The sequence below is a fragment of the Zingiber officinale genome, chromosome 6A (assembly GCF_018446385.1).
Source record: "Zingiber officinale cultivar Zhangliang chromosome 6A, Zo_v1.1, whole genome shotgun sequence".
NCBI classification, from domain to species: domain Eukaryota; kingdom Viridiplantae; phylum Streptophyta; class Magnoliopsida; order Zingiberales; family Zingiberaceae; genus Zingiber; species Zingiber officinale.
This window is the reverse complement of record NC_055997.1, coordinates 108,893,252-108,963,713: the sequence shown is the minus strand read 5'-3', so window position 1 is coordinate 108,963,713 and position 70,462 is coordinate 108,893,252. Positions and strand designations below refer to the sequence as shown.

At 39.1% G+C, this 70,462-nt stretch overlaps 3 protein-coding genes across 6 annotated transcripts; 1 reads left to right on the top strand and 2 right to left on the bottom strand.

The window, feature by feature from the left end:
• The first annotated feature begins 11,441 nt into the window (after window positions 1-11,441).
• On the top strand, window positions 11,442-32,636 carry LOC121997363. 4 transcript variants are annotated; one of them, XM_042551734.1, is made up of 9 exons: window positions 11,442-11,721; window positions 13,663-13,723; window positions 14,869-14,945; window positions 27,068-27,123; window positions 27,788-28,729; window positions 31,089-31,208; window positions 31,600-31,893; window positions 31,991-32,047; window positions 32,197-32,636. In XM_042551734.1, exons 3-9 carry the CDS (start codon window positions 14,912-14,914, stop codon window positions 32,365-32,367), a joined length of 1,674 nt encoding a protein of 557 aa, XP_042407668.1. In that variant the 5' UTR covers window positions 11,442-11,721; window positions 13,663-13,723; window positions 14,869-14,911; the 3' UTR covers window positions 32,368-32,636. The 4 variants fall into 4 exon arrangements, with proteins under 4 accessions (XP_042407668.1, XP_042407666.1, XP_042407667.1 ...); XM_042551732.1 differs by having other exon boundaries at window positions 14,869-15,017; XM_042551733.1 differs by lacking the exon at window positions 13,663-13,723.
• Window positions 32,637-33,593: 957 nt separating this feature from the next.
• Window positions 33,594-38,148, bottom strand: LOC121995134 (putative leucine-rich repeat receptor-like serine/threonine-protein kinase At2g24130). The gene is made up of 3 exons (XM_042548957.1): window positions 38,089-38,148; window positions 34,896-37,599; window positions 33,594-34,503 (listed from the first exon to the last, which is right to left on the bottom strand). Exons 1-3 carry the CDS (start codon window positions 38,146-38,148, stop codon window positions 34,070-34,072), a joined length of 3,198 nt encoding a protein of 1,065 aa, XP_042404891.1. The 3' UTR covers window positions 33,594-34,069.
• Window positions 38,149-43,794: 5,646 nt separating this feature from the next.
• Window positions 43,795-46,249, bottom strand: LOC121997362 (S-adenosylmethionine decarboxylase proenzyme-like). The gene is made up of 4 exons (XM_042551730.1): window positions 46,066-46,249; window positions 45,444-45,592; window positions 45,304-45,322; window positions 43,795-45,138 (listed from the first exon to the last, which is right to left on the bottom strand). Exons 2-4 carry the CDS (start codon window positions 45,573-45,575, stop codon window positions 44,024-44,026), a joined length of 1,266 nt encoding a protein of 421 aa, XP_042407664.1. The 5' UTR covers window positions 45,576-45,592; window positions 46,066-46,249; the 3' UTR covers window positions 43,795-44,023.
• Between the last annotated feature and the right edge of the window lie 24,213 nt (window positions 46,250-70,462).

Sequence of the window (70,462 nt, the reverse complement as noted above, 5' to 3'; positions counted from 1 at the left end):
TGGAGACTATAAGGTTGATAATCTCTTTAGTCGCTCAACGAAAGTGGCAAATATTTCAGCTTGATGTCAAATCGACATTTCTTAATGGTTACTTAGAAGAAGAAGTCTATGTTGAACAACCGGCTGGCTACATCAAAAGGGGGCAAGAAAGAAAGGTATTGAAATTGAAGAAAGCTCTCTATGGCTTGAAGCAAGCACCGAGAGCATGGAATTCAAGAATTGATGCATACTTCAAAGAAAATGGCTTTATGCAATGCCCTTATGAGCATGCTCTTTATGTAATAGCAGATAATGATAACATCTTATTGGTATCATTATATGTAGATGATCTAATTGTGACAGGAAGTTCGCCTCAAATGATAAAACCTTTTAACTTTTAAGGAAGTTATGGCAAAAGCATTTGATATCACCGATATGAGGCTTATGTCCTACTGTCTCGGCTTGAAGGTGAAACAAGGAGTTGATGACATATTTATGACTCAAGAACAATATGCAAAGGAGATCCTTAAGAGGTTTAGAATGGATGATTGTAATCCACTTAACACACCGATGGACTGTGGAACAAAGCTATCCAAGAGTGACGAAGGAAAGACGGTTGATCCCACACATTTCAAAAGCTTGGTGGGAAGCTTGCGGTACCTAACTTATACTCGGCCAGATATATTATATGGAGTCGGTCTTGTGAGAAAGTTTATGGAGGAGCCTAAAGAGACTCATTGGAAGGCAGGCAAGCGAATTCTTCGTTATGTCCGAGGTACTTTGAATCACGGATTATTTTATTCTCACTCTAATAATTCTCAACTTGTTGGATTATTCGGATAGTGATTGGAGTGGAGACTGTGATGACCGGAGAAGTACTTCCGGCTTTGCATTTTTCGTTTGAGATACGGCATTTTCTTGGATGTCGAAAAAATAACCTATTGTTACTCTTTTCACTTGTGAAGCAAAGTGCATTGCAGCATCCTCATGTGTTAGTCATGCTATATGGCTAAGAAGCTTATTAAAGGAGATAAAATTTGAACAAAATAAAACAACTCAAATTTACATTGACAACATTGCATTGGGGAAGAATCCAGTATATCATTAAAGAAGTAAACATATTGATGTTCGCTTTCATTCTATTCGCGAACATATGAAAAACAAAGATGTGGAGCTAGTCTATGTGAAGACTAAAGATCAAGTTGCCGACATCTTTACAAAGTCACTCAAATTTGAAGATTTCATCAAAATACGGAATCTACTTGGAGTCACAAAATTAAGTTTAAGAGGGGGTGTTGGAAATTAAACTTTATTTTAGAAATAAAATTGTTGATAAAAGTTTGTGAAGATAGAATGATGAGGTGGCAAGATTGACTAGACTTCATGATAGGATAAATTGATGAGGTGGCAATTATGATAAGAATAAGAAGTTTCGTGGAGATAGAATAATTCAATTGGTGCCTATCTATTAAGCCTATAAATATGTACTTTCTTTCAAGAATGAAGCAAGTTGAGTGTTTGATTTTATTTCTCCTATTCTTCCACGTAGAGATTCTTCTCCTCCTCCACATTTTTTTCTTCTATAATTCATTTTATTTCTTCTCCCATAATTCCTTTTTCCAATAGGGAATGCGGGAGACTGCAAGGTCTATTTTGCCCTTCCCCACTTGCGCACTTTAATTGTTTTTTTAATAATTCAAAGTATTTATGATCTATTATCCAATCGTGTAAGATGATTTTAAAATTATTAAATTATATATCTATTTTTTATTTATCTTTATTAGTTGATTAATTTTTTATTAATCAAATCGATTTTATTATGTGTCAAAATATTAAAATTTTAAATAGATCAGTATCGATTTTATTATGGGTCAAAATGTCAAAATTTTAAATAGATAAGTCAAGTGATTTTTTTAATCAGTTAATTGATTTATTTTTTTAATCTAAGTTGATTTTAGATAAAATCGATTCATATATCAAATGATCTAAGATTAACATAAAACTAGTTTTTATATATTTAGCTACCTCTCCTGATTATATTCATGCCATCAAACGTTAATTTAACTCAATATATTGAGAACATTAATTTTTTAAAACATAAATGTGTTTGAAAAAATTAATTTATATTTAAAAAATTATTACTCTCAATATATTAGTTAATTTGATATTTGAGGGTATGAATATAATCAGGAGATGTAGATGAACACATAGGAACTAGTTTCATATCAATCCGAGGTCATTTGGTCCAACAGTCGATTTCATATCAATCCACGGGACAGTAGCACCTTGTTGTTTCTAGTGCTTGGCCGGCAATAAAGGAGGAGCGCTGGCTCCTCTTTAATGGGCGGTGGCGGCAAGGGTAGCAGCACCCTTTGGTTAGTGACCAAGAGAGAGAGAGGGAGAGAGGGAGGAGGCTAGGGTTTTGGGAGAGAATAATTCTCTTCCAAATTATGGATTTTCTAAAACCTAATCCTTCCATCTACTTATATAGATCTCCATCCAAGTTTGGAAAACAAGTCCAAATCCGTATCCAATAACTCAATCCAATAGCCTCAAGTTTGGTTCAATTCCAAATCAAACCAACTTTGGTTTAAACTAAACCAACCCGACTTTGGTTTACACTAAACCAAAATGAACTGAACCAATATCTCAATAGTGTCCTATTTAGTTCTACTAGACTTAATCTCTCTCTCGGTATATGAATCAAATTCTTAAATTTATTTTATGTCTTTTTAATTTACTCATAGTGCGTGTGACTAATAGGTTCTCGGTTATGTTGGTCATTCATAATTGACCATTAATTATAAATAGATTATGAATGATACCTAGTAGTACATCATGATCCTCAATTGACCGAAAAATTAATGGTTGATCTCACAACCACTTCTGAATCCTTCAGCAACCATAGTGAGTCATGTCTCATTCCTTTCACTTATCTTATATCCACTTGTTTCAGGGCATGGTTTATATGTTAGTCTTCACTAGGTTGACTACGTTATACTTAGCCCAAGTTATACTTCTTCATCATGTGGATGCAAATTATTCAGATATGTGTTCAAGAGTATCATACTCTTAACATGTGATACTTTGACCAAAGACTTCAAGTAATAATCCTGACAAGTGGTCATAGGATATACGTCTCCTTATAGAAGGAGCCATAAATCCTCTATAGGTTATTCAAACACCTTCGAGTACTTTAACTTATGCCCAATCATCCCATACCCGCACCTCCACAGAGATGTATCAACTAAGATGTTAAAGTATAAGTCTCCATTGTCAAGGTGACTTGAATACCTCAAATTGAAGGAAACTTGTACTTAAGTTGCACTGAGATCTTTATTAACATATCCATATATGTATAGATCCATATAAAGTCTCATGACAGGTCATTCCAATTAACTAGTTATCCTTTACTAATATCCACATTTAACTCTCGACGTCCCAATATCTCTAGTCAATGAGAAACAACTGCTTGGATAAACTAAGGAGTATAACATGTGTTAGTCTCACATAATCGATGATGTCCGAATTCATCAATTAATCTACTAGGGAATATTTTAATACATTCATAATTACACATATAGAGATACTTACTAGTTGTGATCCAATCACAAGTTCTCTCGTGTTATGAATAGTATTACAAACATTTAGTAAATGAGTTTAAAATCCAATCATATACATTGAGAATGTATTACTTAAATAATGAATTTTTATTTATCCAATAAATAATACATATCATAAGACGATTGTCTTAGGACACCTCTCAAATAACAACCTCTAGTGCAGTCTAACATAGTGGACTTATACCAAAAGGAGGAAGGGCTTGCGTCAACCATTCTAGGTCTTCTTAAGGGCTGAAAGAATAACAACAGAGAAGCTACGAGAGGTGGAATGGAGCAATGGTGGCAGAACTTACAGGGTGGAGATCGTCGGATCTTGGAGGACGCAAATTAAACAACAAAATGAAAGAGAGAAGGAGAAAGCTCACAACAAGAACCGTCAAATAAAATGAGAAGTGAATGGAGAATGAAGACGACGTCAAGTGAGGCTATGTTTCTCTATCGTTAACCCTAATAAAGCCTCACCTTGAACTTTTAGTCATTCAATTTGAAGGTGAAAAGGTAGGCTAGTCAGCTCTATTATTGGATTTAGCGTACAGAGATTCATGAAATCTTACTAGTCACCTCAAGCTGATCTCCTAGGATGGCTTGGCGTGTGTAGGCTCCGAGCTAGGGCATCGTTATTTGTCGAATTTGACATGCCAATCATGGCCCCCGATACGCGATTTGACTCATATATTACCAAGGCATCCGTCAGTAAGGTTATTCGACCACGTTAACCCTAAATCCAAGTCTGTAGTAAGGCCAAAAACCATTTCAATTCAGTCAGTCGAGCTCGGACCTCCTTCAACTAGACTTGGAGAGAAAACTTATGATGTGGCAGATATGGAGATCTATACATAGCATATCTAGGTCAGAATTTGAGTCACTCGGTCAAAAGTTAAGTCGACGTGTAAGTCAAAGAGATCAATTCAGATTAAGATAGACTTTAGCTTGGTCTCATCCAACCTCTCCAACTTGGCCTCCTCGACACCTCAGCACAAGCTCACCTAAACTCTTTAGCTCAGTTTCCCAGACCTCTCCAACTCAACCACCTTATGATTCCTCGAGCTTTGTTGCACACTGTTTGATCGATACACACGTGAGGGGGGGGGGGAGGTGAATCACATGTGATCCTGTTCGAAAGTGTGAAGCTAGAAAGCTGGGAGGTGGCAGCTTCACTGACCGAACGTGGACTTTGCTCCACTTTGCAAAACAAACAATGTCAGTGTCAAGTCAGGGAAGGGGTCTCCAACGTTGACCCTCCGATACTCAAGTCAGTTATCGAAATGTGGAGAAAAGTGAAGCAATAGTAGCAACAGTAGAACTCAAGAATAACGCGTACCTCCATCGATGAAGGACCCCCATTTATATAGAGCCCTGGTGGACAGCGTGCGCACTTCTCGAGGCATAGACACGTTCTCTCATGTGTCCCATGAAAGGACCTTGTCAGGAAAGTACCTCTGACACCATACCTTAACAGGGCATGCATAACCCTAACGTGACAGTAGAAGATTCTACCGTATGATCCACCTATCAACCATGCCTCGTGTCAGCGACACTATCTCCCAAAAGGATGTCAAGAGATACTACAGTGGTCCCGTTGCTTGGCCGAGCGGGGTAGCCGTTCGACCGGGACTCCGCTCCGTCCATGGCTAGCCTCGCTGCTTGGCCGAGTGGGGTAGCCACTCAACCGGGACTCCTCCACTCTGTCCGCCTCCGTGGTTCTTCTATGCGATGACCGTGTAGTAACATATCTTCCCCCGTTTAGACCAACTATGCAGTCTCCCTAGGCATTCTACTGCCCCGTATTGAGTGACGGCTGTCTTGCGTATCATCTCGATCTGGAATAGGGGTCGGCTCAGACCCATCTCCTGCTGGTCGGGGCCTGACTGCCCGACCGGTCATTGCAAAGATCCTCCGTTCAACCCTTTGACACTCGAGCGTTGACCACCTTGATTTTGACCTCCATCCTGACAGTTGACCTTGTGCCAGGTAGGCCTCTCTCCATCGTCGTATCAAAGTGATTTTTGAAAACTCGTTTTCTCATTTTGAAATTAAAGTATACGCAACGGAAATTAAAAAGAAACAACACAAGAAAACACAGACGGTTTTATTTGGTTAGGAGCCTTCGGCGACCCTACTTCAATACTCAGGTCCTGCGGATCTATCGATGGGTAATCCACTAAAAACCTCTTCCGGTATCTCCGGAAGAGAAAATTGAGTACAAAGAAGATCGGAGAAGTGCAACAGACTACGCTTCCCGTTTGTAGAATTTAAGTACAAAAAATGTTACCTCGACCATTAAACGCAGTGTTTCGCTTTTGCATTAATCTTACTTGGCAAAATGTAGGTTTTTCCACTTGGGCAAATTTTACTCCGACCGGTCCGGCATTCGGCGCGCAGGTCATGCCTGCACACGAGTCAACATGGTTTAGTGCAATCCGAGCCCTGGATTTACACCCCCCTGCGCACCCACGCGTGAGAGAGAGAGACTCTCCCTATGTATTTGTTCACATCCTCAATGCATGTGAATCAATAAAAATCAACCAACATGCCATGAAACTTCCCATGTATGAGGACTAAAGTCTCATTCACAATAAAATCTCTTTCTTCTTCTACTCTTCTTTATTCACATCACTTATATCCAACATTAACTAAGATGAATAATTATTGAATTTCAAATACAATTTATGTTTGAATTTAAATTAAGATTTAAGTTTAAATTAAGTAAAAAAACAAAGTTTTAAAGATTTTTTTTGTTAAAAAAAAATAAAAATAAGTTTTAAAGAATTTTAAAGGAATTTTTAAAATAATTTTTATAAAGAAAATTTTAAAACAAATTTTTAAAGAATTTAAAATAATTTTTAAAATAATGTAAAAGATTTAAAAGAGTTTTAAAAGAATTTTTTAAAGATTTTTAAAATTATTTTTAGTTTTAAAAAAATTTTTGAAAATAATTTTTAAATGATTTTTAGAATAATTTTTAAATATTTTAAAATAATTTTTTAAATGTTTTTTAAAATATTTTGAAAATAATTTTTAAATGATTTTAAAATAATTTTTAAAAGATTCTTAAGAGAATTAACCTAAGTTGAATTTAATTTTGATTTTAGTGTTTAATTAATTTTATATTTGTTTTGATGTAATGAAATTTAATTTTCTTTAATTTAATTTTTTGTTATTTAATTTAATTTAATTTTAAAGTTAAAACCTTAGTCATCTCATCCGATCTATGTTTTTAATTAGAAAATCCTATAATTTTGTGATATGAGTTAAATAAAATTTTTAGGGTTGGACTTAACTCTATGTTAAATTTAAGTTTAGCTTTGGGCTCAACAAATATGCATATTTTGGATAAACTTTTGGGCTATGGTGAGTCACATGGACATCATTAGAGTAACCATATCTTCGGAGTTTTTCAAATAGTCCTATTCATTCAACTTAGTACAAAACTTTGATCTAACTTGTTAGGATTCGTAAGAGGTAGCTTCAATTAGTTCCACTAAACTAAATGCATCAGGTAGAAATCATATCTTCCTAGACATACATAGACAAAGTTTCCCTAACTTACTATCATCCAAACTTTCACCAGTACCGTTGATCAAATTAAACTTTTGTCCCTTTTGACTAATCCTAATTATCCAGCTGGGTAAGTTATTATTTTAGAGATGTCAACTAGTTTGGTGTCTCTTCCTAAATTACTAAACTTTTGTTTTGTTTAATCAAGATTAATCAAACTTTTAGTTAAGGTTTAATTAATTATAATGTAAGTTCAAGTTTTTAATTTTTGAATTAATTAAGTGGGTTAAATTGTCCTTTTTTCAAGGAGTGTAATTAAATTTATATTTTCTTTTAATTTTTAATTTATTAAATTATTATCATTGTTAAAATATTATATTTGATATTTAAGTTTTTATTAATTTTTAATTTTGAATTGGTTAAATTATTTGAATTATATTTCTTTAAATGTTTATTAAAATTTAACTTTTTATTAATTGTTAATTTTAAATTTCCTAGATTATCTTTGTTTAAAATATTATCTTTAATATTTAATTTTATGTTAATTAAATTATTATAGTTTTGGATAGAATTTTCTATACTAATATTGTCTAGATTATTAAATGACTTATTAAGGTATTTATTGATTTGATCTATTTTTATATTTTTTAAATTCAAATTTATTTTAATATTTGAATTAATTATTTCTGAATTGATTTGGTCAATGTTTTGTTTGACCAAGTCACGATTGATGTCAGTTTGATCAAAGTATTGATTGACTTGATTAGAATCTAGATTATTATGCACCATACTTGGGTTAAGTTCATATTTATCTAATTATTATGCAGATTATTTAAATTACTACTGATAGAGGTATTTTGGTAAATTATATTAATTTTAAGCACATCCCCTAATTCAGTAGGCTTCTCCGTTAGATTGGATTTGAGTATAGATTCACTTTTAATTTGCTCTTCTAGCTTTAACGACTCCTCATGAAGCTTGATCAGGTGGGTTCAAAACTCGTAGGCATCTTTGACCTTTCCTATCCTGCATGTAACTTTGTTAGGTAATAAGTCTGAAATTAATTTTATTACCTTTCTGTTGGCTTTTGTGTTTTAGGTTGATCGCCTCAGTGTGATGCTGCCATCGAAGTCGTTCATAAGGACGGAATTTTCCATCTGCATCCTCCACAGATTGAATTCGTGCCTCTCGTACCTCTCATATGGTGGTGGTTCATGGACGCTTTGTCTTTTTTTATGAGACATTGGTATATTTGCAAAAAAAAAATATAGACAAGAAGTAATTTCCAATACTTTGTCTTGGGATAAGTAGTGTGGGAGATAAAGAAATGAAGATGTTTCACTAATTTTGAATAAAATAATAATAAAAAAATATTGCGATAAATTTTGTCAAAAGGTTTATTTCACTAATTTCTAACTAATAGTGAAAAATGAAAGTGATTTTAAAAAAAAAATTAGAGAGAAAAAACGAAAGGCATAAGAATAATTTTTAAACATAAATGATATACAATTTTTCTTTTTTTAAAAAAGGACCCCCTTTACTTTATTGGTGATTGTTCATAGCGGTATCTGCTCTGATATCACTTGTTGGATCGATATGTACATGAGAGGGGGGGATGAATCACGTGGTTTTTTAAAACTCGTTTTCTCATTTTGAAATCAAAGTATACGCATCGGAAATTTAAAAAAAAATAACACAAGAAAACACAGGCGGTTTTACTTGGTTCGGAGCCTTCGACGACTTCTATTCCAAGACTCAGGTCCCTCGGACCTATCGATGGGTAATCCACTAAAAACCTCTTCTGGTACCTTCGGAAGAGAAAATCGAGTACAAAGAAGATTGGAGAAGTGCAACAGACTACACTTCCCATTTGCAGAATTTAAGTACAAAAATGTTATTGACACTTAGGGAATGAAGTAGCTTGTTCATGTGTCAATGTCGGTCTGTCGGTCACGATCAGAAGTCCTCAGAGTAGTCGTTAGGTGTAGCAACTTCGTAGCAGAGTCATAGCAGGAGCCCAGAGCAGTCGGAACTTCAAATGGATGTGTAGTAGCTCGTATATGTGTTGTTCTTTAAAGTTTCCTCGAGACTGCCTTATATAGGGCATTGAGGGCAATTTTCATAGCCTTGGAAGACGCCTCCAATGGGATAAGGTTTATCTTGAACAGTCTGGCTCTTATATACGACGATGTCCAAATTTTATCCTATGGAAGGCACCTTCCATGAACAGTATGAAGACGCCTTCAATTGTTTGAAGGTGCCTTCAGACACTGTTCATCCGAAGACAAATTTTCTCCTTTATCCTGCAAAACAATGCTAGCCCAATAAAATAAATAATGACCTGCAAGACAACTGTTAGCATAATAATAATGAGCAGTAGTATTAGTCACTGTCCTCCCAGGACCAGGAACTAATCAAGGTCTCAAATTAGGGATCCAAAATGGACCTAACATGGATCGACGCCTACTGTCCCCTTAACCGGGATCTGTCCTCACTTAGTGACTCTCCTCCAGTAACTTACCTTTATTTACCAGTTTGCCAGTTGTCCGGTCCTCAGACTGAACTGGACTTCCTGTTAGATATCCGGTCGGTCCGTCGATCTATCTGGACTTTGCACCAACTATCCGATCGGGCTATTAACCTAGCTGGACTTTATACTAGCTATCTGGTAGTCCCGTTGACTTGGCTGGATTTTTCACCAGATATCCGGTCGGTCCGTCAACCTATCTGGACTTCTCATCAAATATTCGGTCATCCCATCGACCTATTTGGACTTCTCATCAGATATTCGGTCGACCCGTCGACCTATATAGTTAACTTCTGCATACTTGGTAAAGTGGTTAGATCACAATTATATCTAACTTAACTTATTTGTCATTTATCAAATTTGAGTTAGACCATTAGTGCAAATTGTACCAACACACATGACTCTCTTAGCGTGGGCTCATCTGACCTCTCCAGCTTGGTCTCAGATCTCTCCAACTTAGCCACCTTCTGCCTCCCCAAACTTTGTCACACACAACTCGTCCAACACGATCTCATCCGACCTCTTCAGCTCGGTCTCATAGACCTTTCTAACTCAGCCACCTTCCGGCTCCTCAAGCTCTGTTGCACATGACCTCTCCAACTCAGTCTCCTCAACCTCTCAGCGTGACCCACACCATATTTCTCGGGATGTATGTGGGAAACGTGAAGGCTGAAATAAGCGAAAAACGTGGCACGACGAGGGTATGGATAAGGAAATGAGAGTTTTCATGGCAACCCTGTGACTTAAACATGGGGTTCATGCCCTCTCTTGGGAGAAGATATAAAAGGAAGCCCGCTTCAGCGGGCACAGATACACACATATGCATCTAAACTCTAGTATTTTTAAAGATTTTCTTCCAACCATCCTTCTCCTAAAGTGTCGAAATGGTTATGCTGAACTCAACCAAGTCCCCTATTATAACCTCTTGTCGAGTGCTATAGGAAATTGAGAGCTTTCTTTATCATTAGCTCATTAGGACATCTCTCCATTGCAGTTGCTCTTCGATAACTCACTCAGTAGTAATCTCAAATCGGAACAAGAGAGAAGGCTGCCCATCTCTAAAATTAATTGGACCGCAGAGGCCGAATACTTGAATTAATAAAAAAAAAACAATTATAGTTAATTGCACCACGTCAAAAGAGTGATTTTTAGTTAAAACAACTAGAGAAGCTGGAATTCCGTCTGTTTGAAAACTAAGAATGCATATTCTACCGTGCACTATTAAAAAAAATTATAATAAAAATACTTTATTTATACATAACGAGGAACATTAATTCAAGTAAATGATAGTTTAAAGAGCACCATGTTTCAAATAATTAAAATTCAAATATATAAGAAAATATTTCGTATACCCCTTTTATTTTCCGTAGATCTAATGGACGGTATAAATGGACAGTTTGATAATCTATCTCATACTATAAACCAAAATTATGCTACTTTGTATAAATCAATTCCAAATATGGTATTAATATGTATAAACTAATTTTTAGACGGTGTTATGTTGTTATTATAAAATAGTATCAAGGTGGAGTGTATAGAGTTATTTTATTGATGTAATATTATTTGATAATTTTTACAGGACGAGTGCTCTTTTAATAATCTAAAAATCCCTTTTTTATAGCAATTGCTACAATTGCTGCTATTTAGAACATTTAAATATTAATTTTTTACTTGATGGGGAAAAGCCAAAAATTATTATTATTATTTTTTATGGAGGTATTATTTTTAATGCATTAATATTTTGAGAACAAATATTAATCGATGAATGCTTTATCATGTCTATGTGTATTTTAAAAATAAAATAAGTCCAACTAAATTCTAGTTCGATTTGATAGATCACAAATATTTAGGGATTAGAGCGGTCTCCCTTTTTACACGACGAGGTAAACGATCCCACCTCACGCCGTCGCGCTCGCCGAAGCAACCTTCACTCCTTCCTCTCACCGGAGGTCGCTGGGGGTTGCCGGCGCTCAAGTCTCAACCGCCATAGCGACGTTCCACCGACGCGCGAACTCGGACGCCAGCGGCCTGAGAGCACCAGAGCCATCTCCCCTCCTTGAGCTCCGACAATATTGAGCTGCTCGTCTCAATTAAGTCAGTGTTTTTATGCTAGTTCTTCTCTTTTTTTTTTTTTCCTTTTTTGTTTTTCCTTGATACATTATTCCCACCAGATAAAACGCCGTGTATAGTGGTGGAAATCCTATACCACACTGAGTTTTCCTAATTTGCATAATGGTAATCCGTGATACTATGATCCAGTACAGCTATCCACATCTTTAGGTCTTCTTGATTTATCTTAGGATCCCTAGTAACACATCTAGAAATCTATTTTTTGAGGAAAGGGGAAGGCCGAAGATCAAGACCCTTAGTATTTAAATATACATATATGAGATCAAGCCTCCATTTTGTAAAGGTGGATTTTGAATGTAGGACCTTAGCGCTACTTCCTGTCTTTACCATGTTGATAGATTGCAGTTCAGGAAATTAAACTATTAGTTACATTAACAAAAAAGAAAAAAAAAAAACAATGTGGTACCTTGTTGCAACTGAATAATTTAGCTTCCCAACTAGCCTGGGAACCAATCTCTTTTGACAAAATACAAATACAAAGCAATGATTTGACTTACCAGAAGTAATATTAAAAAGTGCTTCATATTATGAAACATTAATGATTTATCTATTTGATTGAGATGAGCTGCAACTTTCTATCAAATGCTAGTTAGGCGTACTATGGGAAAAAGAAAAGATTAGGCCTCAACTAGAATGATGAAGAGGACTTGCCGAGTTGCCTAATTTGATCAACCACTGACTGTTATTATGGTCATTAAGGCCCTCTTTGATTTTCAACAATAAGATGCATTGTGGTGGTGTTACTGCCTCAATTTTCAAATAGTCGAACACCACGGTTATGCCAAACATGCAGTAGAGGTTTTCACGTGTTCCCAGCTACTGACTTACCATAAAACATGACGCAAAACCATTTAGTGACTTAGACAACACAACTCACACATAGCACCAATACAGATTAGTTGTGTGAGTTGCTCACGCACACTGGTGGTACACACACCAAACAACACTCATGCACAATGCAGCTAGATAGCTCTTCGAGCATGTGCTGGTGCAGTACATAATGGTTCACTCTGTTGCATAGGCGCATACAACAATTGGTACTTTGGTAATTAGTTCTTTTGCAAAGTTGCATATGAGCAGTGATTCAAAGCTCTGATATACACTTTGTAGTAAGATTACATAACATACACAAATATTTAATAGGGTAGCTTGGTGCACAAAGCTCCCACCAATGCGGGGTCTCGGGGGGTTTATTGTATGCAGTCTTATCCGGCTTTTCAAGAGGTTGTTTCCATAACTCGAACCGATGACCAAACCGGTGACCTCCGGTCACATGGCAACAACTTTAACATTGTGCCAAAATCCTCCTTCAACATGCACAAATATATGTGACTCAAAAAAACCATAAACCTTAATTCACAATGTGGGATTAAGCCCACAACTCTAGCAACCATATTAATCTAATATGCATGACAAATTTTATGTTAAAGAGTAGTCCGGTGCATGAAGCTCTCGCCAATGCAGGGTCTCGAGGAAGGGTCGGACCACATTGGGTCTATTGTACGCATCGTTACTTTGTATTTTGCAAGAGACTTTTTCTGCTATTCAAACCCGAAACCTCAAGCAGCAACTTGTTCAGCCAAGGCTCCCTTTCCCATGACAAATTTTAAGTTAATGATTAAAATTAAGCATGGGGTCTTTATTATCTATCCATTTCGTGCAAGGCGTATTCATTCAAGCACAAAGGATCTAGTGGTACATTGCATTCATTGGATAGTAGGTTGTTTATAGTATTAGATGCATGGATTGACTAAATGAGAGCACCATACTGTAGTTGCATACCAATTTTGAGAGCTGAGATTGTTAGATCAGTAGACCATTGAGTTTAATTTTAGAGTTTCTTGTTTTTTCATTCTCTTAAAAGTCAGACACAGTTTAAACTCAAACACTCACTTGTTTCTTTAGGAGGTGGAAGGCTGACTTAGGTTGCGACCACCAAGATTTGCAAGATTGAAGATATTTGATGGTGAGAGGGCATCTTTTATAAATTACTCCATAGTGGAGGGAATACAACATGTTATACGTGCCTATTTATTTTAAAAGATTTATAATGGATTTTTCTATCATGCTGCCATTTTGGGCCTTTTCTTTTCTGGAGTGCGAGTGACGAGGTCACCATTAAAACTAGATGTGGTCATTTGTGTAGAACAACTATTTAAGAATAAGCTTTTACATCTTCTAGTAGCACAACTGATCTAATATAGTCCAACTTCATCTGCATTATTATGAAGCTGTGTAAATTCAAACTATTTAGGATGGTTTCATGATCTAATTCTTCCATTGAACTTGATATAGGACTATATCACAAGTAATACTTAGATTAGTTAATTACTTTTATTACATTTACCACAGTTTTCTTACATCTTGAATTCTAATTGACTAAACTAAACTCCTCTTACTATGATATTCATTTGTTGCCTGTGAACATATCCATGCCATCTCAATTTATTGTTCTCATATTATCATATATTGGAGACACGCCTAATTGCTCCTAGATGGTTGCAATTTTTTTATATATTTCTCAATAACTTCACACATCTATCTCAACATTCTCATCTTTTCCGCATTAACTTTTTGTATGTCTTGTTTCTTAATTCTCAATATTACTATAAAGTATGGCATTCCATATCGCAAGATTATACAATCTTCTGGTTAGCCTAAGGGGCATATTAGACTCTAGAACGTCATTTCCATTTCATTTAACCACCCTTCTCCTGTTATGGTATATTCATCAATATTTCCTGGTTGAATAGCTCAGCTTTGTTTTTTTCTATTCACATAGAAATAGTTCAGCTTCTTATGCTTCACAAATATATCTTTACAATTGCAAATTTTTCAATGGTTCATGTTGGTATACCAAGAACTTACATTGACTGTGATTTGACCCAAGGCATATATACAGATACAAAGTTTAGAGTTGAACAGATTTTTATAGTTAATAGTAATGCCATTTTAGAGAAAATGATGATACTCTTCTCTATTCCTCCAATTAGTTATATATAGTGCTCACAATTCAACTTTGATGCTTCATGTTCTTAGTCATCTACCTTGTGAAGTTTTACTGACACATGAAATAATAACTTTCTATCTTATTGCTTATTTCTCATTCAGGTCTAAGTGATGGAGGCTAATTTCTGCTACTGATAATGTGGTTATGGAGGTAGGGCAATTTCTTGAAGATGAAAAAGGTGAGCTCGCTTCAGTTGTCATTATTAACCATGATGGTAGGGAGGTTACTACCAAGAAGCCTGATTTAGAAGGTATTGAGCCATTAGAAACACCTTGGCTATAATGTCTGAATCACATTTTAGCTCTCTGTCATGCATGTTCGATGATGCACTGAAGTGTATACAATGTTTTTCAGTAGCTTCTTTGACTATCCCATGCATTATGCTTTTGAATACTGTCAGGGTATAAGTGCATTTTGCACCAAGGTTTAAAATCTGGAGTTGTACCAGAATTTTGGTTTATGAGATATGGCATATCTTCATGTGCTAATACTGTTTTAATGCCTATATTATATCTTATAATTATATAAGTTATGTAATTATAATTTATATTATGTTTTAAATTATATAACTTGTATAATTATTATTCTAATCAAACATCTTCACACTAAACATCATCTGTGCTTGAGTATACACATTCCTACGATCCTTTAAAATTAATGGAAAAAATGGAAAATATACTATTTAGACCAAGATGTTTGTACATTAGTTACCAAGGGCATGCAATATCTCATGCTTAACATTGCTAGGTGAACTACTAGTGTAACTGGGGAATGCCTTTATTACAAGCTTGTAGACATCGAGCATGGATTTTACATACGGCACTACCAAGTTTCCTTGCGATAACTTTTTGCAGCGAAACTAGTCATATCAGTAAATATTTCATGTATTTATCCTTTTTTTGTTACTAGCATGAAAAAGTATTCAGTTTTTCTATATACATTGGATAAATTTGGTTCAAGCTGTAGTGTTCCGTGCGTAGGATATCTTCTAAAGAGAAACATATGACACAAATTAACATGGGACAATGGGAACTAACAACTGTGTTAACTTTTTATTGCTGCCAGAGCAACTTCTTTACTCGCATATATGATGCTACTCTTATCAAAACCTAGCAAAAATTCCTAGCCTTCACATGATAAGCCATGAGTCAGTATGAGTTTAACTCATTGAAGTGATCAAGAAAGTGTGGATTGGCTAGAACTAACGGTCAAAATTGCTCGAACTCTGAAGGAAAGAGAAAAATGAGTATAATATCCTTGTTCTTCTTCCCAAAACCAATACAACTGTTTCATCCCATTGTTTTTGATCTGTATTTTGACTACAAAAACTCAGGTTATCAGCTCATGGAACAGAATTTTTTTTGTTCCTAAAGGCAACTAAAATAATAAAAGATGTTCTCTTCACAGTTGAATGAGCATTGGAATGTCTTTTCCTCCTTGAGTCCCTAGCTAGTTCCGTTGCCACACTTCCCCAGATGAACTTGATGCTGAGAAACACAGTCTAGAAAGGGAAATAAATTCATGAGGCATTCTTCCTACATGTCTAGAAATCTTCTGACCATAACTGCCTGAATTCCAGAACAAAGTTCTAATGATTGAATTCCTTTTTCCTGAAATAGAACAGCAATATTTCAATTTTTTAATCAAATTCAAATGTAAATGGAAAGATAGTTGAGAAATTATATATTTGAGTTTGAACTTTTAAGATGATAAAAAACTGCATTTGGTTCTCAAAAATTTCTGCTCAATTTCTGGAAAACAGTTTTCCAAACAAAAGGGAAAAAAATTTGAAAAGTGTTATGCTAAAATTGAAAGCAGAAAATGAAAATTTTGAGAACTTTAAACAAACTAGCACTTATAGTTGCCAATGGCTGCTGGCTTGTGGCTTCAAACGACGCACAGTATAGATGCTTAATTTAATTGTTCCATAAATTCCAGAATTGTATGCTCATCAATGTGTAAAACCCACCCAAACAAATTTATTGTTTTAGATGCTCATGGTCTCCACTGCAGTGTTCGACGCTGTGCACACTCCATACCTTGGTGGCAAAAGCCTCGCTGGTGCCAACTAAAATGTCATGATACTGCAGGACAGGCTGTTGCTGAGGGAGAGATAACCTCCCTGCTACAGTGGATGGTTTCCCTGCAGTTAATGGCAAATGCACGGTTGGAGTCCTCCATGGATGGGTTCGCTAGGGTGGGGTACTTTGAGTCGAACACGCTGACACAGGTGATAAGGATCTGAGGACCATGGTCAAAGGCTTTCTCGATGCTGTCGAAGCGGGTGTGGATGACATTGGGGTCGAAGATGTTGTCATGAATGGAGACAGTGCGAGGGGGCGAAGTGTGGGCAAACATAGTTGAGTGGACAAATGCGAAGTAAGAGGAGAATGAAGGCAGAGGAAGAGGCGGGCAAAGGTTGTGGAAGAGGCAGAAAGACAAATAAAGGCATACATGAAGAAGTCTCATTGTTAAACCTTTGTGTCTTGCAAATGCCCATGGGTTTTCGCTAGTGCGATCTTCGTCCATCACCTTCACATGCCATGCTGTATATTGCGTGGTTCACAAATATTTGAAGTGTTGGTTAGCGGGTGGAATGGAAAATTCCTCCCATGCCGACCAGTTTGACACCTTAAACCTTGTTTTGCACTTTATATTCTTTTCATCTCTCAACAAAGTTTTGTTTTATTCTTAAGTTTGATCTTCACCTGAAATTGCCTTCATAGTTAACTTATTTATCGTACCTTCTATCTTTGTTAGTTATTAGTCAATTATTTTTTAACACAACAAGAATTATTGCTTCGAAAAGGGGAAATGAGAATGGCTATCTAGGGTGGCGGTACTCGGTAAGTTTATGAAATCATGCGATCATGAGTCTGGTTTAGATAATGAAGTTGAGCAATCCATTCTAGTTGAAAGTTTTAGGTTCTTTGACACTGAGCTAGAATTATCAAGTTGTTCTGGTTCAAGGTTTTAGATGACTGATATTGCTCTAAAGTTATTAAGTTGTTTTTCAGCAAATTAAATTTTGAACTAACATTTAGTTGTCGCTTCTCATGTTGCCATCATGTTGACCATGTTCTACTCACAAAATACTGTTAAGGAACAGCATTTAATGTCAATTACTAGTAATGCAATGTTCACTATGAAGAGGAAACAACTAATTCAGTACTTGAGATATCTCAAATTTGCATACTCATTCAAATTTATTTTCCAGGTAAAAGTAATTGGTTTTAATCCTATCACTCTAAGTTGCTCCTTTGTGTGTTGGGTGTTAATAATTCGATCATTGGGTGTTAATAATTCAATCGTTGAATGCCCCTTTGTTAGGTATATGGATAGGTTCCACGCTTTGATCATTCTAGATCCAACATTGGTGGCATTTCTTTAAATCTTGCAAATTTTTAATACTCGCTACTAATAGGTCTTTAACATATAACCTTATGGAAGATTATTCTTAGTATGTTCCAACAATTTATGCCAAATTTGATTTTCCAAAGAAATTTGTATCACTAAATGTTGTTGGGACCTCTAGACACTTTTTTGCTAAAATACATTAAACATTTCTAAGGCTTTTCCCTCATTTATGTTAATTATAAAGGCACCTAGTCACGAGTTCGAGTTTCGGAAATATCCTCTTGCAAAGTAGGATAAGATTACATACAATAGATCCTTCCTTGGGACTCTGCATTGGTAGAAGCTTCGTGGGGCTGCCCGTTTTCCAACTATCTTTAGGCCATACTTGAAAGTTGATGAACATTATTGAAATTCATTTATTTTGCAATCTAGTTTCTAGATGGATTGTAAATAGCTCATGCTTATCACATCCCTAATTTTAAGGGGTTTATCTTTGTATATAAGGACGATAACCTATCAATGGAAACATAATAATTTTTGTCAAACTACATGGTATCGGAGTAGAAACCCTAGCCGTAGAATCCCTAGCTGTTGGTTCTTCCTCCAGTCGCGAGATAAAGCCGCACGATTGCTGGTTCTTCCCGCGCAGCAACGTTGACCTCCTTTCCGATGTCATCGACAACAAACAGAGCAACTGACTTCCAAGTGTGACAGGATCATTGCTGACTCTGATTTTTCAGTGCAAGATACGGCAAGAACTTCCTCTGACATGTAACGCATCATGCCTTCTTCTCCATAAGACAGTCTCCTTCCCATCACCACTCAGATTCAATGGCCACAATTATCTTCAATGGTTCTATTCCATGATGATGTTCGTGAGTGGAAGGGGCAAAGATGACTATCTAACTGGCTTATTCTAGAACCAAATTCTAAAACTCTAGAGCATCGCTTTTGGAGGGCTGAGAATAACTTAGTGATGTCGTGGCTGATCAACTTGATGGAGGAGGAGATTGGTGAAATTTTTTTGCTATGTACCTATGTCAGCAATATTTGCGAGTCTGTCTGGGAAATCTACTCAAGCTGTGATAACACTATGAGTTATTTCATGTGGAGAGCACTTTGCAAAGTCTCCAACAAGGGGAGTCTAGAGTGACAACTTACTACAGCTCACTTAATCAGTATTGGAAACCACTAGACATGTTCAAAACTATCGAATAGAAGCGTACAGAGAACAGAAATTGCTATTGGAAGATTGTGGAGAAAGCATGTCTTCAAGTTCTTAAGTGGGCTCGATAAGTCGCTTGACGAAGTGCGAAGTAGAATTCTCGGCACCAAGCCGCTACCTAGCCTTAGGGAAGCATTTGTAGAAGTGCGCTGAGAGGAGAGTCGCAAGCGAATAATGATTGACAGTCCTATATCTTAGAGTTCCTGAATCTAGGCAAGGATCCTCTGCTAATTCTAGTGCGTTAGTAGCTCAAAGTCAGTCCACAAACTGCAGCATCAGCGAGCCTCGACATGCATGTGATAGTTGACCACGGAAGAACAGGCCTTGGTGCGATCATTGTCGAAAATCGGGCCATCTCAAAGAACAATGCTAGCAACTCCATGGAAAGTCAATCGATTGGAAGCCTCCTAGCCGAGAGGCAAAGGCACATCATGCGTCTGTTGAAAATTCAAAATTTGTGAGTTCTTTCTCCAAAGAGTTATTTCAACAATTTGTTTAAGAGTTCAAATTCCAACTTGTCGACGAGCAATCCTATGGCAATGCACACTAGCAAGTCCTCCTCTTGGATCATTGATTCAGGAGCATCTAAATGACAGGTAACAAAATGTTATTCTCAACATTATATTATGTGACAAACATCTAATGGTGCGCATAGCAAATGGCACCTATACCAAAGTGGTCTGTACAGGAACAATAAAATTTCAAATAATATCAATCTCAATTGTGTGCTTTATGTGCCTGTACTTGCTTGTAATCTTGTGTTAGTTGGTAGACTCAACCGAGACCTTAACTCTGAAACTAAGTTCTTTGGTGATTGTTGTGTTTTTTAGGACTTGAGTACTGGGAAGATGATTGTCAGTGCTAAACTTTGTGCAGGGCTTTACCTTTTTGAAGCCTCTCCTACATCTAACCAGTCTACTAAGCTTAACTATCATCCAATCCATACTTTTAGGTTTAGCAGTCTATCCAATAATGAAAGTGAAATTATAATGTGACACTATCGATTAAGACATCTAAATGTCATGTACTTAAAACATCTTTTCCCTTCATTATTTGTCAATAAAAGTCCTAATTTCTTATGTTAGTATGCTGATGCTGGAGCATCTAGGCACACAATCATCTCATATCATCGGCTATCTTCTCTATCGAGCTATGACGAGAAGAAAATGAGGCTATTAGCCTCCCTTTTGGGTCTTGAAGAAGGACAATCGAGGCTATTTACAAGGAACATGATTAGCTCGTGGTCTCCTAACATGATTGCACTCTATTCGGAGTGCAGACGAGACGGAATTGGGTAACTGGATAGTGAAACTTTAGATTTGGTCTTTTAACTTTTTCTTTTATTTGTTATAAATTTTTATTAGGATTAGTTTTTTTTTTCTAAAAGTTAGTTTAGATTTTTTATATTTATTTTTAAGGATTAGTTTTCTTTTACTTTTTTTTTTCCATTGCGACTTTTTCTTATTTTTTAGGTTATTTAAACAAGGGTTATGGTTCTTGTAAAAACAATGAATGATAAATTTGATTTTGATTTGAATAAAGTTTATTTTCGTTTAAACCTAGAGGCGGTTCCTCTTTGTTGGCGAATCCCCACTTCCTACACTTTCTTTAAAACCTCTAAGTCGAACGTTGTACTCGGAGTTCATTCCCTGCGTCAGTTGGCATCAGAGCTTTAGATCCATGGATGATCATCGTAGTCGAGGTCGTGGTCGTGAAAGATAGGTTCCGACTAAGGAAGTCTGCACCAGGATCGAAGCATATTCTATGAGCTCATCGAAGAACTACAGAGACAAGTCACAGAGTTATCACAGCCTCTCGCGGCACAAGATGTTGAAGATAGTGAGGTGCATGGTCGAGGCCGTGATAGATAGGTTCCAGCTGAGGAAGTCTCACACCGTAATCGTAGTGTCCGAGATCTTAAAGGTCGTAAGTTATTTTATTTTAATTTAAATATCTCCTTCGCTTTTCCATCAAGCAGGATGGCCCCTGCCCCATATCCCACCGCTTCAAGCCCAAAAAGACAGATATTATGGTGGATGGAAATACTTATAATGCTAAAAATTTCCATGAAGAAGCTAAAACCCTATGATGGCACTGTTGGACCCCGTGGTAGTTTTTATGTGATCAACCAAGTTAGTTAGGTCCTGCGGTTTGTCTGACCCCTGTGTCTGAGTGTGCAGGAACTTAGGGGCACAGGAAGTCGAGCGGAAGACGCAGCTGACGAGAAGGACGGCACGGGAAGGGAGCCGACGGGCTCGGTGCGTCCGAAGGACGAGAGAGCTGCGGAAGAGTACTCCGGTGGAGCGAGAAGAACGTGCGCGGCGTTCGAGGGACGAGAAGCCGGACGGAAGCCTGCTCGAGGAGAAGGCCGGGAATTGGGTTCGGGTAAGCCCTATTCCGGTGGGCCGCAATCACCCAAGGAGCCGAACCGGAGCAAGTCAACTGGAGTTGACTTGTCAACGGTTCGGTCGACCGAACACTAATCCTCAGAAGACCAACCGCTGGTGACACGTCAGAAGCCACGTCAGCAAGCCAGTCGTTGGAGGACTGATCGGTCGACCGAACCTCTTGATCGGCGACCGAACCCAAGATTATCCAGAGACTGAGTCGAGCGCTTTCATCGGGCCCGCGCAGAGGAAGACCGTTGGCCGATTGGTCGACCGAACAAAAGGATCGGTCGACCGAACCTGAGCTCGATCAACAGAGACTGTACCTGGATGGAAAGCTTGGCAGGTACAGCAAGTTCGGTCGACCGAACCTGGGGATCGGTCGACCGATCCCTCTCGAGTCAAACCTGATCCCGAAGGATCAGGTGATCTGATAAGCTCGAGAACCCCTATATAAAGAGGGTCTCGGGTAGCTTTATACTACATCGAAAACAACGATTTTTATCAACTCTGTACTCTCATTCTCGAAGCAATAGTTCTGTGCTCTCTAAGTGTAAAAGGCTTCTCCGCCTTCAGCAAAGGAGTTCTTTTTAGTGTGTTCTTTCATTGCCCTGGATTAACAACCCTCTTGGTTGTAACCAGGTTAACTCCTGAGTTCCTTTTCATTTTTGTTAAGTCTTACTGTTTATTACTTTATAGCTATTGCATCTTGTTGAGTTGAAAATCCGAGGAGGGTATAATTTCTATTGCAGGCAATTCACCCCCCTATTGCCGGTCTCTGCTGCACCTACAGGCACTAGCAGTATTCGTACCTAGCATTGTTGAACTTGATGATGTCCTAAACTCTTTGCCGCAATTCTCATCGAGCCATGATAGATGGCATGCCTAGCATTCAGCTTGCTATTCGACATTGTTTTATTCTTGAAGATCCACCAAATGACGGCAAGGACCCACCTACCACTGAGTTCTGTTACTGAAACCATCAACAAGGAGTCTAACACGAATGAAAGGAAAATGCAAAGTTTAGATGCCACTAACAAATCCAAAGATGAGGATGTAGCTTCTGTTTCCATAGAGAATGAGAAATCCCCTTTGTTGCAAGATACCTCAACAACACGAACTGATGTTAAAGTAGATGAGTTGTTAGATGAGATAGAGTATGGATGCATGGTCTATGCTTTGCCACCTTCCAAGAACAATGCAATAGACATATATCCTGATTTACCAACAAAAGTGCAACAGTTGCTGGGAGTTTTTGCCGAGTTGATACCAACTAATCTTCCTCATGGGCTAGTATATTTTGAACTCGAGGACGAGTTTTTTTTCAACTTGGGGCGTATAATGCTGGAGCATCTAGGAACATAATCATCTCATTTCATCGGCTATCTTCACCTTCGAGCTATGTCGAGAAGAAAATGAAGCTACCAATCTCCCTTTTGGGTTTTGAAGAAGAGCAGTCATGGCTATTTATAAGGAAGATGATTAGCTCATGGTCTCCTGACATGGTTGCACTCTATTCAGAGTCTGGACGAGACGAACTTAGCTAACCGGATAGCTAAAACTCTAGATTTAGTCTTTTAACCTTTTCTTTTATTTGTTATAAATTTTTTAGGATTAGTTTTCTTTTCTAAAAGTTAGTTTAGATTTTTTATATTTATTTTAAGGATTAGTTTTCTTTTACTTTTTCTTTTTTTCATTGCGACTTTTTCTTATTTTTAGGTTATTTAAATAAGGGTTAGAGCTTTTGTAAAAACAATGAATAATAAGTTTGGTTTTGATTTGAATAAAGTTTATTTTCGTTTAAACCTAGAGGCGGCTCTTCTTTGTTGGCGAATCCCCCTCCTACGCTTTCTCCGCAACCTCTAATTTGAATGTCGCACCCGAAGTTCCTTTCCTACGCCATATGCTAAACATACCAAACACATTTATGCGCCCTGTCAATATCAACCAATACAACCGTTCTCTCTTATTCATGGGGACATTGGGTGACCATTCAAAAATCCAAGTCTTACCAACTCTAGATGGTTCTTACTTTTTGTTGATGATCACACAAGGTTGTGTTGGACTTTTCTTATGAAAGAAAAATCTGAGACCACACAAATCTTTCAGAATTTTCATGCCATGATCATGACCCAATTCCAGGTTGACAGACAAATTCTCAAAACAGATAATGTCAAAGACTTCTTTAATTCCAGCCTTAGCTCCTATCTCCAATTCAATGACATAGTCCAACAAAGTTCATGTGTTGATACACTTTAATAAAAATGTGTAGCTGAATGAAAAAATTTTCATATACTTGAGGTTGCCCGCTCCTTACTCTTCCAAGTTCACACTCCAATCAAATTTTGGGGGGAAGCAGCCCTAAGAGCTACCTATCTTTTTAATCATCTACCTTCTAGGGCTTGATGTTCAACCCTCCATTTCAGGTTTTACAAAACTTGTATCCCACACACTCAGACTTGTCAACAACATTCCTCTCAAACTCTTTGGATGCATTGCTTTTGTCCACATCCACTCTCAATATCGGGGAAAGTTTGATTCATGCGCACTTAAGTGCATTTTCTTGGGATATTCAACCAACAGAAAGGATTATAAGTGCTTCTCTCCTGTCACTCAGAAATTTTATCATTCTATTGATGTCACCTTTGAATACATTCCATGCTACTCCAATACTATAATTTAGGGGAGAACAAAATTGAATTGTAGCATTGGGATTGGGATCGAGAGTCCCTTCTAGAATCGAGTCCTTCCTCAATTTGACCATCATTATCACTCAACCCTCCATTAATTCCTTTCTCTCCAGTATTATCACAATCATATGTGCCACCTATCTCGAAACCACAAAAGAACACACCACCTTCCCATGACACAGTAAAAGTCTATGTGAGGAGAAAAAATCTAGCGTCTTTACATGAAACTCAACCGTATCATGAGTCAACTCGAGGCTAAGTTGAACCTGAAAAACAGCAGGATCTAATAGAACCATTTCATCCCACATTGGACTAGCCTTTTGCACAGAAAAAGGTACTAGATCTTGTACTTTTCTTCCGATGCACAACTATATGTTCTACTCATGTTTATCTCCAAGGTAGCAAGCATTTGTGACATCACTTGATAAGATCAGTATTCCTAGTTCTGTGTATGAAGCTCTAAAAGTTCTTGAATGGCACAAGGCAATCCTAGAGAATACATAGCCTTGGAAAAGAATGAGACTTTGACACTATTTCAGCTACCTCAAGGAAAAAGAACTGTGGGATATAAGTGGATTTTTCCCGTCATGCAGAACGCAAATGGAAGCATAAATAGATATAAGGGTCAACTGGTGACAAAAGATTACACCCAATCCTATAGGATTGACTATCAGGATACCTTTGTACCAGTTGCAAAACTCAATACCATTCGGGTGTTACTGTCTATTGTTGCTAACTTAGATTGGCCTTTGATTCAACTAGATGTGAAGAACGCCTTTCTAAATTGAGATCTTGTGGTAGAAGTTTACATGGATATCTCAATAGGATTTGAGACAGACAGTACAAAAGGAAAAGTCTACAAACTAAGCAGAGCCTTGTGTGAGCTCAAACAATCACTTAGAGCTTGGTTTGACAAATTTGCTAAAGTTCTTAAAAGAGATGACTACTCCTAGTCTTATGCTTATCACACGCTATTTGTGAAACATTTTTCAGGTGAGAAAATCTCGGTACTAACTGTATATGTTGTGACATTGTCGTCACAAGAAACCATGAACCAGAAATCAAAAGGGTCAAGTCACTCCTATCTAAGGAGTTTGAAATCAATGGAGGTTGCTAGAAGTCACAAAGAAATCTTTATGTCTTAAAGAAAGTATGTTTTTGACCTACTACAAGAAATTAGGTTGAGTGGATGTAAGCTAGTTGATATACCTATAGATCCTAATACCAAATTAAGGTCTCGGACGGATGAAATGGAAGTTGATAAAGGCCGATATCAACGATTGGTAGGCAAACTTATCTACCGAACTCACACTCGTCTATATATAAGTTTTGTTTGCCAATTTATGGGAAATCCATCATTTGATCACATGGATATTGTAATTCGAATATTGAGATATCTAAAAAGGGACACAGGAAAAAGACTCATGTTTAGAAAGACAAAAAAATGAACCTTGGAGGTTTACACTGATGCTAACTAGGCAGGTTCACCTAGTGACCGAAGATCTACTTCTGGATATCGTATGGAAATTTGGTCACTTGGCATAGTAAAAAACAAACAGTTGTTGCTCGAAGTAGTGCTGAGATTGAATTTCGAGCTTTGACATTGGACATTTGTTAGGGAATTTGGTTACAATGGATTCTAACGGAACTCATGCTAAAAATAAGAGATCCACTTCAAATTATGTGTGACAATCAGTCTGTACCAAACATGTGAAATTGACATACATTTCATTAGCAAGAAGATTGAAAAGAAAGACATCATGCTTCACCATGTGCCTTCAAAACACGACAAAGACACTATTCATATCCAGTATCACCGAACTGAGGTTGATTATGGGTTTAGAGAGCATTTATCACCTAGCTTGAGGGAGAGTGTTGAAATTCAAACTAGGCAACTTGTTATTTTATCCCTATTTTGTAGGGATTTATTTTGTAATTTATTTCCTAGATGGATTGTAATTAGCTCATACTTATCACATCCCTAATTTTAAGGGATTTATCTTTGTATATAAGGAGGATATCCTATCATTGGAAACATAATAATTTCGGTCAAACTATAAAAATAAACATCTTTTTTTTAAAAAAAAATTATATAACATAGCACGTTAGAAGGGGAGCCTTGGCTCAACGGTAAAGTTATTGCCATGTGACCAAAAGGTCACGGGTTCGAATCCTGGAAACAGTCTCTTGCAAAAAACAGGGTAAGGCTGCATACAATGGATCCTTCCCCGGGACCCCGCATGGCGGGAGTTTCGTGCACCGGGCTGCCCTTTTTTTTTTAACATAGCACATTGTTGGGCTATTACATGTAAATATATTGAACTTGAATAAGGTGATATATTTACAAGGATTGGGAATGCGATGCCTACTTCATGAAATGCACCCTTAATTTCAGTTACAAACTCAGGGGTACCAAAATTTTTTGATTCCATTCTCATATGGACTCTTAGGCTTGTTGATCTACAGATGCTGAAGTTTTACTTATTGTTTGGTTTGAATGAATTTTGGCTTATAGCTTTTAGTATTTGATATTGTTTGTGGAATACATTCACTGTCTGCTTATGTAATGCCTGAAGTTATCATTCCTCAGTACGTGAAGTTTTTATTATTGAAGTGTATGTCTAATGGCAATGTGTTTTAGATCTACTTCAATCTGAGAAGGCTGATGATTCAAGAAAGTCACATGCTGGGATTGAGGTGTGTATTTGTTGTTGCTATGCAGAATGAAATGATAACACAGATCACTTTCGCATTTTATTTTGTTGTAGACTAATGAAATTGAAAGTATCACTTGGTTTGATCTTTTGTGCCTCATCGAGTTGTTGGGGGATGAGATTTTCATGCAGATATTATGGTTTCAGAAAGTTTCCACTCTTAATCTTACAAGTTACAATACATGGGTATATCTATGCTTAAACGTTTTTAGATACTCATCTATTTTTAGATACATGACCTCTTGCTCTGCAGATATCTCAACATGGTAATACATTTTGATTTTTGACTGTACATGTAATCAATTGCTTCTTAGACTTGTAAGAATGCATATGGAACATTAGTGAATTCAATGAATAATTAAGTGAAAGTTGAATCATGAATCAGATTGATTGCCTTCTCTCTTCCTGTGTTTCTCAGAAGTTGGTTTGAAAATAATGTAACTTATGTTAATCGTTTCATTGTTATCCAGGAACTATCAGAATTTGAATTGACATAAAGACAGTAGCTTCAGTTTGGGTTTTAGGAACTTTATGATCGAGAACTATTCATAACTTTTACTAATGAATGTAGTTAATGTTTGTTTTCAATAAGTTGGTAATTTTACTCTGTACTATCATATAAAGGATATCTTACAAACATTCAACAGGAAGAGATGTCGGGCAAATCTCTTAATTCTTCTCCCACGAGGATGGTCGTAGAGGATCAGATATCTGGGAGATCTAACATTTCATCTTGTATTGACAAGCTTCAGCCTGAGAATGCATCTAATGAAGGAATTCCAAGTTCTCTGGAACTCAGTACCATCCATATTGTTGAAGTGGGAATTGCTCAAAGATGTTCTAAGGCAACAAATAAGGATGAAGCTAGTAGTAAATCATCTGTTCCCAAGTCTTGCACTATCTCATTGCCAGATTTTTCTATTTTAAGTGGAGAGATCCGCCTGGATAATTTCTCAATAAGAGAATTACAGGAAGCTTTTAGAGCTACCTTTGGGCGCCAGACTTCCGTGAAAGATAAGTTATGGCTGAAACGGCGGATAGCGATGGGGTTAACTAATTCCTCTCATGTTCCAGATACTGATTTTGTTATCAAAGACAACAAAATAGTTCTCAATGAGGAAGAAAATAGAAAGCTACAGCCAACTCAAGCCGGATCTGGATCCTCTTTAGACATGCATGTAATAAATGCCAGTCCTAAAAAATTAGAAACTAGTATGATAGGTGCAATTTCAGATGAACAAGTGTCTGCTAAGAGACTGAAAACACCTTCCTCAAAAGATAATTCAAAAGATGATTATTATCAGATAGAGAAGTTTGTTGTCAAACGGATGAGGAAGCCCACAAAGCGGTATATTGAAGAACTCTCAGAGCATGAGGATATGGAATGTGCTGTTAAATCATACTCTTGCTCAAAAAATCTAGAACGTGTTTATTCCCCTTCAAAATCATCATGGGCTATTGGTGATGTTGATTTCCCTAACAGAATATTTTCTGCAAGATATATACCTCCTGCAGGATTCAAGTTTCAGGTTCCATTTGTACTTAGAGCCAGAAGATGTAGACCAAGAAAGGATTTCTCAGTTTTTATGGTATGTAAATTATTTGTTAAAATTATATTCTTCAATTTTATGATGTCCCAATGTTACTTCCTAATGCTCATAAAAAAATTGATTTCTAAATATAGGCAGTTAATTCAGATTACTATATAGATGCAGATCACCAACATCATCAACCCATATTAGCCAAACTGTTTGAGATTAGCATACGTGGATGCATTTTTTTTCCTACAAAATTTACCATTATTTGTTTGTACACTTTTTCTTTGTTTTGGTGAATAAAATTTAAATCAACAAATTTACTCCAGTGTTCATTCTATATAAATTAGATTGCATAGTAGAAATGTCTTCCAATGTTTCTCAAATACAGTATCAGAAGCCTTCTGAACATGCAGGTTGTCTTTGGATTTCACAGATACTTTGACTAATGCAATATGCGAATTTGTTATTGATCCTTACACATTGACATTGGAAAGGATTACCTAATTGAAGATGCTCACAATCTGTATGAAGAGTTTACCTTTGTAGGGCTTAATGATGCAAACTAGGAATTAATTTTAATTAGAATTTTAAAATTTTAATTAATTTTGGCAGTTATCCTAATTGAAGTAATGAAGTTTGCCAACTTTTAATTTGGTAGGAATAATTTTAATTTACTTAGAGATTAATGGATATCTTTTAGCTCCAAAGAAGTTCTTTTTATTTGTTAATATTATTAGGATTATTGTGGTTCCAAACTTCCAATTAGTGGCATTTCTTTCCTACTTTAGTTAATATTGACTTTATGAAAGTAGTTGTCAGTAATATTTTGTTTAGTGAGATATCTTCGTCAATTTTATCTAAGTTTTCTGTGTGGTTTGACGACTTGATTATGGTGCTGCATCAATACCATTAGGAATTTAGGGCCACCAAAGTTACTAGGAATAAGTTAGATTCTCCATGCCCTCACGGGCATGGTGCAGTGGTAAAGCACTAAGTGGAATAAGAGGACAAGGGTTCAAATCCCAAATGGCACGAATGTCTTGGAGGTCAGCTTTTGAGTATGTAAGTTGTGCTTGAGATTTATCCAATAATTGAAAAGTTAGCTTCTCCATGCCCTTTGGTGCAAAACATTTCATGTTAGTATAGGATAAACCTAGAACTGCTACAAATGTCAGATTTGTTCACTGATCAGGACCTTCATCTTTTCTTTTCAATTTCCTCACCAGGGTTCTCGTCTCCTAACTATGAATATGTGAGTAATTGTTGACGGTTTATTTAGCTTGGAACCTTGTTTCTTATTAAGATGTGTGAGACCCAAATAAAAAATCTATAAAAGTTAGTTTACTCCCTCACATAATGAATAGAAACTGCTGCAAATGTCAGATTTGTTCACTGATCAGGACCTTCATCTTTTCTTTTCAATTTCCTCACCAGGGTTCTTGTCTCCTAACTATGAATATATGAGTAATCGTTGACGGTTTATTTAGCTTTGAACCTTGTTTCTTATTAAGATGTGTGAGACCCAAATAAAAAATCTATAAAAGTTAGTTTATTCCCTCACATAATGAATAGAAAAATGCATTGAAATAAATTTACACCTACATAAGGTATCTAAAGTTTTGAACGCTTGGCAATAAATAATACAGTGCTTAGCCATCAATTTCAAGATCCCAGATCATGTTTCATTGCTTGCGAGTGTCTATGTAAACTCTTATTAGCCTATTCATAGTTAGGTCCTAGAAGCTAGCATTGCTACTTGTTACATGTTGAGTAGGCTCAAAATTTGTGATATATACACATTGAATGCGTGAACTTTCATACAGGAGAAGGTCCTAAATCACGTGAAATGCCATGCTTGTGTTTGGTTATGCATAGAACCTCAAATACTAGAATTTTTGTCTGCCTCCTACATACCTGTGTAGGACATCAACACTCGGGCACCAACACTTGTTTTTCTTTTGTAACCTTTTAGCATAGGACCTTGTTTTAAGGAAAACAAATATATTGTTTGTTAGTGATATGTTGTTTGCGAGTCCTGAACAACTGAAAACATGATTTATTAGATAACATGAATTTATCTTTTTTTGATATTTGTGTACGTGTTAAACCTTCAGTCAACCATAAATGGATTTGGCTCATTTTGTGTCTTAATTGTTGGCTTGGAGGTTTAACTACTAAAAACTAAGATGACTGCCATTGCTTAATCCCACGTGTGCTTTAGCCTATTTGTTTCATTATACTGCACTATCACATTTCAGAATGGCACCAAACTGACATTTGAGTAAAGTACAATATTTAATATTTCAGTGAGAATATGCTGTTTTAACATAGTTGCATTACCGTCATTGGGTTTACCTGCTTGATTTTTTTTAATCTAAAAATAACCCTTTCAATGTATATCTATTTGCAGAAGTACCAGTCCAGTGGTCTTTGTCCCACGGTAGAAGCATCTACTATGACTCCTGTTCAAGAAGAAAGTGGGAGTGGGAGTGGAAGCAGATCAAGGGAACTTAGTTCTGTTGCAGTCCAGGTACATTATTGATTTTTTTACTCTTATTTCTGCCGAGACATGTAAACCCTTTTACATTTTAACACCATAAAAGACAGCTGTAGATTTAGAAGGATATTATCCTTGCCCTTTAGATAAATTTTTGTATATTTGGTCTTGTGTGTTAAATTTTTAGTTCTATGTTTCTGTTCAGATTCATCAATGTCATGAATAAATCCCGATTTGTGCTGCACATGATATCATTTGACCTCCATCCGTCCTTCCCAAACCCATCTACACTATGAAAATGTAGTAGAATTTTCTCATTTCATTCGGCATTTGTCCTGGGCATCTTCTATTGGTCTCAACATATACACCTCAACATCATGTCATTGTATTTAATGAATAAGGTTTATTCATTGTCCAATGCCAGAGTTCCATTGCTGAGGAAGACATGAAAGTGGATAATGGCACATTCAACTGTGAAGAAAAGACGGATGTAGAACATGGAAAGTTAGATGACCATGGCAACTCTTTTCCAGTTAATGCTAACACGCAGCCAGCAGAACCGAAGTCTAGTGAAAGGAGGAAGCATCACAGGGCTTGGACTCTGTGTGAGGTCCAGAAGCTAGTTGATGGAGTGGCTAAATATGGCGCTGGAAGATGGTCTGAGATTAGAAGACTTGCATTTGCCTCGTATTCTTATCGGACCCCTGTCGACCTTAAAGTAAGTTATTTCAGATGTTCCTCGGACCCAAGAATTCTTTCAAAACAAAATATTTTCTGCAATTTTGTTAGTAAACCTATTTGCTATCTTTTTGAAGGACAAATGGAGGAACCTACTAAGAGCTAGCTTATCACAGTGCTCAATTGAAAAGGGGGTGAGTATCCAAATTGCTTTGTCATGGTATCTGTTAGCAGATTGTCACATGTAATGTAGTCGTTCCATGGAAGAACCAAAGGTGATTGAATTTACAACATAATATAAGGGAAAGTAACTGCTGATCATTTCACCTTTCATTTCTTGCAGGAAAGGAACTCCCGGAAATATACTTCAGTACCAATACCGACACCCATTCTATCTCAGGTGAGGGAATTAGCAGAACTCCATGCTCAGGCTGGTCTAAAACTCGGGACCAAGAAATCTACAGACAATGAAGGCAGAGCAGGCGTTCATGAAGAAGGATCTGGTTTTTTGTGACGCACTTTGTAAATAAATAATTAAAACTAGTATAATGTAGTGCCATTTAGTCACTCCTGTATCATATGTAGATTATGTAGAGTTAACACGGTTTATGCGTGGCAGGCAAGCCAGGATCATCTAGCTTCCGCTTGAGTTTAAACAATCATCAACTGAAGGCAACCCGCCAAAGAATTCACTCAGAATTGATTCAATGAACACTTGTACAACTTGTGCTACTCAAAGAGGTGTAATGGATCTATTTATAGAGCATTTTTATTTTTTTTTCATCCGGATTTGGGATGGGCATTTAATTAAAATATTTCTAACAGTTTAGCCTTCACAATCTTCACTTTATGAGATACCACTCAATCTAAAATCATGCACCACTACTCAATTATGTGAGACTCAATGATGGCTTAGCCGACAATTATTTACACTTTACCATGCTTAGGATATAATTTCCTTCTGTACCAGTTATCAATTGTGAGAGAATTGGCATGTTAAAATAATTAACCTAAAATGTTTTATTCATTTACCAATTCAGTCACCGTGTAAGACTAAATTAGTACATAATGCTATGATGCCTTGTATAAAATAAGTAGAGTGGACAGAAATGTTCACCAGACTTGCATAAATATTACAAGAGATACATTAGAGACCGGTGACTTGACGACTCAAGAACAGATTGGAGACTCAAGCCGGATTGTTAGCTCAGACATGGTTGGATTTCTGTTCGAGTGTTGTGAGTTGTATACGGCTGAATTACTCAACCCTCCTGGCTTTGTTTGAACAGCTTTGGCATGTAATCTAACCTGACATGAGCTATTTGGCACCATGGCACTTAAACTTTCACCTCCATGGATTGCAATTGATGATACAGAGGCTACCATTTTGGTGTACCATTTTGGTGTTTCTGGTATATGTGGTTTGTTTGGGTCAACTTCCAGCCCTGAGATGATTGCAAAGCTGGAGTTCTAAATTTTGTTTTCATGAAGTTCAAGTGAACCACCTTGCCAAATCGAAATGACTTTTCGGCATTGTCATCTTTCCTTATTCATTTCCGTGTTGCTCGTTTTGAAGATGTCAACTAGCCCAACTAGTAAGTGTCTTAAAAGCTGTTGATAATGTGTCATCTTCTCTCATTCATTTCCTGATAAAGATCATTGTGTCACCGGAAACATAAATAGATGGTACTTATTGAACCTATTGAGATTGCACTTAAAAAGGCAATGAAACCAATACCAGACAAGAGAATGTGCCATTCCATAACATTTGACCAACCAAAAGGAAAAAGAAAAAAAAAACACCACCACCATTTGAATTGGTGCATTGACAAACAAGCTAGCTCATCACAAGACCAAGCACTAACTAGTGGCATTGGTTAGAACCAAGTTTTCAGCTCAATATCAGGCCACCATTCTTCAGTGTGCAGCTCCAGGATGCTCCTTGGCCTCAGAAGAACAAGCTTCATATTGTCACCTTCCACTCATTCAAATCAAAAGGGAAAGAAATGAAAAGAAAAAGTTCTGGTTTCCATCCACTTGAGAAAGAGACTCGTATTAATGGCTTGGGCACTTCTACTAGTGGCCCATCTCTTTCTTCTTTTCTATGCAACAGTGACTGATAAAGTTTGCTCTCACTAATGTTTCGATCATTTATCCATCTGATGCAAAAGATTGGTTCTCTTATAGGAAAATCAGTGATAAAAGAGTTTCATGAACTAGTCGCCGAAGTTTGATTGGCTCGTCTCTCCGAAGGTGGAGGATGACATACCGAGGGAGGAAGCAAAGGTGGCAGTCATGTCGCCTGCGAGATATCTCTTCAACCGGTCTAAGTCATCGGCAACATCCATCATTGTTGGTCTGGACGAGGCACTCTCCTGCGTGCAGAGCAGACCCAACTCTAGCATCTCAGAAATTCCAACATCCCAAATTTTCCTCAATTCAGGTGCTTGGTGCCTCACTTCACTTGCCAATTGGGAGTCTATGATCATTGCCTCTCGGCCATGGTAATGACTCTTCGCCCACTTGTGCAAGCTCACTCCTTCTCCGAACATTTCATCGGTAGGCCTTTTTCGGGTCACCACTTCCAGGACTAGAACACCAAAGCTATAGACATCACCCTTTGTTGATGGATTCGATCCATAGCCATATTCTATACAAACAGACAATAGTGTGCAATCAAAAGTTAGTCTAAACAGTATGTTTAAGTGCATCTACCTAAAACTAACTTGTTAGTTTCTGAAACATTTCTATCAAAAGAAGTTAACAGCTATTCAATTTCTTTTTCTTGGTGCCAAGGAAATACTAGCTAACAATTTAAGAAGAAAAAGAGTCAGAGAATTAGTTCAAGAAGTCTCAAGCCCTATGGATCAATGTATTTTCTTCTTTGTTGTGATCTTCTTTCAATGTTATGAACATAGAAAATGTTCAGTAATTGACACATAACATGAGCATAATGACAATAATGAAAGATCCATGAGCATAAACTTCATGCCTCATAATGCTTTGTATCAAGAGAAAACAGATAGAATGGAACACTGGTACCTGGTGCTATGTATCCAATGGATCCATAAAGCATGTTAACAGTAGAATTCCCCATGTTTTCGACTGTGTTTCCTACTCCAACAGTCGTGACCAATCTTGAAATACCAAAATCAGAGACCAAAGCCGTCATCTCATCGTTGAGAAGCACATTGCTGGGCTTCAGATCACAGTGGATGACCTTCACCGGCGAGTGGTGGTGCAAGTAGGCCATCCCTTCCGCAATGTCACTACAAATGCTCGCCCTCTGCACCAAGCTCAGACGGCAAGAATCATTGTGCAGGTGGCTTTCAAGGCTGCCATTTGCCATGAATGGCAGCACTAGAGCCTTGAAATCCGGATGGCTGCATGCTGTTATGATCCTCATCAAGTTCCTGTGCCTAATTCTCTTCAGCACTTGGCATTCCCTGTTGAAACTCTTGGTCGAATTTCCGGTTTGGAGGTTCAACACTTTCACTGCAACATTGGTGCCATCTCTCAGGACACCTCTATAGACCCTCCCGTAGCTACCGGATCCAATCAGCCTTCCGAGATCGAAATCTTCTGTCGCCTCCACTAGTTCGCGGTGGCTGATTCGAGGGTAGTTAGACCTGACAACCGGCGATGAACTGCCATTCCCTGCACCTCTGATACCCAAATACCAGATCTTTCTTATGAGCTTCACACAGCATATTGTCACTACAAATGCAAACACTGAAGCACCGACGGCAACGATGGCTAAGAGCTTACGAGAGCGAGAGCTCCGACGACAGGCCTTTCGATTAAGTGGCCCACAGAGGTGTGGGTTCCCATGGTAGAACAGGTTGGTGAAGACCCCTCCGGTCGGTACTGAGCCATTGAAATCATTGTTTGAAAGGTCTAGCAAGGTTAAGCTTTTGCAGTTGTTGAGGGTGAGGGGAATCTCCCCATCCAATTTGTTGAAAGAAACATCAAGTGTTTCGAGGTTTCGAAGATCACCAAGTTTTGGCGGGAGCTGCCCAGTGAGATCGTTGTTCGATAGATCGAGGAGCCTGAGCTCATAGCAGTCTGAGAGTTGAGAGATGATGATGCCAGTGAGGTTGTTAAAGGACAGATCGATCTCTTGGACTTGCGCCATCTTGCTGAGCTCCCACGGAAGATGCCCATGCAGAAAGTTGTTGGAGAGGTTCAAAAATATCTTCAGAAAGCCTGAAATTTCCCGGGGGATCGCCCCTGTCAATCGGTTATGCGACAAGTCTAGTTCCATCAAACTAACGCAGTTGCCGAGACTCGAAGGGATGGATCCCGAAAGCCGGTTGTTATGCAGATACAAATATGCCAGTCGTCGTGAAAGGTTGCCTATGCTCGTTGGAATTGCGCCAGACAAGAAGTTCCCTGATAAATCAACCAAACCGAGTGAGGTAGCATTTGAGATCTCCACAGGGATCGAACTCGACAAAGAATTGCTAGAAATGAACAACCTCTCCAACTCGTGTAGTCGAAATATTTCTTTCGGGATCGGGCCCCTGAGAAGGTTTCCAGACAAATTCAACAGCGTCAAGCTAGAGAGGTTTGAGATACCGGAAGGGATTCCTCCAGAGATCCTATTGCCTTCGAGATTGAGAACTGACAAATTCAACAGGGTAGTTGGCAGCGATCCACCAACACCGAGTCTTCCCATTTCAAGCTGTTGTAGACTCGAACAGTTGGAGAGAGCGAGGAAGAAGGGCTCGAGGTTGGTGTTGTTGTCGTGGCTTGTTAGATTGTTATCAGACAGGTGAAGGATTTGAAGGTGGCTCCAGTGCGGTATCATTTCGGTGGGCAGTTCACCTGAAAGATGGTTGTTTTCGACATCTAGCAAAAACAAGTCGGTTGAATTCGATAGCCATTTTGGCAAAGCTCCGGACAAGCTATTCAAATACAGATTGAAGAAGGACAAATGCGGAAGAGCATTTTCACTGCCCGACGGGATTTGGCCAGACAGAGCATTGTCAGAGAGATCTATGAATTCTATCAGACTGAGATTACGGAAGAAAGATCGCGGAACCTCATCTTTTAAGTTATTGTGTGGGAGAGCTAGATAAACAAGGGAAGATATATAGCCGAGCGAAGGAGGAATCGTACCGACCAAGCGGTTGAATGACAAATCGAGGTAACGGAGAAGCCTCCAGCTGGAGAATTCATTCGGTATGCTCCCGGTGAGGTTATTATCATACAAGTCTAGATAGATAAGTTGAGTGAGGTTGGTGAGCGTCGGCGATAGAGGGCCGGCGATCTGTGAGCTGTTGAGCATCAGACTCGTCACGTGGCGACGTGAACGATCACATTGAACACGGACAAAGTCACAAACATGAGTGGTGCGATTCCAGTTTGTCAGTGCCCCTTGTTCAGTTAGCCTGCTCTTGAAGGCCAACAGCGCGTCTCTTTCCAGGAGTAGTGGCGGAGTGAGCGGGCGGTCTGCCGCTACTACGGCGGCGATCAGTCGGAGAAGAAATGCAAATATGGCGTGCTTCGCCACCATGGAGGATGTCATGCTTGCTCGAAGCTTTGCTCTGTTATCATGGTTGGAACTCTCAGGAAGAATCAAGTGTACTTCAAGTTGATGTGGAAGAAGAGAAGGAAGCCAATGAACGGGAGTGGTGGTGGTGGTGGTGGTGGTGGTGAGAGGAAGGTCAGAGGCTGAGAGGTTGTGGGGGAAGATAGTTAAGAGCTCTTTCAAACTAGTAATAATTATGTGATAAGCATCTTTCTGGAGGGAGGAGAAACATGTGATTAATGTTCAGTGGCGGATGACGAATCACTCAAAACGGACAGGTCTGCGCAGTTCATCCAATGTCATTTGGCACCTCAACCCATCTGGTCTACCCAGTTCGTCTAGCAAGATGAATTCGTTAATTTGAAGATAAATATCGAAAGTAATCTTTTTAAAGATGGATTGATTTCGTAGAATATTATCCTAAAGTAATTTTATCTTAAATTGGGTTGTTACGAGTTCCATTCGATAATCAATTATAGATATAACTTTGATTTGAATGATTAAAGGTCATGTAATTCAATTTTAAATTAAAAGTCATCATCTTTCAAAGTTTACCCGTATATGATCGTTGATCCGGTGGTAAGATGAGGTCCGATTGGGAGAAGGTCATGGTCACGTGGACGGTCAGGATCAAGGCAGTCAACGTTCTTGGATCATCGTTCAACCGGATGCCCTACTCATCCGATCGGATCAAGGAATTACCGGACCAACATCACTACGGCTCGCCCAGGTACCGAGCTTCTGATGCTCAGAGGAGTCCATTGCCGAAGCGTGTGCCGAGCGACCATCCTGCTCGGACTCTCACCAGGTCTCGAATCCTACAATGCAGAGACACGACTCCCTCGTTCGGCAACAAGGGTTAGATCAGTCGAATAGTGACCGAGCGGTCTTCTCGCTTGGGCCTAGAGATGACGCCGCCAGGACATTGGCAGTTAGCCGAGTGGTTCTCCCGCTCGGCACACCCCCGCTCGGACCAGTAACGGACAAAAGGAGCAGCTGAGAATATTTTCCTAGGAACTAGTGTCGCCGATAGGCGGTACGACTGGCGGCATGGTCAGACAAAGAATCGTACGGTGGAAGCTTCCATTGTCACGTTAGAGATATGCTCGGGTTGTTAAGGTATGACGGCATGCAAGCTTTACTGACACGCCCTTTCAAGGTATGTTTTGATGAGCGTGCACGTCTTGGGAAGCATGCACGCGTCTCCTGAGAGCCCTATATAAGGATCCCATGGGCTTCGACGGAGGTATGCTCATTCTACTATAGTTACAGTTACGCTGCCCCTTTCATTTCTTTGCTTGCTTACTGTTTTCGTCGGATATTTGACTTGAGCGTCGGAGGGTCATCGCCGGGGAACCACTCCCTGGCTCGGCACTAACACTTTTGTGCTTGTAGACTAGTCTCATCGGAGGTTCACGCACGGTCAATAAGAGCGCCACATTCCAACGTCCGTCACCTCGACTCTCAGACATGATCAATCGTCAATTAAAACGGTCTCAAAACTCTAAGATCAGACTACTCTGCATCACTAATCCACTAAATTTTGTAGGGAGATGAATCATAAAATAAAATGAAAAAGCATCTCATTTTAAATCTTCTTGATGATGTATTATATATTAATGGAAGTCCAATTATAAAAATTAAGGCTAAAAAGAGGGAGGAGGAAGTATTTAATAGGCTGATTGAAGGTGTTAAGCTCAAAGTTATAACTGATGCGGATTTCAAAAATAGTAAATTCTATCTAGGCCTTTCCTGTAAGACTGTCGCATTTGGGATATTCACGACGACAAGAATGTACTCATCTTGAATCTGAGTGACGAAGAACGAGGTTTGAGGAGATAATCGATAAGATATATTACAAGGGAAAGTTTGAAGATCCGGTGTCAATTTTTTAATTACTCGAAGATCTCTGGGATTTGTTGTAAAGGTAACTTTTTAGGAGAAGGATGTGAGATTTTCTTGAGCAATTAAATCCTCGCTTTATTTAATCTATGATGAAATCATGTATCCGTAGGGTGTTGCTTTATAGGCTTATACCCTCAATGGACTCGAGCATTTAGTTCAATAACGATTTGTTTAGGATCGGCTCGAATCTATTTGAGATCCTAGTTCAAAAAATTTTAGGTTTTCAACCTTGTTTAAAAATAAAAATTCTTATCTTTTTTATTCGGACTTGGGATGGATAACGGTGAATTTAAATTTTTTTTAATAAATTAAAATATTAGTTTAAAAAAATAAATTTCTATATAATATTTAATTTTTTGATTTTTAAAAATATAAAATTATTAATTAAATTTTTATATTTAAATTGTGATAATATATTTTTTAATTGATAAAGTTACTAAATTATTAAATATTTCTTGAGACATAATTAAATTAAACGTGGTAAATAAGTGTATTCAGAAATTATTTAAAAATAAATTAAATAGAAGTATATCTAATTACTCAAATAAAATATAAGGAGAACAACTCATATAAAAGGATGAAAATAATAATAGAAAGAATTATACTCCCGTCCTCAATTCACTATCTTATGAAAGCACAAATAACTAAAAAATCATATGTATAAGATGACAAAACTTAATATAATCATTAGAAAATAAAAATTGCAACTAGACTAAACAAATGTCTATCAAGAAAGTAAAATAGTATAGGTATTTAACTCGCTATTGCTTAAAAATAGTAAATCTTCCATTTGGATCGAACACAATATAGACGACTGTATTAACATTTGAACTTAATTAAATAAGGAGCATAGTAACACAAATCAGATCAGCTTGACAGCATTAGGTGTGGTTTCATTTCCTCAATCTCAACGAGTTAGAAGAGTATAGAGAGGAGTTGGAAAAGGAAAGAGGGGTTATGCGAAAAAAAGCTAGCATTTTTATTTTACATTGTATGGATAAAAAATTTCTAATTCATGTTTTTACCGATCAGAGAAGAAAGTGTCACCAACGAAGAAGAAACGTAATGAGAGAAAGCTAGCGTCGCGTTAGGTTAGAGGTAATGTAATCAAACTTATAATGTAATGTAATTAATATTACATTACTACATTTAGTGAAAGAGTTGTATTAGCTATACATGTACATTCTTTTGTTTAGTGCTTATTATTTTTTTTATAAGAAATATAGTTCATATTATTATAAATGACAAAAATATTCTGTGGCCTCTATCGACGGTGGCGATCAGTAGAGGTCGGTGGCGGCAGTGCCTGGAGGCAGAGGTGGCTGGCGATGGTGATAACAATGACGATTGATCGGTGATGACGGCGACGGTAGTAGGCGTCGGTGGCAGCCAGGGAGGGCTATGGCGACCGGCGGTGGCGACCTGTGGCGGCCGATGGTGGCGGCTGGCGTCGACAATCGGTTGGTGCAGGCAATAGATTAGGGGTATATTTGACATTTAAATTTTAATTAAACATTGAGCTTGGAATGTAATTAGATTATATAATGTTGGTCTTGTAATCCAGATTATAAAACTTTATTATTTTTTGTAATCCCGATTACAATTAAATTATAGTTTTAAAATTGTATCAAATAAAATAATCAATGTTATAATGCAATCTTGATTGTATTACAAGACTATTATCCCTCATCAAATATAGCTTAGAATATAGATATATTGAAAAGGAATATATTAAATCTTATAAAATAACATCCATAATTAAAAGTCTAAAGAGAAAGACCTTTTTATGGAATGTTGGAATCATAATGAGATCTTTGTGAAATTAAAAGTTTTATCTTAAAATTAGATCATGTAAATCTTTTATCACATGGACCATATTCTTATTATAGTATTAAAAAAAATAGGTCCCAATAAATATTGAGACCTACGCATAGACGTTAATAAGCTACGCCAAAAACCGGGCCTAATTTGCTAGATTAGATTAAGGCGTGATGATGAATGCTTAAAAGTAGTCTAAACTCTAATATACTCTAGGAATCCCATTTGTGCAACTTTTGTATTTTCTTTTTCTCTTTTTTTTATTAAAGAGGATAATGTTATTTAGCATAAAGACTACTATTTATAAGTAGTCCTATGAGCTCTACGATTCTCATATATGCATATTGTTTGGTTAGTTGAAGGATGACGGCGTTGGAATAGTATAATTAAGTCATGGACAAGAATTATTATGTGGAAGACCAATAAAGTCCGAGGTTAAATTAATTCATGAACTCTCCAAAACCTTTGAATTGGGCTAGAAGGATTGTTGGAAAGATCGATGGAGCAATTAGGTTCCATGGGCTAAGCGAAATAGTCAAACCGTGTGGGTTGACAAGTCAGTAGAATGAGTCGAGTTGGATAAGCAGACGATACAAATCAGATAAACCAAGTAGGAAGGGTAAGTTAGGCTAGCAAAATTGACTAAGTGAATTGAACAAAGTGATCGAATTAAATGAGTCGAATGAGATGCAATTAGGTGATCAAATGGATTAGATGAGCTAAATGGACTGTTCGGCCTAAGTTGTAAGTTAGACAAAGCGAGTGAGGTTTGCATTTGACAAATGTTCATCTTTTGGTCGATTTTACAGCTCATATATACTCTTGATTTGCTAATGTTTTTGAGAATCTTCTGATACAATGATATCATAAGCAATAATTTGGTGTCTAATTAATTTTTTAGCATTTCTAAAGTTAACAAGGGCGATGCTTTTTTCGCATTTGTAGCTTCATTGATTAGATTGGAAGAACTTGTGATATCATTAGGGGATCCCTTGTCTAATGTAGTTTTTTTTTCTCTTTTTTTTTTGTTTTGCCATCTTGCTAGGGATAAAAAGGCAGTGCACGATCATTCATCATTGTCCTAATCTAGGTTCTTAAGTGGCAAGCATGAGACTCTAATGACAGATTCTAATTGTCCAAAGGCACTCAATCGATAGATTCTAATTCATTAACACAACTATTGATACTTCTTCAGTAACCTTTTTCACTTCGCCATGTGCGCTTCCCGATTTACTCTGATGGCCGGTGGAAAATTTCCATAGGACCGGACCGATTATCCTCAGAGATAATTAATAAGGTTAACTAAAATTATCTTTTTTTTTTCAATAACCTTTTTCACTTGATCGAGTGCACAATGGGCAAATTAATGGTGGCAAATGCTAGTTGTGCTTAAAATTTCTATCTAGACTCACAAGCTTAAGCATTCAGTCTATAGAATTTCATTCCGAGGGTTAGCAAAGCCTAATGCTCATATCTTGGCTTGTAATTTGCTACGATCATGTATGGATTCTCATTTGGAAATGAATAGCTTCCCTATGGACCGACTGACAGTTATATTATAGGAAGTAGAGACATTGCTATTTCAGAAGTTTTTCCATGAACACGCTGATCATAGTAATGTCTAGTTTATCAAGCAATTATAAGCATAAAACTGAACCACTACAATGCACAAACTCGAGAGATTAAAATGCTCCAACATCAACCTAGTCACACAGTCAAGATTTTTATTTTAAAATAACTATTTAATGGGTGTAACTGGCCTCCGCTACCACCAATTACAATACATTAAACAGTACTACAGATATAAATTATCTATTTAATTTTAGTAGTGATAAAGAATAAATTCCAATTTGACCAAAAAACCTAAATTCTACGAAAGGACATTAAGAGGTGGATTCCTAATGTAGACCAATAACTCATTTGACTGATAATAAACGGTGTTTGACTGTTGAAGTTTATTACAAACGCATCTTGTAATTTATTTGTTTTGCCTTTTTTTTTCCCCTCAACCTATCTTATTCTTCCAACTACATCAATAATTCTAAAACCGAGTGAATCCTGAAATTCATACTAGATAAATAAATGATTAGAATATAATATTCATGGCAAATTAGTATATGATGAGACTCATTTCAAAGGGAAGTAATTCTCAAGCAACTAAGAATAAAGCTCCTACGAATAATGTATAAGAAATATGCATTCTTATCATCAATTGTGATCCGCTATTTGTAAAAGATACCTTGCTTGACGTTGAAGGCTCTTAGTTAGTGTGGATTCCTTGAGGGTATTAGGGGTTTTTCTATTGGTAAGTAAAATGTTAGCAATAGACAAGCTGAGAATATAAAGAGAACTAGAATATATAATATGAGCAAAGTCCAAAAATAATGCTGATATATAACTGAGTCAAAATAATTAAACAAGAAAAACATCAGTGCTCAGCTTAAAAAAATTCACATGGCCCCAAAGATTCTCGGCATATTATTAAACAGCATGCAAGCGTACCAAACACATTAAAGAACTTCATGTTGGAGCTAGAATTTTCAGAGATGTTGCAACTTGCAATGCAAGCAAACATTGGGACAAGACGAAGTGCAGGAAGTCCCAAAGTCTGAACAAACATAGATGCTTCTGGTAGAAAATTGAAATCTAAATAAAATCAATCAAACGGAGGAAGATTTCACCTAGTTTGTTTTGATAAAGAACTTTTATTGACAGCAACAAGAACATGATCAAGACAGACTACTACTCAATGCTCATTGTGGAAGACATGGGAGCAAACCACCTAGAGCATTGATTATGAATTGTAAGGCATTGCATCATAGCATACAACGACTCAAAGGAGTAACCACAAACTACTGGCTGACTGCTTTACTAATAAGAAAAATTAAAGGAGAACCATTCTCCAAACCTCAGTCTAATCATTTCCTCTCTTCATCATCACAAACCATTCATCATCTTTTTCAGTCTCCTGGTCATCTCTCGCCCAGTGATGCAGGATGGACCTCGGTGAGACAGCAGAAACTGGGGAAGCAGAAAATGTCTGGTAAACAAGTAATCCCCCATCTGGCAGCACCTGCTCCATAATTTCACCGGATGTATAGCCACATATGTCGACTTTCTTTCCCCAAGAAGAGGCATGCCCGCATCCTCCAAATATGGTGACAGCAACTGAGAACTCAGAGGGGCCAAAGCATGTGAGGACCCTCTCGACCAAGTCATGGTATGATGAGGACTGAGGATTGATGCCCATGACTTCATAGCTTGCATAGCTGAAACCATCCTCCGGTGTTACATGAATTGTAGAGAGAGCTGGGCCACATATCCCATTCATAGAGTAACCGCATGGCTCAAAATCAAAGTCGCAAATCTCCATCTCAGGGATGATCTGAGAGATCCCAGAGAGCATTGTCATCTCACTGGCAGATGCAGCAACGGAATCCTTGTAGAAAATTGATGCACGGCCATTGTCCAATCCAGTCATACACATCTCCAAAGTAACCATAGGCGTCTCTGGCTTCTCAGTAGCATAGTAGATGTGCCATTTGCGGTTTGGCATTGATGGATCAGTAATCACGTATGCATTACCACCAGATTTCAGACTGCCAAAGAAGCCATTCAAGATATTGACTTCCTCAGGGAAGCTGCGATGTGGTGATGGCTGGGCACTTGGGAAAATAAAGGCCCCCCGCGAGTATTTTGCAGAAATAAGAGAGAGCGAAAGCTCTGCCGCAAGCTCAAGGATTCTAGGAATGGAAAGGAGGAGCTTAGTAGTCCCGCAAGTCTTCAGAATGATCTTGTAAGGGTAGATGAAGAGGCTCGACTCAGACAGAACATAGGAATCAAAATCCTCATTGGCCAACTGAGACACAATGGTGCAGCGTGCCAAGTCCAAAACAGAGTCAATCTGTGCCCGAGAAAGGGCACGCAGTCCTTGACCACGAGGGTCAGCAAAGATGGATGCCTGAGAGAAGGTGATCTCTAAACGTTTCTCAAACCCCTCGAACCCAATTGCAGAGAGTGGAGCAGGGTCCATGGAGCCATTCATCGAGAATGCCATTGAGATTGACAGAGAAGAGAGACAGAGAGAGGTTTGGTTATTAGAAAGCAGCTAGCCAGAGATTTGAAGGAAGGAAGAAGAACAAAACACCAAATAGGCAACACGTCCTACACTACTGGAGGATCTGAGGGAATATCAGGATGGCTTCCTCACGCACTGCAATGGTCACAATTAATTTTCATGAGAACAAAAAAATTGATATACAGCAAAGAACAATAAAAAAGCAAAAGATCCAATTTTTCTCCTTCGTCACTATCATGTTTTTGAAGGTTCTTACGTTGGAGTAAGCAGCAGATTGGAACTTCTTGATTCCTCCGTGTGGTCGAACGTCTTCAATGCTGTAGCCGAGGGGAGCTTCGTACTGTAACGAACTACTACTACTAGACTTTTTCCCACCTTTTGACTCCATTAATTCATCAACAATATCTGAAAAAAGAAGAGACTAAACCATAAGTAGATCGAATCAAATGAGAACACAAAAATCGAAGATACAAACATCAAAGGACGTGCAAACATAACTGCTAATCAAATACTATTGTCCCAGGAAAAAACAGCCACATCAAACGACGATCAAAGACGAAGGATAATACATCGATGCAAGTTTACAAAACTAAACAAACGAATATATTAACAAATAACAAAAGCAGCAACAAAGAAGCAAATGATATAACGCACTGGAAATAAATCATTGCACAAGAAGAAAAAAAAGATCCCTACAAATCCAGATTAACCGATAACGCGTCAAGAGAAGAACAAAAAATAAACTCGAGAAAAATAACAAGTTGAGGATTCGAGATGTTATTCGAAGAACAAAAGAATGGGTTAGAAAACAACAAAAGAAGATCTGAAGACGAACAAAAGAGCGTTGCTTAACTCAAATTTATCACAAGAAAACGTACGATCTAAAAGCCTGCTGTGTCTGCTGCTGCTGCTTCGCCTATATGTTGCCGATCCTCTCGCCTCCAAAGCCAAGGAAGTTTTTCTGGCAGAAGATTATTGCAGAAAGAACACGGATACAACGAGGACCGTGGAGAACAAGGAAACCCTAGAGGCGGATGGATGAGGAGGAAAAAGAGGCCACGAGGGCTATAAATAGCGGCGGAGGAGGATTCGTTTTCGCTTCCCTGGATAGAGCCGCCGCGTGTTGCGGTGAACCGTTCCCCACTTAATTCTTCTTTATCCGCACTCGTTCTCCTTACGCGCCGTCGGCACCTCCTAACAATATTGGATTTCATCTGGGCCCCACGTGTGGGGACCACGCCGTTTGAGGCGGTAAGTTCGTCCGCTATCTTTTCCGCGTCGGCTCCCATTGGACTGCTAGAAGCCAAATTGTAAAATACTCATTATTTTTTACCTACTATTTTACTCCTGTAAGAGACGACAAGTACAAGTGGACCCACTTCTGTGGATTATTCTTGACCAGGTAAGATTTGGGTGCACTCAGAAAGATTGGAGAATAATTTTGGAGAAGGCAGGCTGTTCACGGTTCACGTGAATTAAAAGATGGCAGCCAAGAAAATGATTCCTATTTAAAATATGTTTTTTTATTTAATAAAAAACTTGTTTTAATAATAGATACCAAGAAACATCCTTTTAATTCTTGCCCCGGAAAAATTATATTTATTAGCATTTACATAAAATTTACATGTATTTTAGACTAGTAAATATAATGAATTTAAAATAAAATCACATGAATGATTAAATATGCAATAAAGTCAATTTTGGCTTTCAATTTTATTAATTGGTAGTTAAGCTAACTGATGAAATTCTGGAAACAAACAAACAAACAAAATCTAGTGTTGAGAGACTTTTTGACTTTCGAATTGATGGATATCAAACAAACATCTTATTGTGTGTAAAACTTTTTGGTTAAGTAGATGTTTTAGGGTTAAGATTAATCGTACAAACTTATCAAAGTTTAATTAGAATATATATATATATATAAAGATTGTTTCCTTGTACTTATAGATTTATTTTTATTCTAATTTTGAAATTATTATTAATTTTATTTTTATCAAGGTAAATCTTATAATTGTCATTATATAAAATGATAAAATGATAAAATGCAAAGAAAATTTGTAATCAATAAATTTACTAAATTGGATATTTGTCATGCAATTGCAATAATAAAAAGGTATCATTTGAATTTTTTATTTTTTATTTTATTCAGAATTAATACAATATTGTTTCCCAACTTAGCTAGGCATTTGCATCCTTAAATTAAGGAAATTATTTTTTTTTTTAAAATAAAGATTTAATAAATTTTAAAAATGTGTTTCTATATAGCTCCATTATTCAGTTTTTATTGTTAAAATACCGAAATATCAATTCTGTTCATAGAGAAGAGTATTTTTGCAATAAAATATAGCCATTGTAATGAAATTTTAGGAGATTTAAAAAACTTTTAAATTGAAACATTTTACTAATGGAGCAATGAAAAATTTATAATATAATAGTTAAATTATTAGAAACATCCCTAGAATTCTAACATTTTCAGAATATTTTAGATAATACTTATTCTTTTATTTAGGAAAAGTGAATGAGAAAAATTAAAAGGGCGTCAAATCTCTTATTCTATTTTTAATTAAAATTAATCTTAGTAAATTTTAGTTAAAATTACTCATATTGATGGAGTATTTTAATTAAAACTATTACAATATAAATAATATTGGGTGTAATTTTTAAAAAAAATCAGAAGTTCACATTGTTGCAATTTTATCTACAAATATTATAATAATATATATTTTATAATTTTAACTAGATGTGATTAAGTAGTTGTAATTAATATTCAAGTTATTTTAACCACTATTCTAATAATTTGGATGAAAGTTATTTATAATATTTTAAAGCGTGTTTTAATTAAAAATTATTAAAATATTATAGAAGTTGAAAGCAATGAAGGTGATGAGCTGGAAACATGGCTCCATTATTGATTTAACGAAGATTTTGCGTTGTCCTGTAATAATAGGAGTGTTAGTACCGTGCTAGGGAAGAGATTCTCAGCATTGACCCTTCAATGCTCAAGTTAATAAATCCGTGTATGAGGAAGATATGAACAGTAGAAAAAAGGTAGCAATGAGTGTGTTCAAATATGAAGCATCACATATCTTCGCCTGTAGATGAAGACCCCTTTTATAGTGTCATTATTGCTCTATACAAGTTTCTCAAAGTATTGACACGTTGTCCTAAAATATTAATAGGAAAAGACAAGTCATAAAGGGTCTCTGACAATTTTCCTTAAATGATCACGTAAATTTATGTGATCTTATAGGCTAGAAGCTTCTAAAGTAAAATTTGTTTGCAAGATGTTCTCTATCCTTCCCAGCACAAACTTCCATAAGGGTGCGATATGATAGGTGTACGAGCTCTTATATAGGCCAGTCGGCTAAGACAACTCATTTGGCCTTATAGGGCGTCGTATTTGACTTGGTGCTCACTTGGCTTATCCCTTAAGCCGAGTGAGGGCACGCTAAGCTCGATCAGCCCTAAAGCCCGATCAACTCGGTCTGTGGATCGAAGTATTTACTATTTAACAATGAGGATGACTTGCTAGCCCCAAGTTGAGATGCTAAATCCAACCGAGCTGGAGGCCCGGTCGGACATTCATGTCCGAACTCCCATGTAATCAACTCAGTTCTGCCCCTACTGTCGCTGGTATTAGGAAATAATTATTATAAGTAAATAGTTATTTATTTTCTAGTTATTAGGGAATAATTATTATTAGAAAATAATTATTTGTTTCCTAGCTATTAGAGAATAATTATTATTAGGAAATACTTATTGTTTTCCTAATTTATGTATTTTCCTATTTTCACTTGTAATGGTATTTATATACCATATGCTATTATTAATAATATGTGTGTGAATTTTATCGTTAATATGGTATCAGAGCTCTAAGCTTAACAGCAACTTTTTTTTTCTTCTTTTCTTTCTTTCTTTTCTCCAGAATACCTACCAACCGCTTTCTACAATGGCTACCGCCGACAACATCACCCGTCGCCTATCTCTCACAAATAGTACTCCTAATTCTCCTGCCGCTCTTGTGGTTCTCAACATCAATGCTCGGACACCGTTGAAACTCATCACCTCCAATTATTCTGTATGGCGCTTACAGTTCACGTCTCTTTTATTCGGATATGACTTACTAGGTTTTGTTGATGGCTCCGAACTATGAGTTACTCATATTCCTACTGAGGATCAGTTGACTGATGCACTTACAAAGTCACTTTCTCGACCTCGGTTGTTTGTTATTTGCAGCAAGATTGGTATCATTTCTGGAACACCATCTTGAGAGAGTTTATTAGGAAGTAATTATTATAAGTAAATAGTAATTTGTTTCCTAATTATTAGGTCCTAATTTATGTATTTTCCTATTTTTACTTGTAATGATATTTATATATACCATATGTTATCATTAATAATATGTGTGTGAATTCCATCATCAATAGCTGGTACCTTTATCCTCTCGTTGACTTTGACCGTCACATCAGCCAATCTTCTATACTTTGACCGATCCTCCAAGGGATCCACATTTATTATCATATTACAAGTCTCCTCTCCAAGTTTAGTCGAAGGAGGTTATTGTAACGCCCAAAAATTCTCAAATAAATTTTAGAAATATTCTATTATTTTTCTGGAATTTTAGAATATTTTTATAGAATTTTTGGAGTAGTAGAAGTAGCAAAATTAAATAAAAACGTAAAATAGCTTAAGCGGGAATTGAACCCAAGACCTATTAGACCCTATGATTTATAGATGACCTTAGTAACCAAGGGGCCCCAGCAGGAGTATGCTGAAAGAAGAGGAGAGAAATTATATTTATGATCGAGTTGGGTTGTATTAATCACTTAATATAAATAGAGAATTTAAGTGGGAGTTTATTATTTCGGATCAACAACTCTCCCTCAAACCCTCACCCGATGCCGCCCTCTCTCTTCCTCACCCTCTCGGCGCACAAGCCCCAAGAGACCTAGGGTTCCATCCCTAGGGTCGTAGGAGCACCTTCCGGCGACGTCTCCGATACGAGGACGCTCCTCTCCGCGAGAAGAACGCGTAGACGTAAGAAGATCGCCGAAGAGATCTTCTTCTCCAGAAACCTAGCGATCAGAATTGTAAGAAACCTAGTGCAGGAAGTAAGTAACCCCTCACCTGCAGTATAAGTAGCTAATCGTATGTTCCTATATTCTTAGTTCAGCCATATGCAGAGTTAGAGCACACCAAGTGCTCGATAAAATGACTAGTACAGTTATATGCTACAGTGTGCATTTTAATAGCTCAGTTAAATATCATAGAAGCATTTTAAATAGCATACTTAGTCTTGCTTCAGTTTATATGGGACTACGGTCCAATGGGTGGGCTCCCATAGTCGCCTCTAGGTTCAGATAACCTAGCTCTAGGTTCAGATAACATAGTAAGAGCAAGATAAGATAAATTAGCTCATGAATCAGTATTTTACTTTATCAGTGGCACTGTGTTGGACTCTTAGTTGTCCTTGGGTTGGGCTCCCATAGTCGTCCATAGGTTTAGATAACCTAGTAAGCCCTACTAGATTCGGGACTAGCTACCTCGGGTTTAGTTAGGGATGCGCCATAGCAAGTACAGTTGCCGGGCCCATCAACAGCATGATTATTATTTTTATCTATTACGAAAATAGTTTTCAAAACTTCACAAATCAGTTATGTGAATTCAGTACAGTTTCAGCATTAACCTAACATTAATTTTAGCTTAGCCTATGTATCGGTTTAGTTTTCTTGTTGATACAACAAATAACTTATGTTTAGTAGTTGATTGCCACGACTTATATGTCAACATGCCATGTTTTAGTATTTTAGTATGATTCTCATCATGTATATCAGCATAGCATCTTTTAAAAGCATGATTTCGTCGAATGCATGTTTTGTGAGATAGATGGTTCTTATTAAGCCCCCAAGCTTATAGTTTCTTTTTTCCTTATACTGCAGATAAAGGTAAAGGGAGAATGGATTAGCGGAGGTTGGAGGGCAATGCGTTAAGATGTGTGTGAGAAGGAACTTGGAATAAAGACTCTTGGGAAGTATCCCATCTAAAGACTTAGCATTTCTTTTTTTGGTTACTTTCTGCACTTTTAGGGTGTTTAAGTATCATGAATTGTGAAGGTATACACTACGCCATACTTAGACTCCTCGTTGTCTTGATAACAGATAGTAAAATGTGAGTAATGTCATACCTAGTAGTAATGTTTATGCTTTTAGTGGTTTTCTGAAAGTTCTGTATGAGTTCGGGTGGAATTTCTGCAAAATTAGAAACCCAATCGATCAGCCGATCGATTGAGGGGTCCTCAATCGATCAGCCGATCGATTGGACTAAATCCCCGCGTACAGAACGTTATTGGATCGATCAACCGATCGATTGAGTCGCGACCTGTGCGTACAGAGAGCTGATGAATCGATCAGCTGATCGATCGGTCAGACTGGATCGATCAGCCAATTGATTCAGATGGTTCTTCCGTGCATAGAAGCACGCTGAATCGATCTGTGGATCGATTGACATGTTTCAATCGATTGAGCCTTGCCCTCAATTGATTGGGGAAGCCTGATTTCGGTTGGAAACCTCTTATTTCAGTTCCTTGACCATATGGAGAGTTTAGATTCCATTCTTTAGTATATGTACAACAATGAAAAGGTATTTAGAACATAAGTTACAGATTTTAATAGTCATTAGCAGAGTGAGATTTTAATTAGTTCAGTTTTCCGCATAAAATAGTTTAGCAAACGTAACCCCCGGCTTTACAGCTTAGTCAATAGAAGGCGGGGTGTTACAGAGTGGTATCAGAGCAAGTTCCATACTTCCTCCACACACACATTAGCATTGAACCTGCAGCTTCCAAGTAAGAATATCTCTCACTTTATTTATGTTTCTCGCTTTCATATTTATAGATAACTAAAGCATGTTCATATATGATAGCATCTAACAAGATAATAGTAGTTCTGTAAACATGATTGTGTTAGTTATGTATGTCCTCTTTTCCCTAGAAAATGGTACGAGGACACCCAGCAAAAAGGTCACCAGCTACTGAGCCCCAGCATGAGGTAGACAGCTCAGTGCCTCCCCCAGACCTTACAGAGGTAGTGGCTCAGTTACAGAAGCAACTAGCTGAACAGCAACAGGAGATAGCCACCTAAGGGCTAATCAGCAGAACACTCTCACTGCCACTCCGGAACCTAACATAGCAACCCCAGTAGTTATAGAGGTTCCAGCAGTCCAACCTACAGCACTAGTAGCCCCAGTAGCAAGGGCAAGGAGAGAAGCCTATCTGATATAGTGGCAGAAAATCAAGCTAGAGAACTTCTCAGGCACCAGTGAACCATGGAATGCCCAAGCCTGGTTCAAAACACTGGAGAGTACGATGGAGCTTCTGGACTGGCTAGAGTATGAAAAGGTGAAATGCACCTCCTTCTGCCTGGCAGGAGACACACGTATGTGGTGGGAGAGGATTAAAGTGCAGCGCCCAGTGAACCAGATGACATGAGCCGACTTCAAAAGAGAATTCTTTGAGGAGTTCTTTCATATGCGGGTCACAAACCGCCACTACGACGAGTTCACTGAATTTCGTCAAGGTGACCTTTCAGTTGAGGAGGCCGTGAAGAAATTCAACAGGCTGGCTCATTTGTGCCCCAAACTAGTCAGCACCGAAAGAGAACGAGTCCGGCTGATGCTCAAAATGCTAAGGCCGGAAATAGCACTGAACGTGGCCAGCAGCGTCCGTAGGCCGCAAACCACTGAAGAACTGGTAAGTAGTGCTCTGATCATCGAGCACTACCAAAACAACATCAAGCAGCAGAAGCAAGCCCTCTCAGAGTCCAAAGGCCAAGGGGGCTCAAGTACTCAGAAATACCGTGGCCACAGCTCTAACTGGAAAGGGAACTCCAGTCACAAATGTAAACCAGGGAGTTACCCAAAAGGAGGACCAGCTAGTAAACAACCTAGCTATCTCAAGTGCTCCACTTGTGGAAAATTCCACCCAGGCGTTTGTCGCAAGGGCACACGAGGATGCTTCGAATGTGGCCAGGAAGGGCATATGACCAAATAATGCCCGAACAAGACCAACTTTTCCCCACCACAGCCGATTCAGTACGGAGACAAACCAGCCCAGTTGCACCAGATGCAGGCTGCTTTAGATGGTCCACACATCAACCAAGGTAGACTAGAAGCCCCCTTAGCCACGACGAACGCGAGAATTTACTCACTCACCAGAGAGGACGTAGCGAATGCCTCGACAGTTGTTACAGGTCAGATCAGTATTTTACAGCAAAGTGCAACTGTCTTATTCGATACTAGGGCAACCCATTCTTATATATTCAGGACTTTCGCCGAAAAGTTGGCAATATCTCCAGAGGTACTCAGCGGTCAGTTCTTGACAACACTACCTTCAGGAGAAATCATGGTATCCACGCACTACACTACCTTCAGGAGAAATCATGGTATCCACGCACTGTCTCTGAGCAGTGCCAGTCATTATAGCGGACAGAGAACTCCTTGGTGATCTGATTGTGCTAGATATGGCTGACTATGATGTCATCCTGAGAATGGACTTCCTGATCAAGTACGGTGCCTCCATAGAGTGCCGTAAACAGAAAGTTGTATTCCAACTTGAAGCAGGAGTGCAATTTGGGTATATTGGAGAACCAAAGAGAAAGGCCAAGAAGTTTCTCTCAGCTCTGAAAGCACAGAAGTTACTAGATTCAGGATGTACATGGTTCCTAGCACATGTAGTCAGTACCAGTCAGGACAAGGACCAAAGGCTAGAAGAGGTCTGAGTTGTATGTGACTACCCAGCAGTCTTCCCTGAGGAGTTACCGGGTCTAGCACTAGACAGAGAAATTGAATTTGAGATAGAACTTATTCCCGGTACAAATCCCATCTCCAAATCACCCTACCGCATGGCTCCAGCAGAACTAAAGGAACTTCAGGAGCAACTACAGGAGTTGCTTGATAAGGGCTTCATACGCTCTAGTCACTCACCATGGGGAGCATCTGTATTGTTCGTGAAGAAGAAGGACGGGAGAATGCGCCTGTGTATAGACTACCGGGCACTAAACCAAGTCACGATTAAGAACAGGTATCCTTTTCCCAGGATAGATGACCTGTTTGATCAGCTGAAGGGAGTAGCAGTGTTCTTTAAAATAGACCTCAGATCGGGATATCACCAGGTAAGAGTTAAAGAGGGTGATATACCCAAGACACCTTTCAGGTACAGATACGGACATTATGAATTCGTAGTCATGCCCTTTGGTGTGACGAATGCTCCAGCTACTTTCATGGACCTCATGAACAGAGTATTCAGAGAATACTTAGATAAGTTTGTTATTGTGTTCATCGACGACATTCTTATCTATTCTAGAACTCAGGAAGAACACGCAGAGCACCTGAAGATAGTACTGCAGACCCTTCAGCAGAACCAACTGTACGCCAAGTTCACGAAATGTGAATTCTGGCTCGATCAGGTATCCTTTCTGGGTCACATCATCTCCAAGGATGGTGTCATGGTAGACCCCAGTAAGATAGAGGCTGTGAGTAACTGGAAAAGACCTAAGAACGCTAGTGAAATCAGAAGCTTTCTGGGACTAGCAGGCTATTACAGAAAATTTGTAGAGGATTTCTCCAGGATAGCCTCCCCACTGACAACTCTTACCAGGAAGAACAGAAAATTTCAGTGGGCAGAGGACTGTGAGAACAGTTTTATCGAGCTAAAAAGAAGATTGACCAGTGCTCCCATTCTGACTCTGCCAGAAAACACAGACAACTTTGATATTTACAGTGATGCCTCTAAATTGGGACTAGGAGCAGTACTGATGCAAAATGGCAGGGTGATCGCCTATGCCTCTAGACAACTCAAGGACTATGAGAGAAACTACCCTACTCATGACCTTGAGCTTGCAGCAGTTGTCCTCGCCCTCAAAATTTGGAGACATTACTTGTATGGAGCTCATTGCAGAGTATATACAGATCATCAGAGTCTGAAGTACTTCTTCACTCAGAAGGATCTGAATATGCGACAGCACAGATGACTCGAGCTAGTCAAAGACTATGACATAGACATCCTCTACCACCCAGGAAAAGTCAATAAGGTGGCAGACGCACTTAGCAGGAAGTCCAGTGTCACCTTACTATCCCTAGCAGCCATGTCACCGCCCCTACAAAAGGAGGTTACAGATTTTGGTCTCGAACTTATAGCTGACAACTCTCTACTATGACATTAGCATCTACCCTGCTTGGTGACATCCAGACAACTCAGGATCAGGACCCTGAGATTCAGAAAATCAAGCAAGGGATAGCAGAATCAGAAAGTGGAGAGTTTCGAGTATCTGATAGTGGGGTATTGTATTTTGGTGACAGACTATGCGTTCCAAATCAGGAGGAACTACGAAGGAAGATCCTAGACGAAGCCCACAGGACTCCTTATGTGATGCATCCTGGTTCCACCAAGATGTACCAAGACCTAAAGAGACGTTTTTGGTGGTCTGGGATGAAAAGGGCCATCGCTAGATATGTTAGTATCTGTCTGACCTGCCAGAGGGTTAAGGCAGAACACCAAAGACCAGGAGGAGTTCTGCAGCCTATTCAGATACCAGAATGGAAGTGGGAGGATATTTCCATAGATTTCATAGTGGGACTACCCAGAAACACGAATGGTTTTGATGTCATCTGGGTAATAGTCGACAGATTGACTAAATCAGCCCACTTCTTAGCTATCAGGATATCCTACTCCATGGAGCAGCTAGTCCAGTTGTATCTCAAGGAGATTGTCAGACTGCATGGAGTCCCACGGACCATCATTTCAGACAAAGACAATAGATTCACGTCACACTTCTGGGAGTGTGTACAGTCAGCACTGGGCACCAGGTTAAAGTTTAGCACAACCTTCCATCCTCAGACAGATGGTCAGACGGAGCGAGTAAATCAGGTACTCAAAGATATGCTCCGAGCATGTGCCCTAGACTTCAAGGGAAGTTGGTGCAAATATCTGTGTTTAGCGGAATTTGCATACAACAATAGCTATCAGGCCACTATCGGCATGGCACCCTACGAGGCTCTCTATGGGCGGAGGTGTAGATCTCCAATCTACTGGGTATGAAAGTGGTGAACAGAAAGAACTAGAACTTCAGACAGATCTAGTAGCAGATACCACAGCAGCTATATAGCAGATCTGCCAGAGGATAGAGAAAGCTCAGAGCCGCCAGAAAAGCTATGCTGATACACGGCGTCGACCCTTAGAGTTTTCAATTGGGGATACAGTATTCCTCCGAGTGGCTCCCATGAAGGGAGTAATGCGTTTTGGGAAGAAGGGCAAATTAAGTCCCAGATATGTGGGACCATACCTTATCAATAGAAGAGTTGGTAAGGTAGCATATGAGCTAGAGCTACCCCAGAAGATGTCAGCTATCCATAACGTATTTCACGCCTCAATGCTGAAGAAGCATATCCCAGATGCCACCCAGGTGATTAAGCCCTAGTCGGCACTGTTGGGACCGATTATGTAGCTAGAGGGGGGGTGAATAGCTCGGTGCGCTCGTCGTGCTCTTCGTTGCTTGTTTCTTCAAGATATGCAGCGGAAAATACAAAGAAACAAAATACACAATGCTAACAAGAGGATTTACTTGGTATCCATCTCACAAGAGGTGACTAATCCAAGGATCCACACACTCACGCACCCTCCACTATGAAAACACTCCTTTATGGTAACTACCAAAGGTGGAGAAGTCCTACAAGTTCACACTACAAGAAGAAAGGGAAAGGGAACAAAATACAAGCAAAGACTTACAAGTTTGCACAAGAAAACCCTAACCCTAGATTTCTTCTTCTTGCTGTAGATTCACATCTTGACTTGGAAGAACCTCTAAGAACTTCAAGAACTAGCGTTGAGAACTCTGTGGAGAAGCTCTGTGAAGATCTGTGCTCGTTGGAGAAGAAGCCGTGGAAGTTCTACAATTTCTGCCGATGGAATCGAATGCCTGCAACTATAAACGACGCCAACGGTCTGATCCCGATCGATTGGATTGCTCCCAATTGATCGGGGAGGCTTTGGATCGATCGGCTGATCGATCCAGAGCGCCTCTGTGCTCTCAGGAATTGTTTGGATTGATCGGTTGATCGATCCAAGGCTTATCGTGCGAAGATCGCACTCCCCAATCGATCCACTGATCGATTGGGAGCTCTGGATCGATCGGCTGATCGATCCAGCGCTGTTATGTGCGATCGTGCACTCATCCCAATCAATCCACTGATCGATTGGGAGGAGACTTGTCGCGAAGACTCGCCCAATCGATCGGCCGATCGATTGGGCATGAGCCAATCGATCGGCCGATTGATCCAGCTCATGATTTTCTCCCAAAATCAAGTCTAAAGCCTCCTAAACCAACATCTGGTCAACCATGACTTGTTGGTTCATCATGCCTAGCATCCAGTCACCCTTGACCTACTAGGACTCCCTCACCAAGTGTCCGGTCAATCCCTTTGACCCACTTGGACTTTTCTCCTCGTGCCAAGTATCCGGTCAATCCCTTTGACCTACTTGGACTTTCCATTGCCCAACTTCACTCACAGGGACTTCCCTTCTGCCTAGCTTCACTCACTAGGACTTCTCTTCTGCCTGGCTTCACTCACCAGGTCTTTCACCTAACTTCACTCACTAGGATTTTCACCTGGCTTCACTCACCAAGATTTTCCTCTCTGCTTAGCTTCACTCACTAGGTCTTTCACCTGACTTCACTCACCAGGATTTCCCTTCTGCCTGGCTTCACTCACCAGGACTTCCTTTCTGTTGGTGTAACCTTAGGTCAAGGTTGACCTGGTTGACCTGACTCGAGTTGACTTGACTCGAGTTGTATTTTGATGTTTGACGAGAATAGAAAAGTTCTATTCTGATGTTTGACGAGAATAGAAGAGTTGTATCTTGATGTTTGACAAGAATATTGGAAAACTTGGGAGGTTGTGGGTGCAACCCTTGGTCAAGGTTGACCTGGTTGACTCGACTTGAGTTGATCTATTTCAAGAAGTCCAAGCAGGGAGCTTGGCACGGGAAAAGTCCAAGTATGGAGACTTGGCACGGAAAAGTCCAAGCAGGGAGCTTGGCATGGGAAAAGTCCAAGCAGGGACTTGGCACGGAGAAGTCCAAGTATGGAAGCTTGGCATGTGGAAGTCGGAGAGGGCTTGGTAGCTCGTTCTCCGGACTGTGGTCAGAGAGGGCTCGGTAGCTCGTTCTCTGGACCTGATGGAGTCGGAGAGGGCTCGGTAGCTCGTTCTCCGGACTATGGTCAGAGAGGGCTCGGTAGCTCGTTCTCTGGACCGGATGTGGAAGTCGGAAAGGGCTCGGTAGCTCGTTCTCCGAACTAGGTCAGAGAGGGCTTGGTAGCTCGTTCTCTGGACCGAACGAAGTCGGAGATGGCTCGGTAGCTCGTTCTCCGGACTAAGTCAGAGAGGGCTTGGTAGCTCGTTCTCTAGACCAGGAAGGCAGATAGAAAATCCTGGTGAGTGAAGCCAGGTAAAAGTCCTAGTGAGTGAAGCTAGGCAGTTTGGAAGTCCTGGTAAGTGAAGCCAGGCAGATTGGAAATCCTGGTGAGTGAAGCCAGGTGAAAACCCTAGTGAGTGAAGCTAGGTGAAAGTCCTGGTGAGTGAAGCCGGGTAAGGAAAAATCCAGATGGATCAAGGATGATCGGACATCTGGTGTTGAGAAGGTCAAGTAGGTCAAGGGAGTGACCAGATACTTGGCACGAAGAGAAAAGTCCAAGTGGGTCAAAGGAATTGACCGGACACTTGGTGGGGAGTCTTAGCAGGTCAAGGGAGTGACCGGATGCTAAGCATGATGTACCAACAGGTCAAGGTTGACCGAATGTTGGTGTGGGAGACTTGGGACTTGGTATTGGGAAAAACCAAGCTCTGGATCGATCTGGGGACCGATCCAGTGATACGGCTGATCGGTCTGGTGATCGATCAGTAACCAAACAGAATGCTTCTGTGGATTATCTGATCGGTCTAAAGACCGATCGGGAAGCAAACAGAAGAGAAGAAGGAGAAAGGCTGATCGGTCCAGGGACCGATCAGACTCTTCCTGGAACGATCAGGACATAGCCTGATCGGTCTAGGCTTAGCCTGATCGGTCCCAAGACCGATCAGGGACAGTGTGGACCGATCAGGTTGGAGCCTGATCGGTCCAGGCCTAGCCGTTGTGAGTGACAACGGCTAGATCTCGGTCTTCTGTGTCTTCTTCTGTCTTCACAGGTTTGCAGGTTCAGCTATATAAAGAGTCGAGCGACTCTACAGGACCTTCTTCTTGCTTCTGCAAGTTCTTCCAGGTTCCTTCTGCGAGCTTTGTTGAGCTCATACTTCTTGAAGCTTCGCGTGAGCTTCCCTGCTGCTGGCATCCGTGAAGCTGCTGCTTCATCAACGGACTCCGACGAGAAGGCAAGCTTGTTTGTTTTACATTCATATTGTCTTGTGCTTCTTTGTATTTTGTGTACTTCTATCTTGCTGTTGCAAGAGTTATTGTGGCGAGGTTTCTCCACCCAGAAGGAGTTCATATTAGCCGGTTTTCCGGGGTCTCATCCACCGACTGATTGATAGGCTTCGTCCACCTTACGGACGCGCCGAGCAGTAGGAGTTTCATCTCCGAACCTCGTTACATCGCTGTGCTTGAGGTTTGAATTCTCCATTTACGTTTCTGTTGTTATTTTTCCGCTGCGCTAACTTGATTTGTAGAAAGAAACGCGAATTTGGGGTCGACTATTCACACCCCCCTCTCTAGCCGCGACCGTCGATCCTAACACTTTCTACCTAGCTTCACTCACTAGGACTTCCTTTCTACCTAGCTTCACTCACCAGGACTTCCTTTCTGCCTAGCTTCACTCACTAGGTCTTTCACCTGGCTTCACTCACCAGGATTTCCCTTCTGCCTGGCTTCACTCACCAGGACTTCCTTTCTGCCTAGCTTCACTCACTAGGTCTTTCACCTGGCTTCACTCACCAGGATTCACAGTCAAGTATCCGGTCAACCTTGACCTACTTGACTCTCCATCACAATCTCCACACATGAACAATTGCACTTGCAATCTCCATGTGTTGTTTACATGTATTGTCAAACATGTATTGTCAACATGTATTGTCAAACCATCAAAACATAAACATTAAGACTCGAGCTTGACCCAATTCAAGCTCAATCAAACTATGTCAACCTTGACCTGGGGAATATTGTACCAACAATCTCCCAACAGTCTCCCCCTTTTTGATGTTTGACAATACTTTCTTTAAGTTAGGCTAATCCCATAGCCTAAACCTCCTTAGGCTAATCCCGTAGCCTAAACCTCCTTAGGCTAATCCCATAGCCTAAACCTCCTTCATGCCACTAGGTAATGAAAGCATAAGTTAAACCCTTCATTCTCCTCCTAAGAGGGTAAACTCCCCCATTATGTAATGAAGGCCTAACTTAACCACACCCATTCTCCCCCTATTGGCACACATCACAACCATTTCCCATCTTTGGGCACTCATCAAAAACAACCTCTCCCCTTGAAGAGTTGTTTATCATTGTTCACAACTTCACTCGTCGTGATCAACACGATAATGAAGATCTCGTACCCTTCATTATCAACAATGCACATACTTGAGCATTAACCACTTGAATAACCCAAATGAATGTCTCATACCCTTCATTTGTATCGAATGCTCATCCATGAGCAAACACCACTTAAACAATGAGGATATCCACTCCCCATTAATTTCAAATGCTTAACCTTGAACATTTTCACGACAGAAGGTTAACCACCTTCCAAGGTGTATGAAAATTATATTTTCATATCCTTAAAGAGTAGCTCCCCCTAAAGACATGGCCGTGCCTTCTGTCATTGCACCAACAATGACTTGGAATCCCTAAACCTTTAGGAACCCCAAATTTAGAAGTTCTGAGGTTCAAAAATTCAATAATGAAATCAAACCTCAACCTAAACTTCTACTTGGTCTTCCTTAACCAATCCATTCTTGTTTTCATCATGAAAACTCCCCCTAAATGTATACAAATGTTTTTTGAGGGGTTAGGAATGATTTCCTAGACTAAACTTGATTTGGGATGCTAAAATCAGGCTTTCCCAGCCAAAATCAGCTTTCTCAATCGATTGGAGTTGGGTCCCAATCGATTGAACCAGCTTGAATCAATCCACTGATCGATTCAAGAGGGTTGGATCAATCGGTGGATCGATCCAAGAAGCTTTTTTTCACGAGAAGCTTGCTCTCAATCGATCATCCAATCGATTGAGACTCTTCAATCGATCGGGTGATCGATTGAATGCCTGATAGTTCTGAAATTCACTTGCGGTGAATTTCAGAAACTCCCTAAAAATTTCCTAAAATTCTAAAAATCACGAAAATTTGTGTAGACACTATTTAGGGCATATATTATCACGGAAAAATAGTTTTATAAGAAAATACTTCATATTTTCCAAGATTGACACAAACTTGAAAACTTGCAAAAACTTTAATGTTTTCTTCTAAGTTTGTGCTTAACTTTTCAATGGTGATTACTATCAAAAGATGGCCTTCACCAAGGTTTTCCAAAAACATTTTAAAATGATTTTCAAAACCAATATCCCACCATGTTCCTTGGGCTTAATGCACATGACTTGTACATTAGCTTTCCCAATGATGGGAAAACACATAACTATGTGTTTGATGAACCTAAAAACTCAAAAGAATGCATTAAATCAACATCTTGAGTTTTGTTCATCATCCTAACATCTCACTTATATCTAATGTGTATGAAAGCACACACAAGTCACCTTATAATTTGTGTGAGATGTAAAATTTTGGTTTTGCCCTAATCTAGAGATCATGCATATCTACCTAGGCATTTTGAGGTTATGAACATCCACCAAGGATGTTACTTGTTTAATAGATGTCATTAGTCCTTAATTGCAAGGAATAAACTAATGCATGATAATGTTATGTCATACATCAAAGAAAAATAATTTTCAAAAGAAAATTTCCTATGACTATATGATATATGTATGACATGACATGATATTTTTATATTTTTCATAATAAGGTATGAATGCCAAAGCAAATAGATATGATGTCATGATATATAAAAGGCAAACAATCATGGCAAGTTTTAGCATAAATAGAATACCTAGATTACCCTTCTAAGTATCCTAAAACCTTGGCTAACTTAAAATTTAAGTCTTAGATTGCCCTTAAGTCCCTAATAAAATGCCAAACTCCCAACTTGACATTTCTTTTACTCTTAATTTGTTGTGCCAATTGAAATTTACTATATTCCTCAAATTTTGGCACAACCTACTCTTCCAAGAGTAACCATTTGAGTTAAGGCATAGATTGCCTTTAACTTTCTAAGAACATGCCAAAATCTCAAATTGGCATTTCTTTTACTCATATTTTGTTGTGCCATTGAAAATACATCACACCTTCTCAACTCATAACACACATTACTCCAATTAAGAGTACATGATAATCTTTTTCATTTTCAAAAGTTAATAATAACCTTGAAAATGCTCCTTGAGTGTCAACTTCATCATGATTAGGCTAACTACCCTTTCAATTTGAGTTGACACTCTCTAACCCATCTATGGGGTAGAAAAAATGCTCCTAGGAACCCAAAACCTATTGGTGCTCCTTGGATGCTCTAGGTACTCGCTAGGGATAACCTCCCTAGATACCTTCCTAGTGACTTTGTTTGGCTTCTTAGAAGCCTTGGTCACCTTTTCTAGGTCAACTCTAGGAATTTCTTCTCTAGTGACCTTGTTAATGACTTTCTTGGACTTCTTAAAAGTCTTAGTCACTTTTGTTGCAAAAATACTCTTAGGAATACCCTTTCTAGTATTTTTGATTTGACCATTTGACCTAGACTCGGTTCCATAGCTATATGGAACCCTATGGTAAGAAATTACATCCCTCTTAGCCTTTGGTTTGTATCCCAAACCTCTATGGCCATTGGATGACTTTTGTTGTCCTAAACCTAGGTTATGCTCATTTTGCCCTTTAAGGATATTTTTCATTCTTTTTAGGGTCTTTTCTAACTTATCAAGTCTTGACCTCAAGACTTGATTTTCCATCTTTAAGTCCTTAGCTTTAGGTTTTTCAATGAATTCATGAGCATTTTTATTTCTGGACCTATAACTAAAATTCTTAGTTTTCTTGTCTAGATTTTTATCTACCTTTCTAAACCTAGGTGTGGTAGTTTTAGCATGTAGAGTCACCTATTTTTCTTTAAAGCTCTCATGCTCTCTATTCTTATGATAAATAGCATTAAAATGATAAAAATTAGAACTAGCATGCTTTTTACCATTATTCAAGGGAGTAGACTCAATAAATGATACCTTTCTTTTTACCTTGGAGGCTCCCCTTGAGTTGTGCTTCCTCCATGAGCCTTGACCGCTTTCTTCCCCTTGGGACATTGGCTCCTATAATGTCCCTTTTGATTACAAGAGAAGCACACAATGTGCTCCTTGCTCTTCTTTGTTGTGGGGACGGTCTCCTTGGGCTTCTCCTTGCCCTTTGGTGCCACTTGGCTCTTTTTCTTGGCCAATTTAGGGCATTTGCTCTTATAATGCCCATGCTCCCTACACTCAAAACATATGACATGATTTTTATTTTTATTTGAAACATTTATACCTTCATGTGTAGGGATGACATCTTCTCCTTTTGATCCGGAGGTAGAGGCTTCCTCTTGATCTGAAAATGATTTTCCTCCCATTAATTTGACTTGACTTATGGAGGTAGAAGCTTCTTCATCCTCTTCTTCTCTTGACCCGGATGTGGAGACTTCTCCTTCTTCTTGATCCGGTGTCACCGAAGGTTGCTCCCCCTCAATCCTAGAGGTGGAGACTTCTTCATCTTCATCTTGTATATGAAACAAAGAGAGTGCTCCCTCTTTACCTTTTTCATTGAATTCCTTTGAAGATGAAGCTTCTTGGACTTCTTCTTCAGAAGTTGAGCATCTCTCAACCTCGGAGTCCTCTTCCTCTTGGCCTTGATCCAATGAGTCACCCTCTTTGGATTCTTCTTGAATTGGTACAGTGGAGGTGATCTCATGAACCTTTGCCAACATGCTCCATAGCTCCTTGGCATCCTTGAATTCTCCAACTTGAGCCAAAATATTGCTTAGCTATAAATTGACCAAAAGCTTGGTCACTTTATCATTTGTCTTGCTCCTTTGAACTTGCTCTTGACTCCATTTGCTTTTCTTAAGAGGCTTGCCCTTGGAGTTTGTTGGAGCTTCAAAACCTTCCATGAGAGCAAACTATTGCTCTATCTCCATCATCAAGAAATTCTCAATCTTTGATTTCCAAAGATCGAAGCTTGTTAAAGTAAATGATGGAGGCACCCTTGTATCGAATCCAAGTCCGTCTTAGAATTCCATGTTGAAGTTGAGCTTGAAGAAATCTTTGACTTGAAGAATTTTGCTCCAACTTCTTCACCCTCTAGCTCTTTGCCCCTTCCGGCGATGATTCCGGCGAAGAGCGGCCTCACTCTAATACCACTTGTTGGGACCGATTATGTAGCTAGAGGGGGGGGTGAATAGCTCGGTGCGCTCGTCGTGCTCTTCGTTGCTTGTTTCTTCAAGATATGCAGCGAAAAATACAAAGAAACAAAATACACAATGCTAACAAGAGGATTTACATGGTATCCACCTCACAATTGGTGACTAATCCAAGGATCCACACACTCATGCACCCTCCACTATGAAAACACTCCTTTATGGTAACTACCAAAGGCGGAGAAGCCCTACAAGTTTACACTACAAGAAGAAAGGGAAAGGGAACAAAATACAAGCAAAGGCTTACAAGTTTGCACAAGAAAACCTAACCCTAGATTTCTTCTTCTCGCTGTAGATTGTTGGACCCCGTGGTAGTTTTGATGTGATCAACCAAGTTGGTTAGGTCCTGCTGTGTTTGATCCCTATGTCTGAGTGTGCAGGAGCTTAGGAACACAGGAAGTCGAGCGGAAGACACAGCTAGCGAGAAGGACGGCACAGGAAGGGAGCCGACGGGCTCGGTGCGTCCGAAGGACGAGAGAGCTGCGGAAGAGTACTCCCGGTGGGCGTGAAGAGCATGCGCGGTGTTCGAGGGACGTTAAGCCGGGACGGAAGGTTGCTCGAGGAGAAGGCCGGGAATTGGGTTCGGGTGAGCCCTATTCCGATTGGCCGCAATCACCCAAAAGAACGGAGCGTCGGAAGATGAAGAAACCAAGTTGGAAATTAGGCTGCCAGCTTGGAGGCGCCTCCAGCAGGCTTGGAGGCGCCTTCAACCCTGTTGAAGGCGCCTTCAACAGGTTAGTTTTAACCGTTTGCGTTGCGAATAAAGTTTTATCCGCTGACCGAGCTGGAGGCGCCTTGGACCCTCGGGATAGACTTTCCAGGAGCTATATAAAGGCCCCTGGAGCTAGGAAATGAATAACAACTCAAGCAATTAATCTGTAAGCAATTCCTAGCAGTAGTTCTGAGCAATTAGAGTGTAAAAGGCTTCTCCACCTTCAGAGAAGGAGAATTTTCTTAGTGCGCTTTTCACTGCCCTGGATTAACAACCCTCTTGGTTGTAACCAGGTTAAATTTCTGTTTCTGTTTCTATTTTCTGTCTCTACTTTTTTACTATTGCATTCATTCTGAGTTGAAATCCGAGGAGGGTAGTTTTATTTTTTGTTTATAGCAATTCACCCCCCTCTTGCCGGTCTCCGCTGCACCTACAAGTGGTATCAGAGCCTGATCGCCTCAGAAGGACTAATCGCCAACTGAAGCACTACGATCAAGACGATGGCCGGAGCGAACATCCATCCCCCGAAGTTCGACGGAGACTTCGCCACATGGAAGCGCAAAATGGAGGTATTTTTTAAAACAAAATTTGACATTCTTTTAATAATGAAATATGGCTATGCAGTTCCGAAAGATAAGGAGGAAAATACCTGGACGAAAAAGGAGCAAGCAGATTTCATCGCCAATGGAAAGGCTGAGTTCCACCTACTCAACATTCTACCGCCGCAGGAGGTAAATCGGATCGGAAGCTACGATTCAGCGAAAGATCTCTGGGAAAAATTCTTAGAGCTTCACGAAGGTACTTCCGAAGCGAAGCGCGACATCCTCCGGAACCAGTTAACGAACCTCCAGATGAACCAAGGCAAGAAGGTAGCGCAACTTCAAGCGAGAATCAAGGAGCTGATAACGTAACTAACAAACCTTGGAGAAGAGGTAACCAACCGGGATTCCATCCGATACGCGCTCAATGCCTTCCCGAGAACTCCAGAGTGGGCCTCCTTAGTAGATGCATACTACATCTCTAAGGATCTCGAGGTAAGTACGTTAGAATAATTATTTTCGACTTTTGAACTTCACGAATCTCGAGTTTCAGAGCCAAATAGAGTAGAGAAGACCGGTCAGAACATAGCTCTAAAGGCAAAAGTAAACGGTTCTGACTCCGAAGCCTCAGTCGATGAATCCGAAGCGGCACTACTGGTAAGACGCTTCAATAAGTTTTTCAGTACTAATAAATTTAAATCGCAGAGGCATCATCGAAAGAAGAGGACGGTTCGTTGCTACAACTGCAACGAAGAAGGGCATATCAAGGAGGACTGACCAAAATTGAAGAGAAAGGAGAAAGAAAAGGAAAAGTCAAAATACAAGAAACCAGAACCCTCCAAGCATAAGAATATGAAGGCTACTTGGTCAGATTCGTCAACCTCTGAGTCGAACATCGAAGAATTCTCGGGGTTAGCGCTATTGGCGAACCATCAACCGGAAGAAGACTCAAGCTCAGAGATGAGCATCGATGAATGGGGAGGAACATCAGAAGAAGAAAGCAGCAGTGAAGGGGAGTGTCACCAGATCAGGTAAGTAAGGTACGCAATCTAACCCCGTCTCAGTCATTTCGATTTATTAAATCGATTTCTAAAGACTTATTCGAATTAGAAAAAGAAAATAAAGAATTAAAAATGAAATTAGCAAAAGCATGTCCACTTGAAATGTATGATAGTGTAAAATCAGAAAATGATAAATTAAAAATAGAAATTGAAAAACTGAAATCTGCTGCATGCTTAAATCAATTTCCAAACTCAAAACTTAAAATTTATGGGAAATTAAATTGGTATATAAGGAAGCATCAGGGTCAACTTAGGAAAATTCCTAAGGATTATATACCCCCTAAGTTTTTGACTACTTCTGTAGGAAGGAACCTTTATTGGGTTCCAAAATCCTTGTTGGTTTAAATTTCTCTTTTAGTTAAAAGCTTATAGTGAGAAAATTAAACATTGAAATTCTTTATAGAAGCTTTGTCTAAGGAAGTGGTTGTTGCTCCAATAACCAAGAAGGCCTAGTACCTCGCCACGACCTGGAAGCTAAAATATTGAACGAAAATATTTAATTAACTTTCTAAAAAAGCATTAAACAAGAATTAAATAATGCTTTGAAAGTTTATCAAATATTTGTTAAAATAAACCAAAAAAAAAATCCTTAGAATTTTTTTTTTTTAAAAAAATCTAACTTAATTTTTTTTTGTTAGAAATTTTTTTCTGGAAAACTTCATTTGACTTAGACTGTTTTTTAGAAACATTTAAAAAATTTTACTTAGGATTTTTTTTTACTTAGAAATTTTTTTTGGAAAATTCAATTTAACTTCGAAATGTTTTTCAAAAATTTATTTTTACTTAGAAAATTTTGTCAAAGATTTAATCTTACTTGAAAATATTTTACTTAAGACCCCATTTTTGCTGTGATCAAAGGGGAGAGAAAAGTACAAGTTTAGATAAAAGTACAAGTTTAGGGGGAGTTAGAATAAAATTTAAAATTTCTTTTATTATTTTTATAAAAAAGTATTGCAATTTTACTAATTGCAAAAATTATGCTTAACTTGTTAGTTTAGTAATTTTTCTTTAAATTACTGTTTATGTCTATTTTAATCCTAACTTGAACTTGGGTTGATGCACATCAAAAAGGGGGAGATTGTTGGACCCCGTGGTAGTTTTGATGTGATCAACCAAGTTGGTTAGGTCCTGCTATATTTGATCCCTATGTCTGAGTGTGCAGGAGCTTAGGAACACAAGAAGTCGAGCGGAAGACGCAGCTAGCGAGAAGGACGGCACGGGAAGGGAGCCTACGGGCTCGGTGCGTCCAAAGGACGAGAGAGCTGCGGAAGAGTACTCCTAGTGGGCGTGAAGAGCATGCGCAGCATTCGAGGGACGTTAAGCCGGGACGGAAGGCTGCTCGTGGAGAAGGTCGGGAATTGGGTTCGGGTGAGCCCTATTCCGGTTGGCCGCAATCACCCAAAAGAACGGAGCGTCGGAAGCTGAAGAAACCAAGATGGAAATTAGGCTGCCAGCTTGGAGGCGCCTCCAGCAGGCTTAGAGGCGCCTCCAGCAGGCTTAGAGGCGCCTCCAGCTTGAAGGCGCCTTCAACCCTGTTGAAGGCGCCTTCAACAGGTCAGTTTTGACCGTTTGCGCTGCGGATAAAGTTTTATCCGCTGACCGAGCTGGAGGCACCTTGAACCTTGTTGGAGGCGCCTTGGACCCTCAGGATAGATTTTCCAGGAGCTATATAAAGACCCCTAGAGCTAGGAAATGAATAACAACTCAAGCAATCAATCTGTAAGCAATTCCTAGCAGTAGTTCTGAGCAATTAGAGTGTAAAAGACTTCTCCGCCTTCAGAGAAGGAGAATTTTCTTAGTGCGCTTTTCACTGCCCTGGATTAACAACCCTCTTGGTTGTAACCAGGTTAAATTTATGTTTCTATTTCTATTTTCTGTCTCTACTTTTTTACTACTGCATTTATTCTGAGTTGAAATCCGAGAATGGTAGTTTTATTTTTTGTTTACAGCAATTCACCCCCCTCTTGCCGGTCTTCACTGCACCTACATAGATTCGCCTCTTGACTTAGAAGAACCTCCAATAACTTCAAGAACTGGCGTTGAGAACTCTGTGGAGAAGCTCTGTGAAGATCTGTGCTCGCTGGAGAAGAAGTCATGGAAGTTCTACAAGTTCTGCCGATGGAATCGAACGCCTGCAGCTATAAACGACGCCAACGGTTTGATCCCGATCGATTGGATTGCTCCCAATCGATCGGGGAGGTTTTGGATCGATCGGCTGATCGATCCAAAGTGCCTCTGTGCTCTCAGGAATTGCTTGGATCGATCGGCTAATCGATCCAAGGCTTATCGTGCGAAGATCGCACTCCCCAATCGATCCACTGATCGATTGGGAGCTCTGGATCGATCGACTGATCGATCCAGCACTGTTCTGTGCGATCGTGCACTCATCCTAATCGATCCACTGATCGATTGGGAGGAGGCTTGTCGTGAAGACTCGCCCAATCGATCGGCCGATCGATTGGGCATGAGCCAATCGATCGGCTGATCGATCCAGCTCATGATTTTCTCCCAAAATCAAGTCTAAAACCTTTTAAACCAACATCTGGTCAACCATGACTTGTTGGTTCATCGTGCCTAGCATCTGGTCACCCTTGACCTGCTAGGACTCCCTCACCAAGTGTCCGGTCAATCCCTTTGACCCACTTGTACTTTTCTCCTCGTGCCAAGTATCCAGTCAATTCCTTTGACCTATTTGGACTTTCCATTGCCCGACTTCACTCACCGGGACTTTCCTTCTGCCTAGCTTCACTCACTAGGACTTCTCTCCTGCCTGGCTTCACTCACCAGGTCTTTCACCTAGCTTCACTCACTAGGATTTTCACCTGGCTTCACTCACCAGGATTTTCCTCTCTGCTTAGCTTCACTCACTAAGTCTTTCACCTGGCTTCACTCACCAGGATTTCCCTTCTGCCTGGCTTCACTCACCAGGACTTCCTTTCTACCTAGCTTCACTCACCAGGACTTCCTTTCTGCCTAGCTTCACTCACTAGGTCTTTCACCTAGCTTCACTCACCAGGATTTCCCTTCTGCCTGACTTCACTCACCAGGATTTCCTTTCTGCCTAGCTTCACTCACTAGGTCTTTCACCTGGCTTCACTCACCGGGATTCCCAGTCAAGTATCCGGTCAACCTTGACCTACTTGACTCTCCATCACAATCTCCACACATGAACAATTGCACCTGCAATCTCCATGTGTTGTCTACATGTATTGTCATATGTATTGTCAACATGTATTGTCAAACCATCAAAACATAAACATTAAGACTCGAGCTTGACCCAATTCAAGCTCAGTCAAACTATGTCAACCTTGACCTGGGGAATATTACACCAACAATCTCCCAACAGGTACAAGTCCGCAAAGACCTCAGCTATGACAATCGGCCTATTCAGATAGTAGACCAAGC

What these genes read in the sequence shown, in the direction of transcription:
- LOC121997362 (XM_042551730.1), bottom strand. Translation starts at nt 45,575, where the DNA reads ATGGAGTCAAAAGGTGGGAAAAAGTCTAGTAGTAGTAGTTCGTTACAG.
- LOC121995134 (XM_042548957.1), bottom strand. Translation starts at nt 38,148, where the DNA reads ATGGACTCCTCTGAGCATCAGAAGCTCGGTACCTGGGCGAGCCGTAGT. An exon ending in GCCGTAGTGATGTTGGTCCG is followed by an intron (nt 37,600 to 38,088) that starts GTAATTCCTTGA and finishes TCCTCCCTCCAG; the next exon opens with AAAGATGCTTATCACATAAT. An exon ending in CATTGGATACATAGCACCAG is followed by an intron (nt 34,504 to 34,895) that starts GTACCAGTGTTC and finishes CTGTTTGTATAG; the next exon opens with AATATGGCTATGGATCGAAT.
- LOC121997363 (XM_042551731.1), top strand. Translation starts at nt 14,912, where the DNA reads ATGGAGGTAGGGCAATTTCTTGAAGATGAAAAAGGTGAGCTCGCTTCA. An exon ending in TTAGTTCTGTTGCAGTCCAG is followed by an intron (nt 31,209 to 31,599) that starts GTACATTATTGA and finishes GTCCAATGCCAG; the next exon opens with AGTTCCATTGCTGAGGAAGA. An exon ending in AGTGCTCAATTGAAAAGGGG is followed by an intron (nt 32,048 to 32,196) that starts GTGAGTATCCAA and finishes CATTTCTTGCAG; the next exon opens with GAAAGGAACTCCCGGAAATA.